Source organism: Lampris incognitus, unplaced genomic scaffold, assembly GCF_029633865.1.
Source record: "Lampris incognitus isolate fLamInc1 unplaced genomic scaffold, fLamInc1.hap2 scaffold_93, whole genome shotgun sequence".
Lineage (NCBI taxonomy): Eukaryota > Metazoa > Chordata > Actinopteri > Lampriformes > Lampridae > Lampris > Lampris incognitus.
In genome coordinates, this window is record NW_026611586.1 from 1,504 (window position 1) to 73,592 (window position 72,089).

Here is a 72,089-nt window from a genome sequence, read left to right on the forward strand (position 1 = left end):
GGCCTGTATATCTTGTCTCCTAGTTTGGGCCCCCCTTTTTCAGCTTCTTCTTCCTTTACTTTGGTTGCTTTATCCTGCTCTTTTCTGCTTTTCTGCTTTGTTTCTGGCTGAGTTGGTTTCGGCGTTTTCGGCATAGTCTGTAACATTTCGAAAAACCAGACGGCCATGGTGGCCTGTCTGTCTGCCTCTCGTTCTGCTTTTCCTATCTGTGATTTCTTTGTTAGACATCCCGTCTGTCCAACTTTTTCTCCCACCTTAGCCGCTTTAACGCGGGCTTGTGCCTCATATTGTTCTAGTAGTTGTGCGCTGGGTGGTGGATCAGTCCACGCCCCTAGCAGGCCTTCTTCCTGCATTTCATGTGCCCAAATCACTAATTAATTTTCTTTGCCAATTTATTTCTTTCTCCGGGCAGAGTCCTGTATGCTCTTAACATTACGGCTTTGTGCAGGACCCTGCCTAATGTGTCATGGGGTAGTTTTTGCCAGCCATCTATCACTGCTTTAATTTTATCAGACATTTTCAAGACACACTTTGTTCACATACCCTGAAGCACCAACCAAGTGGACTCTAGGTCCGGGGGAGGCCGGGGAACTCAGCCACAGAAGAGGTTGGGGCCCCGTCGGGTCACCCAATGTCAACCGCCGGTTTTCTGATCACCTTGAGCGAGAACAATACAGCAGGCTTCTACCCACACGGGGCGGCCGTACCTTCACTTCAAATCTCGCTCAGGTATCACTCCCCGAGTGTCCCCTTTTACTCTGGAGGCGCTATACAGTGTTCTGGGTCCCTGACCTTATCTCTTATCCCTTATATTCTGCTAGGCCTTCCCCATTTGACAAGCAGACACACTGGTTTCGGAGCCTGGTGTGTGTGTGTTTTTTTTTTTTTTTTTTTTTCCAAACTTCCACACAGGCTGAAAAGTCTCGAAAACCAGGAAACCACCCCACAGTTTGTGAAAAACAACAAATCTTTCCCTGTGTCCTTATTCTTTCTCTCACTTATTTCTTCCTAAATTTGCGACAACTCTCCGTTTTTACAGGAAAGAAAAAGACGGTCCCAGACTCGTTCTTTTGATTACGTCTTATTTTGTCCAAATGGTTTTGCTGTACTAAACTAGGACACTTATTTTCTTTCCCTCGTGGTGTTCCTCTATGTGTTTTAAACATTACATGTGAAACACATTCATTGCATGGTATGCCACAATACAATTATGTTTTCTCATACTTCTTAGTAGCCAATGTCTTTCCCTGTGTGAGTTTATCCAACTCTCCCCACCATATGCCCCCTCCCTCAGCTATCGGGGGCATCTTATCCACTAGGGCTTGTACGTCACCCAAATTCCATGGTTTATATCGGCTCCCCTGACCCCTATGCCACTGCACGAGTGGACACTGCAATCAGGACCGAGCCCGTGTCTGAGGAGGGGGCCCTGCCCCCCCCCCTCTCTTTCCCTGTGGATAACAACAACTCTGGTTCTCTCATTGCTTCAGCGGCGGAGGGAGGTTAGTAAAGCCCCCGCCACACACTCCTCTCTCTCTCTACCTCTCTCTCCCTCGTCTTCCCTGGGCTACGCCCATGGCTCCCACATGGTAGGTATCTGATATCTCATTATCATCTTCACACACCCCCGACAATGAGCCTGTGATGACCACTGGCCTCTCCCCCTTTTCCCGCTGTTTCGGCTTCGGCCGCGCCCCTCTAGCTCCCTGTTGTCTGGCTAATCTCTGTTTAAACGGGACTTCTTCCTCGTCCTCCTCCTCCTCCGGGGAGCTGGGCCCTTCATTCACAGTCTCTATTCTCCCCCGTGATCGGGTCGCTATCTTGGGGGCGCTGGGCACCGGAGCTGTTTCAATTTGAAATTTACCATCCGTAATGTTTAATACCGGATATAATCCGCCCTCACACTGTCCCTGTGGCTGTGGGCTACATCTTCCCACCTCGTATGGAGGAGGATCCTTTTTTTCTATCTGGGGTCCCCCTGTCTTTTTCTCTTTTTCCTCTTTCATGCAATGAACAAGCCCTTGCCACATGATGGCATAATTATACCATCTTAGTCGATCTTCCTCAGCTTGGCTTATAGTCTTATTCCATGTCCTCTGTGACATCAACCCACATGTCTGTCTCCTTTTCTCTGCCTCTACTCGCTTTTCCTTACACATTTTTTCCTGCTTCCACAAATACCTCCCCAACGGAACGGCGTCCTCCGCTTTTCTCTCTCCCCTTATAATAGCTTCTTCTAACCTACGTTGTTCTTCCTCCCTTCGTCTCGCCTTTGCCTTGGGACCCTCATTTTTTTTGGTTCGTCATCATTTGTATCAGTATGTCGCTCTGCTTCTGCAGGGACTTCCACTGCGGTTCGCCCCCGCTTTTTCTCCTTCTTTTTCCATTCTACCTTTTACGTCTCCTGTCTATCTGTTAGGGACTCCAACCCTCTACTTTATTTAATCTATCCTTTAGGGACTCCAACCCTTACTGTATTTAACCAATTTTTCAGGGACTCCAACCCTTACTGAGCTCTATTTAACCAATTGTTCAGGGACTCCAACCCTTACTGAGCTCTATTTAATCAATTTTTCAGGGACTCCAACCCTTACTGTATTTAACCAATTTTTCAGGGACTCCAACCCTTACTGTATTTAACCAATTGTTCAGGGACTCCAACCCTTACTGAGCTCTATTTAACCAATTGTTCAGGGACTCCAACCCTTACTGAGCTCTATTTAACCAATTGTTCAGGGACTCCAACCCTTACTGAGCTCTATTTAATCAATTTTTCAGGGACTCCAACCCTTACTGTATTTAACCAATTTTTCAGGGACTCCAACCCTTACTGTATTTAACCAATTGTTCAGGGACTCCAACCCTTACTGAGCTCTATTTAACCAATTGTTCAGGGACTCCAACCCTTACTGAGCTCTATTTAACCAATTGTTCAGGGACTCCAACCCTTACTGAGCTCTATTTAATAAATTTTTTAGGGACTCCAACCCTTACTGTATTTAACCAATTGTTCAGGGACTCCAACCCTTACTGTATTTAACCAATTGTTCAGGGACTCCAACCCTTACTGAGCTCTATTTAATCAATTTTTCAGGGACTCCAACCCTTACTGTATTTAACCAATTGTTCAGGGACTCCAACCCTTACTGTATTTAACCAATTGTTCAGGGACTCCAACCCTTACTGTATTTAACCAATTTTTCAGGGACTCCAACCCTTACTGTATTTAACCAATTGTTCAGGGACTCCAACCCTTACTGAGCTCTATTTAACCAATTTTTCAGGGACTCCAACCCTTACTGTATTTAACCAATTTTTTCAGGGACTCCAACCCTTACTGAGCTCTAAGATTCCCTCCTTTGGGGGTCCTCAATTCCCCGGGAGAGTTTTCCCAGCCTTAATCTCACCCCCTCGTCAGAGAGTGAGTGGGTGCGCCACTACCTAGGATCTTAGACAGAGGACTCCAACCTCTTCTACCGATCATCTCCTTTTTAATCTTACCGTAGGGGACTCCAACCCTTACTTTTTTGTTAAACTGGCCGCCTTCTCCTTCCCGAGCTTAGTACAATTTAGTAATTCAGTCCAATATGCAGATTTTGTTAAAACAGGTTCTGCTTACCTTATTCGTGTTGTGGGTCGACCCCAAGCTCGGGAGGTGTCGGCGGGCAGCCACACTGTCCAATTAGGACTGCTTCTTCACATCCCGGACGAAGCCCCCAATTTGTTAGGAAACACCTCCGTGTTCCTCGTCCCCGGGTCCGTTGATGTGAAGAAAAACAGCCACCACGTCTTAGGAGATTAAAATGATTATATTGAGTACAGATCTGGAGACACACTCTGCCAATCCGTCGTATGTGTCTCACTTTCTTTGTGTGTGAGCTTCTTTATATGCTAAACCTCCCTTGTTCATTCATCACACATGACCTTGATTTTCCTGTCCACTATGTTTTGGTCAATGCTCCCTTTCATGGTTGAGCTTTAGGGAGTGCTCATCCTGTCTGGACCTGTAACTCTTATCGGGGGCCCTCCTTGCACCAGACACGGTATCTCTCCCAAGGCCCCAGGGGAGGGCAACCCACATTCAGTGCGAGGCATGCAATATATTTCATCTACATGAATGTGTCTTTCTTCACCCTCTGTTCTGGTTGCATGCATTGGTTACAGAGTAATACAAATACACTCGGGTTATATTTAATATCACTTAACAATACCCAGACGCTCCACGATGGCGAACTCCTCCTTAGCTGCAGCCAATTTTACCCCGTCGAGGCGCCGCGCGCGCGCAAAAACTGGCGATCCCACAGTGGGAATGAAATGTTCTACCCCGTGTTTAGTAACCGCGGTGGAAAAGGCAGGTGTAGTCACCGATGGAAAATCCGCCAGCAAACGTTGAAAAGCATCACCTGATGCTAAAAAGTTAGCGTGTGTTAACGGCCCGGCTCCCCCTGTCTCGCACGGAACAGTGGCGAAAGACACAGCATCAATTAAACGGCGGTTTGCAACATCAACAAGCAGACCATTAGCACACAGAAAATCCGCGCCGATAATAGGAACAGTAATGGAGGCGACTACACAGTCCCACTCGAAATGGCGCCTGTGGAAACAAACAGTCACCAACCTTGTGCCAAACGTCGCAATGGACGAACCGTTAGCTGCACTCAACTGTGGACCGCCGCCTTCGGCTAACATGTCTTTGGTAGCTGGAGGGAGTAGGCTCTTTTGCGAGCCGGAGTCCACCAGAAACCCTCTTCCTGACATTGAATCCTTAATGAAGAGCAGCGCACTACGTCCACCAGCGCCCACAGCTGCCACTGAGCGCTGGCCCTGGAGTTTCCCGGTGCCTCAAACGTGCACCGAGGGACGCAGCGCCTAGCCTTGCCGCCGAAGAAACAGAGGCCGCTCCCTCGCCGTCTCCGGGCAGTCACTCCAGCCACCACTTCCGGATCAGCGTCCTCCGACGCCGGCTGCAGAGGCTGCGATGCCACACTCTGCACAGAGAACCGTCTGGTAGCCAGCAGGACCCGATCGGCCTCCTCAGCAAAACCTTGGCAGTCACCAGCGGCCAGACAAGGGGAGTTAGCCAAAGCCGCGCGCACAGGAGACGGGAGCTGGCGCAGGAAAACGTGCGGGAAAAGGAACCCACCTTCGTCCGAGCCTAGAAGCGACAACATATTGTCCATGAGATCCACAGCCATCCCGTCGCCCAAACCGGATAGGGAAAGGATTCTATCTGCCCTCTCTGCGGCAGATAGGCTGTACCTCCGGAGCAGAAGATGTTTGAGGGCGACGTATTTACCGTGTTGCGGGGGGGGGGCGCAACAGCTGCATGGCACGGCGTGTGGACTGCCGGTCCAGCGCAGCGACGACCAAATAGTGTCTGGAGTCGTCCGCGGACATTCCACGCAGGTGGAACAGCGCCTCAACATGCTGGAACCACGAAGCCGGGTCGCTCTGCCAGAACTCTGGGAGCTTCACAGCCGCGGCGAGAACGGCCGGCTGTGAGAGTTGGGGCGGCGTGGCCGAAGTGGATTCACACTCTTCTTCTGCTCCAAATATGTTCAATTCGGGGTCACCAATGTGGCCGGATGAGGAAAAACAGAGGAGACGAAGGCGAGTTTGAACTTTATTCCTCAGCTCCAAAACCAAACTGAAACAGGAACAACCCTGCACCAGAGAGCCCGGGAACGTAAACCACGCCCCCAGCTCACAGCCCTGCTGGGGGAGAGGCATAGCCCCTAGTGTCCGCCACAACCTCAGAATATATATGGACCCGAAAGATCTAAATGAAAACATCAAGCGTGAACACTACCAGATACCCAAGCATAAAGAAATCACCAGTGAGATGGCAGGTGCCAGCTTCTTCAGAAAGCTTGACGCGTTACAAGGCTTCTGGCAGTTCAAATGGGATGAAAGCAGCACCAAATACTGTTCTTTTAATACACCTTTTGGTAGATATTGTTTCTTCAGGCTGCCTTTTGGAATAATTTCAGCATCAGAAATATTTCACAGATCAATGGAGCATATCATTGAGGGGCTGGAAGGTGTCAGAGTCTTTATAGACGACATCATCATCTGGGGTGCCACACTTCATGAACTCAATGAAAGCTTGAAAAAAGTGCTGGAGCGGGTACTAAAATGTGGATTGAAACTCAAAAAGAGCAAATGCCAGTTTGGAGCACAAGAAATTGTTTTCTTCGGAGACAAGCTCTCTGCACAAGGTGTCCAACCTGACCAAGAAAAAATCTATGCCATACAGGGCATGCCAAGGCCCACAGACAAGAGAGGTGTGCTACGTATCATCATCATCAATTTATAGATAAATTCATTCCTAACCTCTCTGCAAAAATATCCTGCATCCGTGAGCTCCTGCACAAAGGCACTGAGTTCAAATGGACAGCCAAACACGAGCATGAGTGGCAGAAGCTCAAAGAGACACTCACAACTGCACCTGCGCTGACAGTCTTTGACCCGACAAAGAGGTTGAAAATAGCGACTGATGCCTCTAAGGATGGAATTGGTGCAGTGCTCTTACAGGCTGAAGGTGAGCATTGGAAACCAGTGGCCTATGCGTCCAGGTCTATGACAGAGACAGAGTGTCGATATGCTCAGATAGAAAAAGTATGCCTGAGGTTAGTTTTTGGCCTAGAAAGGTTCCATGGCTACATTCTATATGACCTACCCACTTTCACTGTAGAGACAGACCACCGTCCACTAGTTGCCATCATCAAAAAGAACCTGAATTAGATGTCACCGAGAATTCAACTGCTCATGATGAAAATGCAGAGATATGACTTTGAGCTGATTTACACGCCAGGAAAGCACCTGATACTTTCTGACGCACTCTCACGAGCACCCACAGGGAAAAGTGTGAGTACAACCAAGGAAGATGTTCAAGGTCATGTGAACATGGTGTCTGATGCGCTTCCTGTGTCAGACACAAAGTTTGGACAAATAGCCGAGGAAACAGCAAAAGACACAGAGCTACAACGTGTCATTGAGAACATAAAACATTGATGGCCTGCAGGTTCCTGTCCACTGTTCTACAACATCAGAGGTGAACTGAATGTTGCTGATGGACTGTTGCTGAAGCAAAACAGAATCATCATCCCACAAGAATTGAGACAGGACATACTACCAAGACTACATGAAGGTCATCTTGGTGTCGAGAAGTGCAAAAGGAGGGTGAGAGAGAGACAGTCTTCTGGCCTGGAATTAATAAAGACATTGAGAGACTGATAAGCAGGTGTGAGACATGTCAGAAACACAGAAACAAGCAAACCAAAGAGCCTATGATAGTAGCAGATGTGCCAACAGCACCATGGCACAAAGTAGGAATGGGCTTTGTTTCATCTCAAAGGTAAATACTTTCTAGAGGTCATTGGCTATTATTCAAACTTTCCTGAAATGGCATTGCTGTCAAACACATTGTCAACCTGCGTCATAACACACACAAAATCCATTTTTTCAGACACGGCATACCAAACACAGTGGTGAGTGACAACAGACCATGCTTCAACAGCAAAGAGTGGCAGAAATTTGCAGAACAGTATGACTTCAGGCATGTCACATCTAGTCCTCTATATGCACAGTCAAATGGAAAAGCTGAGAAAGGAACCCACATTCTCAAACAGCTCCTGAAGAAAGCTGCTGACAGTGAGTCAGATCCCTGTCTCGCTCAGATCCCTGTCTCGCTCTACTCAGCTACAGAGCACCACTTGAATGTGGACTGTCACCTGCTGAGTTGCTGATGAATCGAAAGCTGCACACCACACTGCCGAGCTTAAAGCAGAAGAAATATCCAAAACTGGAACAAAACTATAGCAACAAAATATGAAGCAGAAGTCATTTTATGACAAGACAGCCAGGCAGCTTCCACCACTGTCTAGTCATGATACAGTCAGGATTGAGGACCCTGATGGATGTGTAACCCAGGTCAAGATAACCCAGGTTAAAATAGCCTACATATAATTACAGTTGAATCATCATAATAAATAAATAAATAATCATAATTATTAATTTTGCAAATAAATACTAAACAGTAGATAAGTAATTCATGGTATCAATAAATTCATATTCATATTGTTGGTTCAGATTGCTATTTCTTAAAACGCAGCGCGTGCAGTGCTGATTAGCCAATCAGCTGCCTTGCTCGAGAGGGACAAAGTTCCAGAGCTAGCTCGGTTTCAGAACTCCAGGCAAATGCTTGAGAGAAGCCACTAGAACGGGAGCTGAAGATAAAATATTCTACTTTGAAATAGCAGTGAGCTGCAAATGTTTCTTTCTTTATCCAAATTGAGTATTTTGTTTGATTTAATCATCCTCCAGACCCTGGGTTTTGTATTGTGTCCGAGTATCATCCAGGACTTGGTTAGTCAATTGCTAACTAGCCAAACTTTTCCGTTTTCAATATCTGTGTGCATAGGATAGTTAAAGCTATAAGTAGCTCAGTTTTATGTTTTAGATCATATTTTGTGTAAAGATTATTGAGGAGCTACGTTTTTCTTTTGTAAACCGAATTCAGAATGTATTTTTCTTTTGTGCAAACCGAATTGATTAGCTAGCTACTTCCAGCTAGGCTGCAGCAGCATGGTGTAGTAGCACAGAAATTGACCTGCATCACAGCTAGCTACATGCAGCCAGGCTGTAGTAGCATCGTGCACAAGCATTGGAGATTAAACTGCGTCACGTTTTAGCGGTTGGTAGATTGACTATGTCAATCGGTAGTTCTGTTGTTTTCTTTGGATTATTTTATTGAGAGATATGTAAATTAATGTCTTTGCATGTGTGATGTGCCTGTTATAATGCAGGCCAGGTTTTTTCTTTGGATTGGAAGATCGCGCTTGGTGTTTCATACCCCAAGCTGGAATCAAGTGGCGAGCCACCCATAGGAGACCTGCTGGATCCACGTGGTCTGTCTGCGGCTGCAGACAGCTCATTCTCAGGACAGTAGCCTACAGATTCGAGCACCTGGATTGTGGTAGGACTGAAATTTCCATTTTTTTACTGCAAAACGCAGTTGGACTCATCGGAGCAACAACGGACTTTCCAAAAAGGACTGATTATAGCCTACATTGATCATTGATTTTGATTGTTGAGCTCATATTGTATTGTTAATTGCTGTATCGGCCGAGTTTATCACTCATTCATACTGTTCATGGGGTAATGCAATTGTGTGTTACTTTTGGCATTCTGATTTACTGGTTAAGTAACTTAGGTTAATGGAAATTAGAACTGAAACTTAAAGGCCTAATAGAACAAAATAGAACATAAAACAAATTAACATAATTTGTCAACTCAAACAAGAGATAACTTCAAACTAGAATTAAAAGGATCCTAAATTAGAGCTAAAATATCTATCTAAAATATCTGAAACTCGAAATAGTGGTTTAATAAGGGTTAAATCATAAAACGAGAGGTTTCAAGGAATTTATCCATTGTCATTGTGTTATTGTATAATTGTGTATGTTTCTCTGTCTATGTTTACAATTCTTTATATAAAAACAAGCCGGCAGCTCAAACTTTATTCCCTGGTCTGTGGTCTGCAATCATTTGATGCTAGTTATAAACTGCTCCTACGAACCTAGAACTGGTCCTAGTCAACTGTCAACATCTACAGCGCAGATGGAGTATGAAAGCCACTGTTCTTCAAGAAGTAGCTCCACGGTCATTCACTGTGTAATGTCCGTAGACGCCTTGTCTTACTGACATAAGAATAATTCAAGAACGAGCCGACTTCGTAGGTTCTTAACTGTGTAGCTTTTACTAGCGTTCATCCGACATACAACCTTCATAACATTACATCTCCCCCTCTAAGATGATTTTCTAACCTGTATACCACCCCCCTTTTCACAAAAAAAATAAAAAATCCCCCACAGTACACAAGTCCATACGCCTCACAAATCCAGCCGGATTGCAGGCTTGCTCACCCTGCCAGAGCGAGTAACATATGGTGTGGAAGTTGGCATTTCTGCTGCTCGGGACTCATCCATGTTTCCACTCTCCCCTGGAGTGACATGGTCAGGATCCCTGCTGACAAAGGTGAGTGTTTCCGGTGTGGCCAACAGGTGGCGCCTGTTCCTTCTGTAATGTTCACCTTGAGCTGTCTCCACTATGTAGGATCTGGGAGTGGAGCTCTGACTGTGAACAACTGCTGGCATTGTCCATGTTTTCTGTCCATCAAGTTTGGTGAGTACTGCGTCACCCGAGTTCAGTGGGCGCAGTGTCCGCACGCCGTTCCTGCGGTTGTAGTAGAAAGCCTGCCTCGATTTGGCTGCGGCGTCAGCGGTTTTGATCAGTTCCTCTTTAGGCCAGGCCGGTTTCAGGTTATGCTGCAATGTGGGTAAGGTGGTTCTGAGTCTCCTACCCATGAGCAATTCCGCTGGACTGGCTCCAGTGGAAGAAGAGGGTGTAGCTCTGTATGTCAACAGGGCGAGGAGAGGGTCTTCCTGCCTTAATATGCTTTTGGCTATCTGAACAGCCCTCTCTGCCTGTCCATTACTCTGGGGGTAGTGTGGGCTTGAAGTCACATGGATGAAATCATAATCCTCACTGAACCTCCTCATCTCTTCTGAAACTAGCTGTGGCCCATTATCACTAACTACAATTTCAGGGATACCAAAACGTGCAAATGTAGCCTTCAGCCTAGCTACAACCTGACTGCTAGTAGTTGTTGGTAGATTTAGAATCTCCAAAAACCTGGAATAATAGTCAGACACTATCAAGTAGTTTTGCTTTTTGTACTCACACAGGTCTATGCCAACTTTCTGCCATGGTCTGGATGGGAGCTCACTTGACATTAAAGGCTCTTTTCTCTGTGTGTTCCTGTGTTCTCTGCAGAATTGACATTGCTGTATCTTTGTTGTAATGTGCTCTGTCATTTTGGGCCACCACACTGACTGGCTAGCTCTCTCTCTGCACTTAACTATCCCCTGGTGCCCGTCGTGTATTCTGTCTAAGATCACCTCCCTCATCTCTGTGGGAATGACGATACGACTGCCTCTGATGACTAAACCATCTACCTCAGATAACTCCCCTCTCACCTAATAAAAGTCTCTGACTGTCTCCGGCACTTTATCGACATACTCAGGCCAGCCGTGTCTGATGAAGCCCAACACTGTCTGGAGCTGCAGATCCCCATCCGTGCTCTGTTTTATCTCCTGCATCCTTTGAGGTGTGGCAGGCACCTGGCACACGATGGCATCAATGTGCGCTGCAACATCATCATGAGAAGCACCATCTCCGTAGCGCTGCTCTGGGCCTCTGGAGAGTGCATCAGCCACAGCTAAAGTTTTGCCTGGTGCGTATTCAGCCACTGCATTGAAACGCATCAGCCTCATTAACAGTCTCTGGCACCTAATGGGCACATTATCCAAGTCTTTGCTGTTCATGAGAGGCACTAGTGGTTTATGATCGGTGACAAGTCTGAAATTGTCAAGCCCAAACAAGTACTTCTCGAACCTTTCACATGCCCAGACGCTGGCTAAGCACTCTTTCTCGATCTGTGCGTACCTTGTCTCTGCGTCACTCAGCCGTCGGGAGCAGTAGGCCACGGGCTTCCAGTGTTCCCCGTGCTGCTGGAGCAGAACGCCCCCCAGCCCGTAGCTGCTGGCATCTGCTGACACCACCGTAGCCTTAGTGACGTCATAAAAGGTGAGTACCGGGGCGGTGGCGAGTGCTGCTTTAAGGTCTTGGAATGCTGTGTTCTGTGCAGGTCCCCACAGCCACTCTGTCGTTGCTTTAAGCAGTCCATAAAGCGGCTGACCTACAGTGGACAGCTCTGGGACATATTTTGCCAAATAGTTCACCATCCCGAGGAACCTCTTGAGTTCCGTCACGTTCTGGGGCTGAGGAAAGTTCTCTATTCCGGCCACTTTGTCCGGGTCAGGTCTGATGCCTGCCTCGTTGATGATATGACCAAGGAAGCGGACTTGTTTCTGTTTGAACTTGCATTTCGCTTGGTTCAGTTTGAGACCTGCTGTTTCAATGACCCCCAGCGCTTCTGCTAGGCGCCGGTCATGGATTTCCTCAGTCTCTCCATGTATAAGGATGTCATCCATGTACACCTCTGTGCCCTCTAGCCCGGTCAGAGTTTCCGCCATCTTTCTCTGGAAAATCTCTGGAGCACTCGTTATACCAAATGGAAGGCGGCAGAAAGCATACCTCCCAAATGGGGTGATGAAAGTGGTGAGCCCCCTGCTGTCTTCATGCAAGGGGATCTGGTAAAACCCACTTGCTGCATCCAACGTTGTGAAGAACTTTGACCCTGCGAGCCTTGGCATTATTTCCTCCATAGTGGGCAGCACGTATTTCTCACGTTTCACCGCTCGATTCAGCCTCCTGAGGTCAGCGCAGCAGCGAACCTCTTTCTTGTTCGGTTTCAGCACCGGCACCATAGCGGCGCACCATTCTGTGGGCTGAGTCACTTTTTCAATAATGCCCTCATTTTCCATGCGCTGCAGTTCTTTCTTAACCAGTGGTACAAGTGGCAGCGGTATCCGTCTGGCTGTATGCACCGCGTATGGCTGGGCACCCTCCACCAGAGCTATTTTCACTGGGTCTGTTTTCAGCAGTCCACTTGAACCGAAAACTCCACTGACCTCATTCATCCGCTTCACTAGACCCATCTCCACTGCCTCTGGACGACTCAGCAGACAGCTGCCTCTCCCCTTGATCACATACACTGGAAAGGAGTATTGTTTCTCCTTGTAGTTGGTTGTGGCTTGAAACTGTCCTATGCAGCTGATGTTTCCACCTGGGCTTATGAAGCATGTGTCAGGAGGTCCCAGTTTTATGTTTGGCTTCAGCTTTTTAAATGTCCCTTGGTTGATAACAGTAGCGTCAGCCCCCGTGTCAATTTTAAAGGTTATTGGTACATCACTTATTGTTAAACTAACAGTCCAATCTTCCTGACTGCTCTCTTTGCCAACTTCTCCCAGAAAGTACAGCTGTTTAACCTCTTCAGTGACTTCTCTCACCGCTTTAGAGTGACATACACGCTCCCAATGTCCCTTTTTATGACACTTGTTGCACTTACTGTTCGTTGCAGGACACTTCCGCTCATCGGTGTGCTGCGTCTTGCCGCACCTCCCGCATTCATCTACTTTGTTGGTTGCAGGTCTGCTGCAACCATGACGCTGTCCGCCCTTTTTGTTTTGGCGTTCGTCCCGCCATCGGACAACATTGACGTTAGCCAGCTGGGCCTCTGGTTGGTTAGCTTGGAGGCTGAGCTGCTTTGTTATTGCCTCCGCCTGGCGCACTTGTTCAATGACTTTCACCAGAGTAAGGTCCGCTGTGAGCTGGAACTGACGGGAGAGCACTTTGTCTTTTATGCCCACTACCAGACGATCTCTGATATGTTCATCCCTCTTGTCTCCAAACTCACAGTGTTCAGACAGCTCGTACAATGTCCAGATGTACATCTCCGCTGTCTCTCCTGGCTGCTGGCTACGTTGATAGAAGCACGCCCTCTCATGTATGATGTTACGGCGGGGAATAAAGTAGTCGTCGAACCTTTTCAGTACGATATCATAGTCCACTTTATCACCCTCCGCCGCGAAGTCAAACGAGCTGAATATCTTTTCAGCCTCGCTGCCCATTGCATAAATCAGCGAACTCACTTGAATCTCCCCGTCGTCTTTATCCAGCTTTGTCGCGAGCCTGAAGCGCGAAAACCGTTGTTTCCACTCCCGCCATTCAACGGGGCAGTCAAACTTGAATTCACTCGGCGGATTAAACTTCGGCATGACCACTCGTGTTCCGATACACAGACTATTCTGACACCATGTAATGTCCGTAGACGCCTTGTCTTACTGACATAAGAATAATTCAAGAACGAGCCGACTTCGTAGGTTCTTAACTGTGTAGCTTTTACTAGCGTTCATCCGACATACAACCTTCATAACATTACACACTGTAAGGACGGAGGAAGGACAGCTCTTCAGACGCAATCGTCCAAGTCTGCTCAAAACACAAGAACCAAATCAAAACAGTGACACCTATGAAAACACCTCTAAAGACCCAGTGGGACATGCCAGCAATCAACAGGTTTGTTCTGGTTTACCGAAGCAAACAGTTGCTGCAGGTCCTGATGTCAAAGCATCTGCTGAAACATGCAGCAGACCGAAAAGGATTATTAAGAAACCGGACAGATTAATTGAAAGTATATGAGATGTAAAAAAAAGTTTATTGTATTTTAAGATCTTTCACGCTGTTCATCCTTAAGGAAATTATTTTTTATTTTTTTAAGAAGGGAAGGTGTGTTGTTATATGCCTTTGTTATGAACTGCGTTACCCAGAATCCTAGATGTTATGTTGCAGGCTAGTGACGTGCTGAGGTCAGAGGTTGGGACGTACGAACAGGGATAAATAAAAGCTTCGGCGTGAATTTGGAAAAGGTCTCGGTCCATTCATTTAAAACAACAAACAAAACAGGTCCGAAGTAATTTTGATAAAGTTTTCATCACTAAGCAATTGAGTGTTTACTCGCCAAGGTGGTCGCATGCTATCAACAGTTTGAAAGACTACTTCCATAATAACAGAGCATGGTCAGATACAACGATTGTGTTAAACGAACATCAGATTATGGAGTGGAGAAGTATATCATCTACAAGGAAATAGTATATCCGCGTTAAAGTGTGGTGAGTCAGTGCAGAATATCTGTATAGAAAGGGCTTTATGTCCCTATGTAGCCCACATGTAGCTGATAGACCAACATCCGTAATTCGCCTAGAATTACCCTAAACTACACCACACATGTGATCTGGCCCACATTAGGAAGTGGATGACGGGCCCAATCTGGCTCAAGGCTTTAATAGCCTTAACTGAACCATAACATAGTGATGAGCATCATCCCAGAATTGAAAACATTGTATATACTTGGACAGCAGTCCAAGTACATACAATCTCGAACAGTCGAGACATCCAAACTCAAAATGTCAATGCAATATGTCAAATTGGCAATTTACCCATTCTATATGGTTCTTCGTGATAAAACACAGTTTAATAAAAGTAGTAGTTAATTAACCTTTGGTTAATAAAAGTAGTTTTACTGCCAATTTGGCAACGTTGGCATTTGTGGCCCCTTTTATCGGCTACTAAAATGTTATAGGCTTTTAAAAGTAAAAAAATAAAATTAAATAAACATATCATTAGTAAAGTTTTTTTATTTGTGTACAAAATCCTCTTAATGCAGCCCTGCTAGCTTAACAGCAAAACTTACTTGCCCTTCATTCTAACAGTACGACACAATATTGAGTTTATATACGTATATATATACACACACACACATAAATACACACATACACACACGCATACATACATACACACACACACATAAGTACACACATACACACACACATACATACATACACACACACACACATACACACATACACATATATATATATATATATATATATATATATATATATATATCCCTACACTGAACCCAGAATATCCCAGTAATATGTGTGTAATATGTAATGTGTAATATGCAAGCTGTGGCGGCACGCTTCGAGGCAGTTTCTGAAAAACTGGATTTCCGGCAGCCCCCTGCAGTTGTGTGGAGGTGCCGGTCGTCTAGGGATCCCCCTTGCCATCGGAACCATCTCCTCTACAATCAAGTCATGTGGCGTTGGGAGAAGCGCACCCCCCATGCCACTTTAAAAACCATCTCTGCGCAGGTATCTTCTGCTATCTGAGTCCGCAAAGGACCCACAAGTAGAAGAAGATGGTCATCATCGGGCACGATGGACAACCAGCAAGCAAATGTATGTATGTATATATTTATTTATTTATTTATTTATTTATTTATTTATTTATTTATTTATTTTTTGGGATGATGCTTCGTTTTCTGTCACTTTGGTGTGGCAGAAAACGAATCATCAACACACATATATATGAAACTCAATGGTAGGGAATTAACCAATTGGCAGCTGATGATTGCTTATGGCATGAAACAGGCTTCTCAAAGAATTGACTTGATTCACTGGATTATATACACTACCGTTCAAAAGTTTGGGATCACATTGAAATGTCCATATTTTTGAAGGAAAAGCACTGTACTTTTCAATGAAGATAACTTTAAACTAGTCTTAACTTTAAAGAAATACACTCTATACATTGCTAATGTGGTAAATGACTATTCTAGCTGCAAATGTCTGGTTTTTGGTGCAATATCTACATAGGTGTATAGAGGCCCATTTCAAGCAACTATCACTCCAGTGTTCTAATGGTACAATGTGTTTGCTCATTGGCTCAGAAGGCTAATTGATGATTAGAAAACCCTTGTGCAATCATGTTCACACATCTGAAAACAGTTTAGCTCGTTACAGAAGCTACAAAACTGACCTTCCTTTGAGCAGATTGAGTTTCTGGAGCATCACATTTGTGGGGTCAATTAAACGCTCAAAATGGCCAGAAAAAGAGAACTTTCATCTGAAACTCGACACTCTATTCTTGTTCTTAGAAATGAAGGCTATTCCATGCGAGAAATTGCTAAGAAATTGAAGATTTCCTACACCGGTGTGTACTACTCCCTTCAGAGGACAGCACAAACAGGCTCTAACCAGAGTAGAAAAAGAAGTGGGAGGCCGCGTTGCACAACTGAGCAAGAAGATAAGTACATTAGAGTCTCTAGTTTGAGAAACAGACACCTCACAGGTCCCCAACTGGCATCTTCATTAAATAGTACCCGCAAAACACCAGTGTCAACATCTACAGTGAAGAGGCGGCTGCGGGATTCTGGGCTTCAGGGCAGAGTGGCAAAGAAAAAGCCATATCTGAGACTGACCAATCAAAGAAAAAGATTAAGATGGGCAAAAGAACACAGACATTGGACAGAGGAAGACTGGAAAAAAGTGTTGTGGACGGATGAATCCAAGTGTGAGGTGTTTGGATCACAAAGAAGAACGTTTGTGAGACGCAGAACAAATGAAAAGATGCTGGAAGAATGCCTGACGCCATCTGTTAAGCATTGTGGAGGTAATGTGATGGTCTGGGGTTGCTTTGGTGCTGGTAAGGTGGGAGATTTGTACAGGGTAAAAGGGATTCTGAATAAGGAAGGCTATCACTCCATTTTGCAACGCCATGCCATACCCAGTGGACAGCGCTTGATTGGAGCCAATTTCATCCTACAACAGGACAATGACCCTAAACACACCTCCAAATTGTGCAAGAACTATTTAGAGCAGAAGCAGGCAGCTGGTATTCTATCGGTAATGGAGTGGCCAGCGCAGTCACCAGATCTGAACCCCATTGAGCTGTTGTGGGAGCAGCTTGACCGTATGGTACGCAAGAAGTGCCCATCCAACCAATCCAACTTGTGGGAGCTGCTTCTGGAAGCGTGGGGTGCAATTTCTCCAGATTACCTCAACAAATTAACAGCTAGAATGCCAAAGGTCTGCAATGCTGTAATTGCTGCAAATGGAGGATTCTTTGACGAAAGCAAAGTTTGATGTAAAAAAAATCTTATTTCAAATACAAATCATTATTTCTAACCTTGTCAATGTCTTGACTCTATTTTCTATTCATTTCACAACATATGGTGGTGAATAAGTGTGACTTTTCATGGAAAACACAAAATTGTTTGGGTGATCCCAAACTTTTGAACGGTAGTGTATATATATATATAGATAGATAGATAGATAGATAGATAGATAGATAGATAGATAGATAGATAGATAGATAGATAGATACAGTAATGCTTTTTATTTTTTAATTGGCATTGCAGTTAAAAAATACAGAAACGACACTTAAAGATGCAGTCAGCAATTCTAATCCAATTCACTTTTTGTTTGAATTCAGCAAATATGTCCTCACGGTCTGCCAGCTGTGCATTGTGTGCGCGCTGAGGAAAAGATCATGCGTTGGTACACTGCCCTGCCTCTGTTAATGGCAAACAATCCATTTGGAATTTCGCCCAGGAAGTTTCCTAATGCAATTTAGAGTGCGAAGGACAGAACTGCGCGTTGGCCACAAGGATTTTGACTCGCTGCTTCTCGTGCAATTTTCCACGTGTAGCGCTACCTATCCTTTTTAACTGTCAAGGACAACGCTCCTGAGTTCTCTATACAACTCGGTATCCAATAAACTATTGAGGTATGTTAACTTCGCTTTTTATGTGTTTAAAGTATGTTCTAAAGGCTCTAAATGTCTTACAGTGCCATCTGGTAACTCCAACTAAAAAGGTTGACTACCCCTTTAAGGCAATCTAACATGGTCTAGACACCTCAATGTGTCACCGAGTAACTTATATTAAAATGGTGGACTAGCCCTTTAAGGTTGTCTCAACAAGTCACTTACCATAGCCTAGACACCACAGGATTAAACACACATGAATAATCCACACTCACACAGGTACATAGAATTATATATACAAATGTATTATGAGTAATAATTATTAGAATGAATGAAAGTGATAAGCCTCAATGGCTAACAAGTGTCTGCATTCAGATATACACAAATTAATCAGACTAACACATTAGCATACAGCTCAATAACCCTATAACTAAGCCGGCAATAAAATAAAAGAAAGTCAACCCCCAGTTGCAGGCCTGTTTCTTTATCGGGTACGTTGGGACCCTAAACAGCCCTCTTCGCTCCCCTTGGAAGCCCGCACATCCAGCTTGTACTCACAAAGAATGAATGCTCCTCTTCGTCTCGCGTTTCCCACCGCAGCGAATGTCAGGCCGGCAGCCCTCCTAGCTAACTGGCTAGTTAGCCGTTAGCCGTTAGCACCATCTCACGGTCGAACCGTGCGCTCGCCTCGGCAGCCCAACACGGCAACAGACGACTCCTTCTGCGTTCCTCGATGGTCGCATGAACCCACCACTACACTGTACTGATAACGTTACTTCGCTAAACTAGAAGACGGCCCGACTCACTGTGGGGAGAGCCCCTTACCGCCTCCAGTCCATTCGCGCGTCTTGCTGTGCTAGCAATGAACACCGACTGGCTAGCTCGCTCCGTAACGTAGCTGGGTACACATATGGGACTGACGAGTAGTCAGTTTGTCTCCACAATCCACACAAACAGTTCCCAGGATGGGTCTCGGTCGGACACCCGCACACATCACTGTTCACTAAACTTCAATTACATTTCTCTCACCGCAAAATAGCATATAACAACTCGACATCACACTGCTCCGTTTGGCTCACACAAGGGACGAGAGACCTCCTTCTCTCCGTCCAGTCTGCTCGTGCTGACGTTTTCCGCTGCCCTCTCAACCAATCACATTCAAGGTAAGTTTCCACTAAAGCAAATGCATTTCACATTGGTAATCAACTGTTTTGCAGAACAATATCAACAATATAATATATTCATATTCAAAAGGTATACAAAATAACAAACATAGGCCAAACTCTTATCTAATAGTGCAATGTAATATATCTAAGGCCTATAATTTAACCACAGGGTTACACACGTATGCACAAAATAATACCTCAAATTGTAGGAAAACTTGTCGGGACACTCAAGAAGAAGAAATATCGGACCTGAAATGTATATTTTTTGAGATATGAGCATTTGTTCGGGAGGTGTGCGTCCCATAGACTATAGGCCGGGAGGCAGGACCAGCCCTCAGGATGTTTTCTGCTACCCTTTTTTCACTATTATTTCTTGTTAGCCTATACCTTGGGCCATCAGAAGTTGATAACGAGCACCCCCAACTCGGCCCCGTTTGGCCACACGGGGCCAAAAACCCAATTTTTGGGCCATGTTCCTGGCGAAATTATGTACATGCAAATATTAAGGTACTACAATGGCATAAATAGTCATACAAGAATTAAATTTGGCAGAGAGTATCCTGATACATAGGGGGAAGCAGAAAAATATTATTCTGGGGCTTGCTGCAACTCAATTCTAAGATATCACCCACACCATCCCCAAAAAGACAAAAAAAAGTACTGTCCGCCTGACAAATTATCATCAAAATGATTATTCTTCAGCACTTTATGGTGAATATGTATGCCTCACTTGTGTATAGACAACTTCCCTAGTTCTTAAGCTTCAATTTGAGCCCAAGATGACCTTTCTATCTCAAATATTACTCTTGCTGTGGCCGAAAGTCTTCACTATAGGCCTACAGTACCTCAAATATGAAAGAAGCAGATATATATAATTTCCATTGCCATGGTAACTGTGGGCTGTATCAGAAGCAGCCTGAATACCACAAGGCCACCACAGATTGAAGATATGTATTAGGATCTAGACCAGTGACTAAGCACTGTAACAATGATTAGAATATTTATTAAACTGATATTTAACAAACTTAACATGATTTAAGCTAGTCTCTTTAGTTTTAGCTAGCTAGCAAGCACAATTTTGCAATCAAGCTAGCGAGGTTGCAATATTCATGAGGTGTGTTGTAGCTACAGTTGGAATACTATCAGTCTGCACATTTGAGGTGATAAGAGAAATAATTGTTATGCAAAGCATTATATTTGAGTCAATGTGAATTGGCACACTGAATAGTACTCCCTATTTCATTATTGCAATACTGATTTTAAGATGGTTGCATTGTTACAGTATATGAATCAGTCAAGATGCCAAAGAGACGACAAGATGATGAAGACTGGACACCTTGCCAGAGTTCTTCAAAGCAGAAGAAACAGCCACCGCCCCAGTCACCTCTGGGAAATTGCATTCTGCATGGTTGTAAGGGGACAGTAAATGTTAAGTTTATAGCCTTTTCTTCTAAGGCTGATCCACTTAATGCATTTACTGAAATCCACGACATGAAAAACAAACTTTTGACACAAACGTCTGACTGTGGTGGCATGCCAGATGTTTGTGACTCAATTCCTGGTGAATTATCTGCTGATTGTGGGTATCATGAAAACTGTTGACGCATTTTTTTCTGTAATGCTAACCATGCTTTAGCAAGAAATTGTCAAGCAGAAAAATACGCTACTAGACCAACACGTGAGTATGTGGATTCTTCCGTTTTGTTTGGAAATTATTGCATATTCTGCAAAAGTGGCACAGTGAAGCAAGCTTCTGGCAATAGATATAGCTTGCAGAAATTCCAATCAAATGCATACAAAAATATTGAGCAAAAAGCTATGGAACTAGGTGATGAAGATTTGTTGTGCAAAATCCAGGGAGTTGATTTATTTGCTAAGGAGGCTCAATTTCATGACTGCTGTCGCAAGCAGTACTTAGTAAAGCGAGCACCTCAGCCTGACACTACAGCTGCAGCGGATGAAATAACTACAAAGAAGGGAATGATCGGTAAAGCTTTCAATGGGGTGTATGTTCATATAAAAACAGAAGTTATTCAAAAGGGTCAGGTTGTGAAACTTGCTCATCTTACTGTTTTGTATAATGAAACCTTGAGACAATTTGGAGAAGAAGCTCCTGCTCAGATAACAAGCCATAACCTGAGACTAAAAATCGAATGCTGTCCTGATCTCAAAGATATTATCGACTTCTCATCTTGCCCATACAAAGACACATTAGTGTTTTGTACATCCCAAGAATCTATGAAGACGACAGTGCATTCAGTTTATGAGATGGGAATTACTGATTGGAGTAAAGAGATCAGCCATGATCTTCACAAGAAAATCCTAAAAGCCTTCAAAAATTCTGAACCACTCCCTTGGCCTCCTAGAGCTCAGGATCTCCCTGACCCAAAAGAGGAGATTCCTTCTGAGGTTTTCCAATTTGTTTTAAACCTAATCTGCGGTGAGAGGAAGCCATCATATCGGGAGGACAATCTGGCATCATCAATTTCTCAAGACATCTGCAGAGCAGGTCAATGGAAAATGAAGAAACACATCTTACTATGTATGACACTACGCCATCTCTTCCGATCCAAGAGCATCACCACTCTGATAAATAGACTTGGCCACTGTGATTCCTGCACATACTCAATAGAACTTGAAACGGCTCTGGCAAATTCAATTGTGGAAAGTGCTTCATTAATCAGCAACTCAGATGTTATCAAGAGACAACCTGATGGGGCAGGCTTCCATTGTGACTGGGACAATTTTGATCAGCTAGTATCAGATGTATATGGGGCAGGGTCCATTCATACCGCTGTAGGCATCTACCTGCAAGATCAAGGGTCCTGTGCAGATGCAGCAGCCCTGACCACAACACAGCCTACACAAGAGTCAGCCTACACTAATCCGAACACTCAACCTCCAAAAAAACAACGATCATTTAAAAGTCCTGCTCAGGAGTTGCCAACTTACTACAAGCGGAAACGATCTGAACCAGCTAACTTGGAGTCATCCAATTCAAATAACACATCCACATACCACTCAAAATCATCAGATAGTGATATAATGTGGGTCATTGCTTGTAAAATCAACTCCGGCGATCAGCACATCCCTGGTCTGTCAGGTTGGGTGTCTGTTACTGGCCATTCTCCAAAATGCCTCACCACAATTGGATATTATCCCATGATCAATGCTCCCATAACCGACTTGACAACCATTCAAGAATGCCTTAGATGCAGCCAAGTCGCATCCTCTGAAGCTGGACAAGAGTACACCATCAGTACATTTGACCTAGGTGTTTGCATGAAAGCCTACCCTCTAATATGGAATGAACCTGAAAAAATATAAAAAGCACATCATCCTCACTGGTACATTCCATTGCTGTGGAGCTTACTTGAAAGGTATAGGCCGAAGATACTGTCAAGGGAGTGAGTGGATGGGTCGAAGTGGCTTTGGAAGCAAAACTGATCACCACAGGCTCTGTGGCTGGGGTCACTGATGGAAAGAATTGGGACAGAGCTATGAACAAGTCGATGCTAGAAGGTCTTGAAAGACTCCTCTATGACAAGTATTTGGAAACTCATGGAGCACTCTCAGCTGAAGGTACATTTTTTCTGGAAAAACATACCCCGAATGAATCTACTCTAACTGAAGTTCTATCATCGGCTGATATATCTCACCACATAACAGAATACAATTCATTTAGAGAAAGAGTGAGAAAGGGGGAGCTGGGAGAAACTGGCCGGTTTTGGATGGAATACATGGACTGCATCTGGCGTGTCCTGTCAATGAACAGTGCAATCAAAATGAATGACTGTGATGGGTACAAAGCTGCCATAAACATCATGCCAGACCTCTTTTTCTGCTCAGATCAGCAGAATTATGCTAGATTCCTCACATACTTTGGATGCTTTCTTGAACACATTGAGGAAACACATCCTGGTTCAGAGAAACTTTTGCACGCTGGAGCAATCAGTGTAGCCAGATCACATATCCCAGGCAACCACTGCCACGTTGACAAAACAATAGAGGAGACAGCTATGAAATGGCTTAAATCAAACTCGGGCTCTGGAACATACTCAGCTGGAATCTGTGGAATCACCAGCAATTATGAAGCCAGCCAACGTCACATCCTGACAGCCCATGCTAAAGGAGAGTTTGTAGAGGCCATGTGGAATATGATTAGCAGCCGAGGTGAGCATTCAGAGAAGCAGCAAAGAGATCTAAGACCACGTGAAATCAATCGATCTGAGGAGCAAGTGCAGCAAACAATAGAAGCATTTCAGAGTTTCATCAACCCATTTCAGCTTGAGACTTCTCAACCCTTGACAAGTTTGACTTCAGGCGCTGCTATGCCAGAAGAGGTGCGCTCTGATGTGCTGAATGCTCTGAAAAATGGCCAAACTCAAAAAGAAGAGTTCATCCGTGATCGTCTTCTTACAAAGAAAGTCATTTTTTTAATCCTATCAAGAGAAACAAATTCAAGACAATGTCTTCCACAACACCTAAAAGGAAGCTTATGGCATCAAACCAGAGAGTAATCCAGTATAAGGCTACAAGTGGATTTATCTTTCAGATGTTCATCAAATCACAGCTACTAAGGTCACAAATCAGCATCTCTGACCTGATGTGCTATCCCCTGACTCTGACGCCATATTCCATCTCAACAATCGATGGCTTCTTTGCAAAAACCAACAAGGCACAAGGGATGAACTACATGATCAAAGATGCTGAGAATGCACAGCTCCCCTCACCTAGCCACTGTGCTATCATTCAAGATGGAAACTCCTCATTCTACATGAACGATGTGCACCGGACAATGAAGACTATATCAGAGCGCACCTTCAAATGTCTACCTGCTGCAGTTGAAACAGTATTCAGCACAGACGCTTATGCAGACCGTCTTCATTTACCAAAATCAGCTGAGAGGGATCGTAGAGGTTGTGGGGAACAGTTCACAGTTAGTGGTCTGAATGTTCATCGACCTGCAGATTTCAAAGTTTTCCTCACAAATGATGAAAACAAGAAATCATTCATTCATTTACTTCTCGAGCACTGGAGCTCTGCAGATATGATGGAAGAGATCCTCAGAAGGCCTGTCATCTTCATAGAGGCTAGTCAAGCTTTCAAAATAGAATGTCATGCTGGATTAATATCAAAAGAACTTCTACCTGAGATCTGTTCAAACCATGAGGAAACTGATGTGAGGGTGATCCACTACATAAATTATTTCTAAACCAAAATGCCTCACATCAAAACAGTCAGAGTCAGAGCAAAAGACTCCGACATTTTCTTCATTCTCCTCTACTACGCCAAATCATTCACACTTGACATCATCTTTGACATGGGAAATAAGCTGATCAATATCAACCAGCTGGCTGACAATTAAGGAAAGGTGCGACCGATCAAGATTCTGAATCAGAATTCAAAGTTCATTCAGATCTTTACTGCAGTGGGGAACTCTAGGGAGCTTGATGAGCTTGTCCTCAGTGGTGCCGAAGAGTTCACCTGTCGCCTCTATGGCTTTGGTCCTCGAGTTAAGCAGGTTGATGAGGCAAGAGAGGTCAAGGTCAAGAAAATATGTGGCTCAAGCCTCGAGCTGCGACAAGATCTCTCTATTGACCTTTCCACCTTTCCACCGTGCAAGCAAGTCCTTTTGCAGCACATAAAGAGAGTGAACTACCAAGTAGGAATCTGGAAAAGGGCTCATGAAAACCACCCAGAAGTCCCATCCCCTTTGGACCATGGGTTTCATGTAAATGACAATGGCAAGCTAGAACCTCTGTGGTTTGAGGGTGACGTCATCCCCCAGGCCCTTGTTGATGTCTTGGAAGAAGATGGGACAGATGAGGATGACCTTGAGGAAATACACACTAACATGGATGATGATGAAGAAGAGGAGGAATATGGGGATGATTAAGATATCAAATGCAATTTAGATTTTATTTTTTTTAGATTTTTTTCGGATTTCAGCTTTATTACATAGTACAGTTGAAAGAGACATGAGTGGGGAAAGAGAGAAGGGAGGACATGCAGCATATGGAAGTGGGCCGGATTCAAACCCATGCTGATGCGTTAGGGACTAGTGTTGTGGTACGCGCACTATCCCAGTGAACCACCAATTATGATTTATTTTATATTATTTTTATTTTTTAAGGTGAATTTTTGGCTTCTTCTGTTGTTGTTTCTCCCTTTGCCTATATTTTGTGTAGTTTTTTTGGGGACAGTGGGATTGGATGGGGTAAGAGGGTAGGAATCAATGTTTCATTGTTGTTAATAAAATGAAAGCCATCTGTTTTCTAAAAAAAAATTATAATAAAAAATGTTTACTGTACTCTATTGGTGGTTGGCTTCTACTATTGCTATAGGCCTATGAGACACAATTAAAAAGCAGTTGTTTTCCTACAGGTTCTTTAGTATTCACTTTTCATGTTCACTTCAGATAGCAGTAGTAAGCAGTGCATATGAACATATTGTTAAATGCAATAAAATGCACTTACCCCCATTTGGAATGCTAGTGACTAAAAAATTAAATGTTCTCTGATTTGAGGTGTAGAGAAGACTTTTGGCCACAGCAAGAGTAATTTTTGAAATAGAAAGGTCATCTTGAGCTCAAATTGAAGCTTAAGAACTAGGGAAGTTGTCTATACACAAGTGAGGCATACATATTCACCATAAAGTGCTGAAGAATAATCATTTTGATGATAATTTGTCAGGTGGACAGTACTTTTATTGTGTTTTTGGGGATGGTGTGGGTGATATCTTAAAATTGAGTTGCAACAAGCCCCATAATCATATTTTCCTGCTTCCCCCTATGTATCAGGATACTCTCTGCCAAATTTCATTCTTTTATGACTATTTATGCCATTGTAGTGCCTTAATATTTGCATATACATAATTTCGCCAGGAACATGGCCCAAAAATTGGGTTTTTGGCCCCCTGTGGCCAGTTGGGGGTGCTCGTTATCAACTTCTGATGGCCCAAGGTATAGGCTAACAAGAAATAATAGTGAAAAAAGGGTAGCAGAAACCATCCTGAGGGCTGGTCCTGGCTCCCGGCCTACTGACATTACATGACCATATATGACACACTCTGACACACTAAATCCTCCACATGTTCGCTGTTCTACATCACTTTAACATCCTCAATTCTCATTCGATTCAGACACAGGATATATCAAATTGTTTGCCAACTTCTTTTGACACTCACGATGTAAAAATACGAGCTGTGCAATGTCCAGTTTTTGAGATAAGAGCAGTTGTTCCGAGGGAAGAATCAGAAGGGGGGCAGGTGTCCCCGCATGCAACCACGGAAGATCCACCCCTGTCACACAACACCACTACCCTGTGGCTGGTGGACCTAAGAGCAGACCCCAGCAGCCTCCTACAAGAAGACCCCATCCTTGTCACAACAGCAGACATCCAACAGCGAGTCTCAAGCATGAAGAGCCAGACAGCACCAGAACCAATGGATCATGTCCGCCCACTGGATGAAGAAGGTAACAGCACACGTGAATGCCTGGCAGCACAAATGAGCCATCTGCAAACATCAGGGTCTCACCCAGACTAGCTAACAGAGGCAGGACAATACTGATCATGAAAGATCCCCACAAGGGTGCAGCACCTTCATACTACCGGCCAATAACCTGCCTCTCAACAACATGGAAGATCCTCTCAGGGATCATAGCAGCTACACTGAATAGGTACATGAGCAAAACTGTACGGCATTGGAAACAACACCAGAGGGTCAAAGTACCAGCTACTGGTTGATATATCAATCACCCAAGACTATAAGACCAGATGGATCAGCCTGAGCACTTCCTGGATTGCCGACAAAAAGTCCTACAACTCAGTACCCCACATGTGGATACTGGAATGCTTTGCAATATACAAGGCAAACTGGACACTGATAACCTTCCTCAAGAACTCATGCGGCGGTGGAAAATAAACCTCGAGGCCTGCTCCAAAGCCATTGCACAATTTTTTTAAGACATAAATAATATTATTTAATACTATTCAGTAAAGTCTCCAATGTTGTTCACATCCACTGTGTGATACCATCCTATGATCACTCATCCAGTTTGTCCTCTTGCACCCATCAATGCAATTATTAACTTGTGCAATAATTTGTACAACAGGACCTGTGCTGTATTCATACTTTTACACCTGCAATAATTGGTACAACAGGACCCTTTACTGCTGTATTCCCACTTTTACACCTATTAAATTTGTATTTTTACGGTCAGGTGTGAGCTCTGGAGGAGCTCCAGGTGAGATCGATGAACCAGATGAGTTAGGCAGGAGCAGCCTGACGAGGGCGGGGCTGACGAGGCAGGGACGTGACACACATACCATGTCAAATTCCTTATATGTGATCATCCTTAGCCAATAAAAACTGACTTGACTGTATCCATATTACCTTGTGAGCTGTCATAACCATCTTTTAGTGTCTTTGAACTGGCTTAACATAACTTTAATGCTCCAAATGTAGGTAAAATTGTAATATTCTCAACAAATTGTTGTGTATTACAGAAACTCATTTAATTATTAAATTTACTGAGTCATTAGTAACAATTGAAGTGTTTCATATTATTCATTTACTAATGATTAATTTATGTAAGCCTTTCAACCTGTGTTTAATATTTAATTTACCTCTGAATTTTTTAAACTGTGTTCTTAGCTTAATCATTTAAATTATACATTTAATATAATCAATTGAACACAACTGAAGTTGAGTCGTTTTGTGCCGAGATCAACATAAATAAACTATGCTACCGCAAAAATAAACATTTCAAAATCAACGGCCGCCAGAAACATAGAGTTGTTTTGTATATTATAAATAAACAGCTATGTTGTATTTCGTTAGGCTCGTAAGTTAAATTAAAGTCAATTACTTAATATGCCATGGGTCGATGGATTTTCCAGACTAGGTCGTTCTTCCTCACGCTCTTGTTCGTCCTCCCTGACTGACAGAGCTGAGGCAGGTCACGTGGTGCATTGCTGTCGAGAGGAGCCGTCTCGTCTCATTAAGATTTACTTTCCAGACGGCACGGAACCGGGATCGGTTATTCATTGCTCGCGGTATAAATAGGGAACTCTGGAATTAGCACTGCTTTCAAAGTGCATCTGATAATGTCAGCTTTAGTTGGCATGGTTGTCGTCTTCATCACAAGTGTTGAAAGCACACTTCTGCTGGAGTGGTGCCCGGCTCAGTGCGAATGCGAATCAGAGACTCGTGGAATTTCATGCTTTGATATTGACGTCATACCCAGCTTCCATCCCAGCACCGAGGAGGTGTAAGTTGCCGGAACATTTGATCAAGAATGTAATCTTAAGAGACAATAGTCTGTTAAGTTGGTGGCACACTGCATTATTGATTTGTTCAGCCATGATTGCTCTAAAACAATAGAGATGCGTACCTACCTCGCTCCATTGCGACTTGTTGTGCTCATTCAGGTGGCTGGTAGAGACTCGACTTCTCTCCATCCCCCAAGATGCCTTTGCTAACTTGGTGAACGTTTCACACATGTAAGATGCTGCTTTCTCTTAATAATCAAGCTGCAGCCTGATAGCTCAGCCTGCCAGGCATTAGTTGCATTTTAGAACAAAGTCTGATTTTACTGATAATAATAAAATAAACTGCAAAACGTAAATTGTACTGTTAACTTAACAGTACAATTAACATTTTGCAGTCATTTTTTGAAAACATAACTAGAGCACATGACGCTAAAAGGGTATAGATACTGTACCCAGAATGGTGATATATCATGAGAAGTAATGCATCTTTTTTAAGATCTTGAGAAATGTGAAACTGGTTAATTGCTAGTTGAATTCACTGGCTTACTACCAAATTGGCAATTACAAAATAATAAAAAGCCATGTCTAACTGGAAATACAAGCTTATATTCGGCTGCTGGAAACAAACAATTTAGAACTGCTTAAAAGCAATACGGGGCAAAGCTAAAGAATTATGTATTTTCTAAAAATAAAAAAGCTAAACATATTGGTTTTACAATTTGACGTGAGGAATGTAGTCTTAGCTTTTGATTTGTTGTTTTTCCCAGCTACATCTCTGACGATGAGGGTTTAAGACATCTGGACAAGCATTCTTTCCACAATCTACCACTGATAGTGCACATGTAAGTACCCTTTGCAGGCTCAGTACAGTTGAAGTTAAGGCATTCCCACACCATCACTTTGTACCCTGATTAACCGTGTGCTTATTACCAGTGAAATTACTTTCTCGGTATCAAATGAAGTCTTAACCTTTACAGAAAATGAGACCAATGGCCATATCTAATGTTGTCTCTGTTGTTATTCGCATTAAATAACTTTATGCAAACACAGTGAATGTGATGTTTCGGCGTGCTGACTGGACTTATCGAGACCGGTTCCTTTCAGGGCAGTGTAAAGAGCCCTCACAGCTCCAGCTCTTCAACTTGGCTGAAAAGAGGTCAAGTGTTCATGGGTTGGTAGACCCTGCTCTGACAGTATGTGCTCTTTGTGTATATGTCTCCATTATTGCGCTAATGGGGGGTGGGGGGGATCAAGTCAGTGGAGTAGCAAAGAAACATACAGATGGGTTACAAATGAAAGGAAAACCCAACGTCAAATGTCCTAGTAAGGTGCTGGGCCACCGCGAGCTGCCGGATCGGCTCCATGCCTTGGCCTAGATGCTGCCAGTCCCTGGAGCTCAGCACCATCTCCCAGAAGCGGTTCCCTGGTTTGGTGTTTTGGTGATGGTGGTGGAGAGTATTGCATTCCTCGGACTGGGAGGTTCCTCAACAGCCTGAACACTTCCACCTTCCAAAAAATGACTTGTTGACCGTCTTCCTCACTGTCCGTGTCAGGGGTGCTTGTGATGTCTAGGTTTGTGGAGTAATTTTGGTTTTTAATATTTATTGTGTGTTACTTGTTGTTATGTGGCACTGAGAAAGGTAATGTCGTTCCTTTGCTTGTGTGAGACATGCATATGAGGCAAGGACAAATAAAAGCAGTCTACACCTCGGTCCAAAATGTCCCGTAGCAGTGTCAAGTCCAAATCATATGTTGATAGTCATCACACATTCACTGACCCCTCATGCCCTGTGGATGGAGCCATTGCACTGCTGGAAGACACAAGTCTCATCAGCACAGGGACGTGTCATCACAGGATGAAGGGGATCACTCAGAATAACTCTACACTATGTGCCGTGGCCCTTCCCTCTGAGGGGTCGTAGGGACCCAAACCATGGCAGCAAAATGCCCCCACAGCACAACACATCAGACAACACACTTCGTACACACCTTGTGTGTGTGCGTGTGTGTGTGTGTGTGTGTGTGTGTGTGTGTGTGTGTGTGTGTGTGTGTGTGTGTGTGTGTGTGTGTGTGTGTGTGTGTGTGTGTGTGTGTGTGTGTGTGTGTGTGTGTGCCCAACAGAGAAATAAGAAGTCTCAGAACACTATCGCAGATTGACCCAGAAGCATTTAAGGACCTGCCTAATTTAAAGTATCTGTGAGTAAAATATTGTGTTGTGAGTCTGCATGAGTTTATCGTGTTTATCACACCGTGTAAATGCCACATAGATTGTGGTAATGCTCTTGATTTATACTATGACCCAACAAATAGTTAACTAGTTGTAAAAAACTGTTTTTGTTAACTACTGTTTTCTTTGAAACAGCGGCATTTTCAACACAGGTCTATACTCCTTTCCTGTCATTTACAACATACAATCCACACAAGAGGAGTTTTTACTGTACGTATCATGTATACATTTTGTGTATATGTGCGTGTGTATATATATTTATATATATCGGTTTTTTTTCTTCCGAAACTGTCAATGGTGTTGTTATAAGTGCTCAACTAATGAGGAGCGGAATATCAATACAGATGCAGGCAGGGAAAAAAGTTTTAATACATAGCAGTACAGGCCTGTGTCATGCATCGCGCAGTCATCAGCTGCTAATGCATTAAAAGCTGATGCTAATGCATTAGCAGCGCTCAACTGATATATATATATATATATATATATATATATATATATATATATATATATATATATATATATATAAAGTCTGTTTATTTCCCTTTTAAACGGGGCCACATGTGTAAGGAACATGCATTTGTGGGATGTGCAGCAGAGCTGAGTATGTGGGTTGCGCCCATGAGAAATTTGCCAAATCTTCTCTGCCAATGCCAAACAGCTTATTTTGCAGTTGCTACTGACTCTTGTTTTGAGCTTCTGGTACCCCAGGTGCTGACCGTCAGCTGCCTGATATAAGATGTATTGCCAAGAAGCATTTTTACAACAGAGAAATAATCTACCAAACACACATTTTCTTACTTTTTGTGCTAAGTTTAGACATATAGACAGATAGATAGAGTTAGAGATATAGATATAGATTTTTTTTGTTGTATACTATTGGTATTGGAACAACTGGCAACTCGCATTTTAACCATAGTATTAAATGTTCTCAGTGGTATATCAATGTTCACGTTTGTTTCCTCATCAGAGAGATAGTGGATAACCTCTTGATTGAAATGATACCTGCCAATTCCTTCCACGGAATATGCGACAATGATCTCACCATGTAAGTCCAGGTTTTGATGTTCCTTTGCTTTATTTTCATCTAAAAAGTAGGATTTCAGGGCTTCGGGTTTTCAGTCAGCTTTGAACGGCATCACTTAAACTCAGTAAACATGTTCTCTTACTGTGTCCCATGTAATGGTATAACTTAATAGCTACGGAAGTAAACAGTATATCCTGATGTACCACATTTCACTCCTAATTATATTTTTCTGCATCATTTTAATGCAGAGTCATTTACATATTAATTATATTGGACAATATTTCAACCAAATGCAACTAGGTCTAATGTCATTGATGAAGCATACCTGACCATTTAAACACATTAAATATTTTATATCAAATAAAATCAGCGCACTTTGCCACCACAACTAAATGGCATCACAACTCTTCGTGGTACTGTATGGTATTTGCATTGCTTCAGACTTATAACTGAACGTGTGTGTGTGTGTGTGTGTGTGTGTGTGTGTGTCTTTGTAGTATAATGAATGGCAATGGCTTGAAAGAGATCCAGCACTATGCCTTCAATGGGAGCAGACTCCAAGAAGTGTACGCAGTTCTTGATTAAGTTTCCCTGAATAAATGTCACTGAGAATTATCAGTTGCAAAAATTCAAACAACAACTAAAACCCTTCCTCTGCCTGCTTCTGTGTTGTTTGTTTCAGGTATCTTAACAAGAATGTGGATTTGGAGAGAGTAGATGAATTTGCTTTTTCTGGTGTGATTCACGGCCCAACACTCCTGTGAGTCAACGTACATTGTTTAAACAAGATTTCTGAACAAGAATCAATATCAATCCAATCATACTTTATAAAGAAAAAAATAAACAGCCAAAAATAAAATGCAAATAACCATTGACAGGTTTCTGACCATTTGTCTCTTTCATCATTTAATTTATAATCAGACAATATTTCAATACTGGAACTACAAAACAGACTGACATCAAATTGTACACTTAACAAAAGGCCAGGAGTACCATTGTAACGGCATGAACACAGCTCTGCTCTTTCTGTCTCCCCAGAGACCTTTCAGAGACTAGAGTGAGTTCTTTGCCTTCAATAGGACTGGGGCTCATTGAAAAACTGCGAGCTAAAAACACTTGGACCCTCAAGAAACTACCTCCTCTTACAGCCTTTCTGCATTTGCAAAAAGCTGAATTGACCTTCCACAGCCACTGCTGTGGCCTCAAAAACCTGAAAAGATGGAGGGGGTGAGTAATAGAATTAAAGGTCCTCTCACATATTTTCCCACACTATGCATGGTTACCTCTGGTATTATTCAAGACAAATTATGTTTGTCACTGAATTTGTTGCATTGTTATTGAGATGTAGTTCACAAGAATCAAAATAATATGGAGTTGTTTAATGAGACTTTCAAGCTCATTTTGAGAATTGTATCAATTTAAGCTCAAAGTTCCGCTGCATTTGGTACATTTCTAATACAAGTGTTAAGTACTTCTTTTATAAGGAACAATTTTTGCCATCTGTGCTCAAGACACACTGAGGCAGCTATATGCAACTTGACCAGGGCTGGTGTGGGACAGCAACTGCAGAAATCTTCTGGAACTTTCTACCCGGGGTATCAGAGACACAAACCATTTCATCAGGATCCACATCTACATGACAGTGACAATCTCGAAAACATTGAAAAGCCATATCACCATCAATATTCCATTTGTCCCTCAGAAGAGAGGGGCTTGTTCTATGTGGACTCACCAATGGGGGATCCTGATGAAGGATTTGACTATGCACTCTGCAATAAACTTCATATGGACAATTTCAAGGTGTCCTGCAGACCCCTTCCTGATGCCTTCAACCCATGTGAGGATGTGATGAGCCATGGATTCCTAAGGGTGTTTGTGTGGATTGTTAGTCTCTTAGCTATTCTAGCTAACTCTCTCGTCATGGTCATTCTGCTGATCAGCCACCACAAATTGTCTATAACCCGTTTCCTCATCTGCCACTTAGCGTTTGCAGACTTCTGCATGGGACTCTACTTACTGCTTATTGGATCTGTTGACCTTTATACTCGCTCTCAATATTACCATCATGCCATTGACTGGCAGACAGGAGCTGGTTGCAACCTAGCAGGGACATTATCAATATTTGCTAGTGAACTATCTGTCTACACATTAACTGCAATAACCCTTCAACGCTGGCATGACATTTTTTTTGCTATGAGATCCAAGCAAAAACTGCGAATGCGACACATAGCTGCGGTAATGCTCGTTGGCTGGTTGCTTTGCCTGATTCTTGCACTGCTCCCATTGGCTGGTGTGAGCAGTTACCAGAAGGTGAGTGTCTGCTTGCCTATGGACACCAAGACATCTGCTGCTCAAGTCTATGTGGTCTCTGTTCTTACGCTAAACATCTTGGCTTTCATGGTTGTATGTGTATGCTATTTCCACATTTACTGCATGGTGCACAACCCTGAGCACCAGTCAAGCAAACAAGATGCCAGTATGGCAAAACGTATGGCTGTGCTGATTTTCACCAACCTCCTGTGCCTGTTCCCTGTCTCCTTCTACGGATTGTCTGCAGCCCTCCACCGACCACTAATCACAGTCACACAGTCTAAGGTTTTTGAAAACTGAATTCAGCACAATTTCAATGTATCCAGCTGACAGGATGAATTAATGGGAAAACTTTGTCCTCACAGGTTTTGCTGGTGCTGTTCTATCCTCTCAACTCCTGTGCCAATCCGTTCCTCTACACTATCCTGACAAGGACATTTCACCGTGATGTCCTGATGTTGCTGAGCCGCACCGGGATTTTCCAGCCCCAAACACAGTTCAACAGATATTAATTAACCTGTGCCTCTCAACCCCTGCATATGCAAGACATATGTTTCATAGGCCAAACCCCATCGGAGGCTTAAAGTGGAAATGAAGCACACATGATATTAAAATGTTTTGTTTAAAGAATTCCTACTAAAAAAAAATCATGATTATAAAATGGCTATATGATGAGAACTAAACAAGTAGCCATATAAAAGAAGCTTGTTTTTCTCTTTTTTCTGCTCTCTGCCAATGTACTCAATGTAAGTCGAGATGTAATGGGGTTGGTTGGCTCAGGACAAGAGAATATGCAAGTAAGGCCACTTTCACATTGCTCCTGAATGCTGCAATGAGTTTTACAGGACCAATTCCCGGATGAAAGCAGCACATTTACTCTAATTTCCTCAAAAGCAGAAACTAGTGTACCTCTATGCTGTGTCAACCAAGCGACAGAGAGAAAGTAGCTAAGGTTTTTCCCCATTCAGCATATTACAGAATTTTTCCAAAATGAAGTTCAAAATGTTGGGTTCCTTTTTATCATTTCCTTTATTGTGTAATAATTCAGAATAGCACAATTGAGAGTCATAAGGTAACCCTTTTTCTTCATAATCCATTATTACAGAGTAATTTTTGTAGTAACGCATGTGACAGAAACTTACCAGTTGTCCTTTAACCTAATGTATCCTTATACTAATGTGTCCTTTAACCTAATGCACCCAGGCACCATGTCTCTATCTGGCCTTCTGTACTCCGCGGATCCTCAGCACAAACATCCTTTGTTACTGACCTGCCCTTGACACACCCAGATAACATACCATCGTGACTCAAACTGACTCTAACCAGCCTGCTCCAGGAACGGCCAGGTACAGGCATCCTGCTTATCAGCTAGCAGCCTGCAACCTCCCCTTTAGAGCATACACATTCCGACCCCTCATCATCAGACCTTGCAGATTGCCTAGCTATTCTGTATCTAATCCTTTCTGCAGAAAGCTCATTAAATTTCTATTTAATCTATTATACTTGCAAGACTCCTTATTTTCAGATTTCCACCACAAACTTGGTGTCAGAAGTGGGATCACTCATGTGAGGGTTTCTGGACTCGGTGTCAAAAGTGAAGATGCACATCCTGAAGACTACTTCTTCAGCTCCACGTCACCGACAAAAACGGGTCTGAGAGATGGGGGACCTGAGACACGAGACTCACCGCAGAGTGATAATTTGAGAATAGGTACTTTAAAAATTGTAGGAAAAAAATGTGATATGTTATCGATGGAACAAGGAAAACCAGCCTTATGAGGGAAATAAGAATTTGAAGGGAAATTCTAACTCTTACAAGGGGTAAGATTAGACGTGGAATCCTAATACTTGCCCGTGGTTTTAACCAACGTTTATGAAAACCTGGCGGTAAACTGACGAGTTTACCGAAGTCTGGCATCTAGGTACTGATGAGCAGACAAGTCTGGCATCCAGGTACTGATGAGCAGACAAGTCTGGCATATAGGTACTGATGAGCAGACAAGTCTGGCATCCAGGTACTGATGAGCAGACAAGTCTGGTATCCAGGTGCTGATGACCAGACAAGTCTGGCATCTAGGTACTGATGAGCAGACAAGTCTGACATCCAGGTACTGATGAGCAGACAAGTCTGGCATCTAGGTGCTGATGAGCAGACAAATCTGGCATCCAGGTACTGATCAGCAGACAAGTCTGGCATCTAGGCACTGATGAGCAGAGAGGGAAATACGCGTATCTGAGTAAAAAACAAAAACAAAAGGTGGTGATTCTGTTCCCGTCAACGTAAAAAAGAGAGAGAAAAGTGTATCTGTGTATGAGAGATAAGAGAGAGTGAGAGAGAGCGAGAGAGAGAGAAGGTTCTTTGTGTGTTAAGGCAGTCATTCGTTGAGTGAAGGTCATACCGATGTTCATGTCTGAGTGTTAACGTTGATTTAAACGTCAAGGCAGTTATCCGATGGGCAGGGGGAATGTCAGTAAAATAACAGGTATACGGAACTACATGAAATTTATGAAATCTATGAAAATGGAACCTAAAGAAAGAAAAGAGAAATTTATGTTTACCAGAAAAAGACATAAAGAAGGCAAAGACAACGCAAGCAATCACATAATATATATATATATATATATATATATATATATATATATATATATATATATATATATATATATATATATATATATAAAGCATAATATTGTGAAAAAATCACAGTAAAAACTAGAACAAAGAAGAGAATGAGAATGTAGATTTGAACATACCAAATATGAATTACATGAGAGTGAACTATGGCGACGCGTCAGTGAAACAAGTAAAGTTCCTTTAGAACTGAATGTGGGTTTCCAGTAGGAGGAAGTTTCAGCGTAAGACAACTAACACAATTAAGGACAGTGTTAGAGACAAAGAAGAGGAAATTGATGACAAGAAAGTCAAGAAGGGACAGCATAAAATTGTTATAGTTTGGAAATCATACAGTCTATGGATGGAAGAAGCACAAAGAAGGGGGAGAAAAACAGACAGGGACAGAGACAGGGAGGGTCTCATCTGTGTCTCAGTGTGTGAAAATGCAGGACTCTGATCTCGACTGTGCTCCGATGTCAGCCTCAATGGCCCATTCCCGCAGAGACGACAGCAACTCCACCCCCACACGCACCACCAGCACAAACATCTCCAGCATCAGGACCAGCGTCGATTACAGCACCAGCACCAATACCTCCGACACAGACACTGCCAGCAGCAAGTGGAAGCTCACTGTACTCAGATTTATTGGCCCAAGGAGGGAGCGGTGAGGACAGTGGTAAGAGGTCTCCGCTCCATACGCTCAGAAGTAAGACAGTGTACAAACCTGTAGCACCCTACCAAAGCTCAGGCAGCCCGGTGCGAGGTCACACCTACGGACAAGCACATGAGGTACACACGAAGTGGCAAGACCAGACGCAGGACCGCTGTTGGCCCACAGACCGTGCACCATGAGCAGAGGAAGAGGATGATTCCGCGATGGGTGGGAAAGGGGTGGAGGAAGAGCTCTAGGACGAGATTATGACCGTGTGGTATGCTTTTACTGCGGGAAAAAGGCCACTGGGTTGTCCCAAGAAAAACTACAAAGAACAGTCTGGCCAGGAAAGAGAGGGGGAATCGTTTTCTACACTGATGCACATTGAGGACCAACCTACACATCACAACACACACACACACACACATCCGTTAGCACTGAAATAAAATGGCTAGTTAGAAAAGAAACAGCAGGTGGAAAAGATCCCGCGTATTGGTACATATGCTGCATTTTCTGTTGCTTATGCTAATATGCCAACATACAAAATCATTGTACATGATACACTCGTAACATGTTTTGTAGACTCTGGAGCAGCAAATTCTGCTATTAAGGCATTCTCAAAACCTCCCAAACTAAGTGAAATCGAAACATCAAGTAAAACGGTGCTTGCAAAATACGCAATTCCAAGGTCATGTAGTGACAGGGTAAATTGCAAATTTTAACATTCCTTTTTGTTATCGGAGTGCTGTCCGATCAATTTGATGGGAAAGGATGTAATGTGCACATTGGGAATCTACCTGGTATCAACACCTGAAGGGGTGAGTGTTACCCATCTCATCTCATCTCATCTCATCTCATCTTCAGCCGCGTTTCCAGATTCGGGTCACGGACGCAGCAAGCTAAGTAGGGCACTCCAGACGCCCGTCTTCCCAGTAACGCCCTCCAGCTCCTCCTGGGGGATCCCAAGGCGTTCCCAGGCCAGATTGGACATGTAGTCCCTCCGGCGCGTTCTGGGTCTACCCCGAGGTCTCCTCCCAGTTGGCCGTGCCCGGTAAACCTCCAAAGGAAGGTGCCCAGGAGGCATCCTAATCAGATGCCCAAAACCATCCCAACTGGCTCATTTCAATGCGAAGGAGCAGCGGCTCTACTCCAAGCTCCCTGCGGATGTCTGAGCTCCTCGCCCTATCTCTAAGGCTGAGCCCAGACACCCGACAGAGGAAACTCATTTCAGCCACTTGTATCTGCGTCTCACCCTTTCGGTCACTACCCAAAGCTCATGACCATAGGTGAGGATTGGAACGAAGATTGAATGGTAAATTGAGAGCTTTGCCTCCCGGCTCAGCTCCCTCTTCACCACAACGGTCCAGTACAACGTCCGCATTACTGCTGATGCTGCACCAATCCACCCGTCAATCTCCCGCTCCACCTTACTCTTACTCGTGAACAAGACCCCGACGTACTGGAACTCCTTCACTTGAGGCAACAACTCATCCCCAACCCGGAGGGAGCAATCCACCATTTTCCGGTAGAGAACCTCAGTACGTGTCAGAGGTTGCCTTCTGATGAAGCCAACAAAGCCACATCATCTGCGAGGAGCAGAGTTGCAATTCTGAGGTTCCCAAAACGGACACACTTCTCACCTTGGCGGCAACTTGAGATCATGCCCATGATCACAATATTACAAACAGAATCGGAGACAAGGGACAACCTTGGTGGAGTCCCACACCCACCGACAATGTGTTTGACTTTGTGCCAAGAATGCGGACACAGCTCTCACCTTGGTTATAAAAGGACCGGATGGCTTGTAGCAACTGCCCCGTTACCCCATACTCCCCCAGTACCCCCCACAGAGTGCCCCAGGGTACACGGTCATAAGCCTTCTCCAAGTTCACAACCACATGTAGACTGGCTGGTCAAACTCCCGTGCCCCCTTCAGCACTTCCGCAAGGGAAACGAGTTGGTCCGTTGTTCCACGGCCAGGACTGAATCCGCATTGTTCCTCCAGGATCTGAGGTTCAACAAGTGTTATACGAAAATTTCATATATGTATTGTTAATTAGATTAGATTAACAATTAGATTAACAATGAGGCGATACAATAACTCTGACGGATAACCCTAACCCTAACCCTATCCCTAACCCTAACCCATTGACAGCTCACTGCCATCGCACCAGTGAGTGTTACCCGGCTCAGCAAATTAGTTTTCTGTGATATTCACTCATTTGAGAAATACAGCTCGGACATTCTGCTTTATGTGTATGAATGGAAACTCTGCACACCAGCTGTGACTTCTGTAAATGCTGCTCTAGTCGATAAGGCACACTGTCGAGCAGACATACCGTAGCATCTCCCCTGCCCTGCACCACACCAAAGGTGCGCTTACCGTCCGCCAGCTCTATGCAGTGTTTCTCTGGCTCGAACGAGCTGTCAAAGCTCTTGAACTTCTTCTTATCATTGACTATGTGGGAAGAAGCCCCACAGTCCACAATCAATCCTGGTTTGAACTGTTGCTGTCGTCCTGGTCCTGCTGAGCTGGTCTCTCCAGGCTGCACTCTGAAGATGTAGTCCTCTTCTTCCGCAGCATTCCCCGGTCCCTGACCTCGACCTGCTCCGTGACCACCACCGCCGCCGCCACGTTGCTAGCGTGCACACCTGGCTCCATCAGCGCGGTCCTTTTTCTTGCACACTTTGTCCGTGTGACCCTTGACCCGGCGGAAGCTGCACCACACGCTGCGTGAACAGTCCGTTTTCCGATGGCCTTTGTCACCGCATCGCCAGCACACCGTTTGTTCATCATCTCCCTCATACCGTTTCACTGGCTTTTTTTTAGGCGCTGCGTGGGCCTTCATCACCCTCTCGGACGTCTCGTCCGATGCTGTAGCATTACCTACATCTTCAGCCGCCTCAAAGTCTCTCAATTTAGCCTTAAATTGTCCCAATGTCAACTCACTGTCGCCATGTGTCACCATTAGAGTGAATGGCTTATATCTCTCGGGTAACCCCCTCATCACCATGGCCATCATTAGTCCCTCACTCGGTGCTTCTCCCGCCCCTTTGAGAGCCGTAATGATTTGTTCAGCTCGGATAATGTATTCGGTTATCGTCTCATTATCAGCTTTCTTTAGCCCAGTCAATGTTACATACAGAGTGACAATCCGGGGTCTGCCCTTACCAATGTAATGTTCCCGCAACACCCGTAGACTCTCTCTACCTTTGTTCTTCGTTTCTCTGAAGATCAGTCCCAAGCTTGTGTTGTCCAATAAAGGCGCCAATGGGCAGTAGGCGTCCGCGTTCCGCTCCTCGTCTAGGGCCTGCTCTTCCGCTGTCAAAGGTCCCACGGGCTCGGTAAGAATGGTGGTTTTCAGTCCCACACCATGCATGCAACAGAGCACTCGCTCTTCCCACAGTTCATACTCATCGGCCTGTCCGTTGAATGTGGGCCACCTGCTCTTCTTCCGTTCCATCTCCCTAGGTAGCGTTAGCTTAGCTTAGCGTTCCGTTAGCTTCCCGATAGGCTCTCTCGATGCTAACTAGCTTCACACTTACTAACTTGCTACTCCGTGCTAACCTGCGCGCATCCCGCCATCCGAGGTTATCACACTTCGTGTACTTCTTTTATCAAACTACTAAATAATCCAACGTTACCTGGGCCCATAACCTGTTAGAAGACTAGACTAATACTTTATGTCTATCTCTGCGCAGATGAAGTGGATTATTAAACCGTTATAAAGAATCGTACTGACTACCGAACTTCTGCTGGAGGGAAAAAATGCAGCCTCCGTTTATTCGGTCGTTTTGAGAGAAGAAGAATGAACAGCGTCTCAGTGACGTAATCAATCCGCGCATGCAAGCGCAACACCGCCCACTTGTGGACAAAAAAATTCATCACTGACTGTAAACAAAATAATAATACACAGTAACACAGTCATACAAATACACTGGTGTCATATCGCAACAGTTATATTCTTTGGTAGAATAACCACATGACGTATTGCTTAATAAAATTCACTAAAATAATTGCAAGGCAGACTGTTAGCTTCCACATGCTCCGACAGGTTCTCAGCAGCAACTCACAACAACATTCAAAGAGTCAACCTAACCTACTGTTATTAGTGACCTAAGAATACAGCGCCCTCTAGCGGTTGGCAGTATAGAACTCATGTAATATAGGGTAACTAGATGACTGAACACAACAGCCCCCCTTTACTTAAAATAATTGCGCGTCTTTGCATAACACTGTATCAATAACAATAACATCTACTTGTATTATTTCTTTACGCTATCACAATGTATATGTTGTGGTTACACCGCCCCGAGCTGCCTCCCCGGCACGTTCAAGCCACTCCCCCACCCCGGACGTGCCGGAAACATCCGAGCGCTCGGCTCGCGCTCTGAGTTGATGAGAGCTGCACTGCACCAGGTGTTTGCCGTCATCCATCAGGCACACCTGCGGCAATCAGGCAGCCCTCTACAAGAAGCCTCCCAGAACACCACTCCGTGCTTCGACGTACTGAACCCTGCGGTAAAGTTCTGACAAGCCCTCCAGCGTTCCTTGCATTCTCTTTATTCCCCAGTGTCTTATCTTCGTGTCTCTGTTTCCTCCCAAGACTCTCCCTCCGCGACTTCCACGGCTCCCCTGTCCTCAGCGATCTTCACGTTTTTCCCCGGACCTCTCCTGCGATCTCCCCCCTTGTCCCTCTACCTGGACCCCTCCTTTCGGACTCGACTTCCAGGATCTCGGACCCGGACTTCCTCGGACAACCCCTGTTGGATCACGGACTGGACTTTCTTGCCAGGTGCACGCACACTATTTCAACACCTCCTGGTCATTTACATACCGCACCACACATAGGCTAAAAACACTCACACATAGTTATACACGCAAACCACGGGACACCACACATAGTTTATTCACACATCCCACTAACAGAACGTTTTTCGCACCATACCTTCCCCTCCCACAATAAAACCACCTTTTGGATTTTGAAGTCATCCTGTGTCTGTCTGTCTTGGGTTTCGCCACACGGGTCGGGTTCTGGTGCGCGAGCATAACAGTATAAGCTTCAACAACAAAAATGCTTATTAGTTTTTTTTCACATAACCAGGGGTTTCCAGATGGCAATCACAATGATCTAATAGTGCTCACATTTAACCAAATTATCTCAGTATTATCTCATTACAAATTTTACCAGATAATCACAATATTTTTCATTCACAGTAAGAACATGTTTTTTTTTCCATTTGAATTCACAGTAAGAACATGTTTTTTTTTTTTCTATGAAGTCTCATAGTCCTCAAGCCAGGCTGGGGGCTTGTGCTCTCTGACGGGACGGTTACCCATTCCTTGGGACATTCCAGGCTCCACGGATGTTTCAGCACCAGTCTTTGGTTGCTTTGAGTAGTCAGGCAGTCCCAGGGGTACCGTGGTCAAATGGGAAGCATGTCATGCTTTACCATCATCCAGGATGTAAATGCTAGGACCCACTTTCCTTTTTATCAGGATGGGTGCACTGTTTCCGTGGTGACAGATGAAGCGAAAGCAACTTCGGGCCACGTTGAGTAGTAGTCGGTCAAAGTGATTGCGAACTTACAGTCCCATGTTGCAGTTTCAAACGGTCCAACAATGTCCACGCCCAGCTTACTCCAGGGGCCCTCAGGCAGAGGTACCGGTTGCAGTGGTGCCTCAGACACTTTTGCTGACTTGTCTGAGCTTTGACACAGTGAGCATGTAGATATCTCTGAGCGTACCAGTGCATCAATACCAGGAAACCAGTACAGCTCACGCAAGCGTTGCTTCATTCGCACAATACCCTGGTGGCCTTCGTGAGCCAGGGCAATGAGTTTGCAGCGCAAGGAGACAGGCACAACCAAGCGTAACCCTCGAAACACTAAGTTGTCCTTCACACACAGTTCCTGCCTGATCTTGTAGCATGGTTGCAGCACTGGATTCACCATTTAAACAGAGGGCGGCCACTGCTGGTTGATTTGCTCACGCAGAGATGCAAGTTCAGGGCAGGAGAAGGAAGCATCTTCAAACTTCCCCGGAGACACAGACAGAGGCCTTCGACAGCAAGGCCACTAACTCAGGTTCTGTGTCCTCGACCAGAGGGGAGGCAGCAGGTAGAAGTAAACGTGAGAGGCAGTCGGCTGTATGGTTTAGTGATCCAGCCCGATACACGACATCATAGGTGAAACAGAGGAGACGCGCAGACCATCGTGCAATACGCATCCCTGCTCGATCTGCACCTTTTGTGGAGATGAGTGTAAGTGAGGGCTTGATGATCAGTGCGCAGTGTGGAATTCCTGCCCCACAGATATGTCCTCCATTTCTCCACTGCCCAGACGCACGCAAGAACCTCTTTCTCTACAGTGGATTATTTCCTCTCTGTTGAAGTCAGTGAACGTGAAGCAAACGCCACTGTGCGTTCTGTGTGGTCTGGATGCATCTGGGTGAACACAGCTCCCAGTCCGTAGTCGGAGGTGTCAGTCGAAATTACGGTTGGGAAGTCCGGATTGAATAGAGCAAACGCCGGGCTGTCCACCAGCAGCTGTTTCGTAGTCAGGAAGCATTTCTGAGCCTCTTCAGTCCACTCGAATGTGCCCTCTTGTCGCAGACAGGCACGGAGAGGCTCTATCTCTGTAGCGTAGTTGGGTATAAACTTTGCATACCACAAGAGCATACCTAGGAAGGAGCGGAGGCTGCCCGCATCTTTGGGAGCCGGGGCCTGAGTGATGGCCTGCAAGTGCTCTGTGTGAGTCTCGATTGCCTTTTGCTATCACCAGGTGTCCCAGGAACTTCAGACTGGCTTGGCGGAAGTGGCATTTCTTTTCGTTCAGCCGCAGGCCTGCTGCTTCCAGCCGTTGTTAGACAGTTTCCAGAGCTGTGTCATGTTCCTGTGCTGTGCGCCCGTAGCAGATGACGTCATCCAGGTAGTTCTGAACATTAGGCACACCCTTCAACACTGTCTCCATCAACTTTTGAAGGGGCTGAAGCCAGGCCGTGGGGAACTCTGCAGAACCGAAACAGCCCATCATGTGTGATGAAAGCTGTTAAATCCCAACTTTCGGGATGCAGCGGCACTTGGTGATATGCACTCTCCAAATCAATAGCTGAAAACACAGTAGCACCTGTCAGTGTAGAGAGTAGTTCCTCCATGTGAGGAAGGGGGTAGCTATCTACTACAATCCCTTTGTTGGATTCTCGAAGGTCCACACACATTCGAATCCCTCCTGTTTTCTTCTGTGTGACCACGATAGGTGAGATACACGGCGAAGCATCGATGCACTCTATCACACCAGCTGAAAGGAGACGATTCAGCTCCGCTGACACATCAGCTCGCACGGAGAAAGGAAGGCATCTCAGTTTCTGACGCACTGGCAGTGTCCGGTGACACTGTCACTTTATGCATGAAAGCTCTTGCACAGCCTACGGTTGCAGGTGAGGCTGGCTGGGTGGTGAGACATCCCACTGACACTGCAACGGTGGGCAGAGATGGAGGTGCTGCGGATGGCGGATATACCGCGTTACCTTCGATGCGCAGGCAGAGAGCGGATATGAGGTCACTCCCCATAAGTGCAGTCCCAGAGTCCACTACATAGAGGCTGGCTGGCCCTTTTATGCCATTCATGTGAACGGTCGCTTCCATGCAGCCCAGCACGTTGATAGGGGTCCGTGAGTATGTCACTAGACGGACTCAGGATTGTTGTAGAGGAGCTTCTTTGAAGTGCTCCTCGTAGATGCATCGAGGTAAAACAGACACTGAAGCACCCGTATCCACCGTTAGTTTCACTGTCTTCACCACTTTCGCTGTTTGAATGTCCACTGAACACTATCTTATCAGGGGTGCCTGTTCCTTCCACAAGCAGGAGTGTATATTCAGGCATGACAACCTCCTTCACTGAATGAGTCTGCTGAGACTGCTTTCACACATGGGCAAAGTGTCCTTTTTTATTGCAACCTCTGCATGTTGCTTTTGCAGCTGGACATTCCTGTGAGTTAGCAAGGTGTTTCTCTGAACCACACCGGTAGCAGGTACGTGCGGAGGAGGCTGTAGCAGATTTCTGAGCAGACTTTGCATATGCACCCTTGTGTGGCTTTCCCTGGCCGCGTGCAGTTTTCTGGGTCTGCACAACTTGTACTGGTATTTGCTGCTAACCTGCAATAGACTTAGCTTATAGGGTAGCTGCTTCACGTTGATTAGCTATGGTAATAGCATCGGCTAATGTCAGGCTTGTCAATAACCTCTCTCTAATGCGAGGGTTAGCTACATGCTCCACGAGCTGATCTCGAATCATGTCATCAGTGTTTGGAAATTCACACGTTGCAGCCAGTTCTCTTAATGCAGCAATGTATTGCACTATGGATTCTTGTGCTCCCTGCACTCTTTTTCTGAAAGCATGCCGCTCCACAACTATGTTCACCGTCGGCGTAAAATGGCCCTGTAATGCCGTAATGGCGGATGCTAAATCCTGACCTGTGTCCGGCAATGTATGGAAGATCCGCTGCCCTTCCGAGCCCAAACAATGCAGAAGTAGTGCTCTTTTCCTTGCCTCAGGCCACGCGTTGTCAGTTGCATTGATCACGAGAAGGTAATTCTCGAACATCTTCACCCACGTGTTGAAAAGTATCGCCGGTTCTCCCGGGCACGACAAAAAAAGATCTGGAAATGGTGCACTGGCCATCTTTTCCGTTTTAAAGTATGGAGGTCCGTCTCGTCGCCAATTTGTTATATTCTTTGGTAGAATCACCACACGGCGTATTGCTTAATAAACTTTACTAAAAGAATTGCAAGGCAGACCGTTAGCTTCCAACATGCTCCGACAGGTTCTCAGCAGCAACTCACAACATTCAAAGATTCAACCTAACCTACTGTTACTAGTGACCTAAGAATACAGCGCCCTCTAGCGGTTGGCAGTATAGAACTCAATGTAATATAGGGTAACTAGATTACTGAACACAACACAAATGTGAGGCTCACACTCGTAATAACGATCCTGTTTCACAGGGCAACGCCAGAGCGCAACCAGCTGCCAAAACAGCAGCTCAGCAAGATCTAACCACCACTTTTGTTTTTCTATGTGATGACTCTAGCACACCTGACACTCCCACAGTTGATTTACAGGACTTACAACAACGAGCGGACCAGATGGAGAAAGCTTAGTGGCGGAAGCACGGCTGTGCTGTCAAAGATGGGGTATGGTACAGTTCCAACGGTAGACCATGCTTGCCTAAATACCTGTTTCCCCACTATGCCAATTTGACACAGTGCAGACCATGTATCAGAAGGGGGGATGATGGAGGCTATTTCACAACACTGGTTTACTAAAGGCTTCACAAATTATTCTCAAAGATGTTGTCAATCATGCATAATTTGTTCGACGAATAACATTGCAGGACACCCCCCACCAGAGAAACCATTTGACCAAATGGATTTGATTGAATTAACGAGGGAAATAAATATTGCCTCGTTATTGTAGACATGTTCTCGAAATGGGTCAGAGTGTTCCCTACTACCAAACAAGATGTTAGTGCAGTGGCAAAGGCTCTAGTCAGAGAAATAATTCCACGATGGGGAATTCCAGCTAAAGTTAGCAGTGGCAATGGGGCACTCTTTGTAAGCACTGCCTTTAAACAAGTAGGTGAATATTTTGGCATCGACATGAGACAACACTGCGACTGCCATCCGGCTAGCGGAGGTGCGGTGGAAAGAGAAAATGGCACTCTCAAAAACAAATTGGTAAAGTGCTGTGAAGAAACAGGCCTACCCTGGACAAAGGCACTTACTGTTGCCCTGATGCAAATGAGGGCAAGGGTACGGTCAAGAAATGGACTTAGTCCATTTGAAATTTTGTTTGGAAGACCATTGAATACAGGCATAGATGTTATGAATCACGAATGAAGACCAGAGGCCAGTGTAGCGAAACCCAAAAGGACAGACAGACAACAGAGCACCGGGATAACCAACCCGAAGGGCGATTTAATACAGGGAAGAAAAACAAACAACACTGCCACAGGGGATAATGACAGGTGAGTCTCAGGTGGGCGTTGTTGAGACGATGTGCGCCTAGCTACCAAAGTCCGAATCCGTAGAGCAAGGGGTTGTCCGAGGAAGTCCGGGTCCGAGATCCAGGAAGTCAAGTCCGAATAGGAGGGGTCCAGGTAGAGAGACACGGGGAGAGATTGCTGGAGAGGTCCGGGGGGGAAAACGTGAAGGTCGCTGGGGGCGAGGAGCGAGGGAGACGCGGGGAGCTGTGGAAGTCGCGGAGGGAGAGTCCCGGGAGGGAAAAAAGAGAGACACGAATATAGACACTGGGAATAAACGGAATAGCAAGAGGGCAAGGAACGCTGGATGGCTTGTCATAGCTTTACCGCAGGGTTCAGTACTTCGAAGCACGGACAGACGTTCTGGCAGGCTTCTTGTAGAGGTTTGCCTGATGTCCGCAGGTGTGCCTGATGGATGATGGCAAACACCTGGTGCAGCGCAGCGCTCGTCTCCTCAGAGCGCGAGCCAAGCGCTCGGATGTTTCCGGCACGTCCGAGCTGGGGGAGTGGCTTGAACGTGCCGGGGAGGCAGCTCGGGGCGGTGTAACCATAACAATAGAGCCTACAAAAAGACAGCTACACTACACCGACTATTGTGAAGACGGAATGCTTCATTACTGTGCAACTCTTGTCTATGGCTCTGTCTGATATCCACAAGCAGGTGAAAGCAGCACTCCCATCACCAGCCACGGGACCATTACATGACCAGAAGGCGACTGGATTGTGGTGAAAGACCTATGGAGGAAGAACTGGCGAGCCAGGCGGTGGACAGGACCGTTCCAGATTCTGCTAAACACACAGACAGCGGTTAAAGTCGCTGAAAGGGCTACGTGGATACACGCCAACCACTGCAAACGGGCTCCAGACCCGAGTGACAAGGACCGTCCAACTACACCAGGGTCACAACAGTGAGGGGTGAAATAGTGCCCTCTTTCACCTGTAGCATGCCAAGCTACCAAGAAGTGACGTGCAGAGTGAATCTCTGTGTCAGCCTCAGGGAACCAACAGAGATGACCCTAGCTGACAGGCCACGCCCATGGCATCCTTTCAGGACAATTGGGTTTGGGCTCAGGGGAACGATTTGTTAGTTTACAATAACTATTATGATTGTTGGTCCCATATTAAGGGTTTTTGATTCCCCGCAAAATCTTCTGTTTTGGTCACTGTTTGCGTCACTACTTGCGTGATTGGTATGATCCATAAATACTGTTTTGGGACTGTACTTAATGCTGCTCACATTCAACATTTTCCTGATCCCTGGGTTCCACCATATAATTCTGATGGCGATGGCAGTTTTTAGCAAGTCTCTACAGTCACTTCATTTCATAGAGTAGTTTCCCAAGATATTTGTTATTTGTTTTGTTTTGTTTTGTTTTTTAGTTAATTTGAAACCAATCTGTGTTATGACGATATCTGTCGTTTATTGTTTCATCGTTTATTCATTGTTTGATGGTACTGGGGACTTTGTGTGTTTTAGATGGATTATGAGCATTCACATAAGTTTTTCCCAATGTCAACACTGTATTTTTTTGTTTTTCTTGTGATGTACCCACTCAGATTAGTGTAGGCCATGTCTCAAGTCTTTTACTCATTTCTAGAGTGAGGTGCGCTGTTTGGTTGGAGAGGACATGGGATGATTGTGACTTCTGTCTGATTGCTGAGTTTATATGGAGTGTGTTGATGTGCATCTGAAGCAATTCATTTGACTTGTAACTGACAGACAGGCCTCATAGTCGTCCTGTGTGAGGTAAGATGTTCCCCAGAATGTAGAACCATTGTTATTTTATCTTTGGCGCTTTATCTAGGCGATTTATTGTTGACTGAAAATAATCAAAAGGAGGATTTTTTTCCTATAACGGATAGGTTTTCGCCTCCATCTTCAGCATAACTGATAAGTGATTGATAACAACATCATAACTGGTTATGATGTTGTCATGTTGTTTTGATATGCTTAACACATTTTCTACTTTAACATTGTTGACCATTATGTTGATTGTGTATGTTTTTGAATTTTTTTGAATTAACACTTTTGAAATTGTATTCATGTGTAATGTATATACTTTCTTGGTTTGTCATAAATGACAAAAAGGGAGGAAATATGACAGAAACTTACCAGTTATTCTTTAATCTAATGTATCCTTATACGAATGTGTCCTTTACCCTAATGCACACAGGCACCATGTCTCTATCTGGCCTTCTGTACTCCATGCATCCTCAGCACAAACATCTTTTGTACACATTGTTCATTTTAGAACAGGAAACTCTTTTACTTATTTAGGTATACAGATTTTTCCCAAATTGAAACTTCATAGATTCCAACTACAATCTTATTATAGCATCTATTTCTAATTCGGTTAATAGATGGTCAAAACTCCAAAATTCCCGGATCGGTAGAGCTAATATACTCAAAATGAATTTACTTCCCAAACTGCTATACTGGTTACAAAATATCCCTTTGCCACTTCCACCAAACATCAATTCTAGAAGTTTAAATGAAGAAATTTAAATGGAATTATTTAGCATTTTTTTAAGGAATAATAGACGCCCCAGGCCTCTTATTTTTAACTTATGATAGAGGAGGGTTGCAACGTCCCAACAGGCTGTGGTGTTACTGGGCTGCTCAGTTAAGAAAGTTGATATTTTACAACGCAGCAGAAAACTTTCCAGCATGGAAGATATTGAGTCATACTCCCTAGAGCTACCACTTCGCACATATATCGACTCGGATAACCCCAACAATATGATCTCACAGAAATATGTGAAATGCCCACGACCTCTTAACACTCGCATTACATGGTGGTGGCACGTAATGTGTTAAAATTACGTGCCGACACACGAATTCCCTAATTCAACAGAATAATGCAATGAGCAGGTTGGGTTAGGGTTTTTAGAGAACAAAACATCGTAACCAAGGTAATTGTCCTATACTAGACTTTATCACATTAGTATAGCTGTAAAATAATAACGAGGCAAGAGACAAGCACCGTACGTTTTCAACTCCTTTCTTTTTATCTCACTTCTTCATCACCCTCAGCACCGTACTACTCAGCAACAATCATTAGACTACTGCGCCCTCTGGTGGCGTGGTTGTATTGCAATGCATGAACAATGAATGAACCGACTTCACAACATATTCCCCCTCTCTTAAGAAGCTTACCCGTACATGAAAATACTATGTCCCATGTCACAGACATCAGTAGTACAATAGCTCAAGTGCTATCAGCATCAACACAACTTCCCACAATAGAAATGTTATAATAACCATCAACCACAATAACCATGAACCACAGTTCCACTGTAATATTACTGTAAATAAAATATAGCAGGAAATCTTGAACCTGCAATCCCAAAAATGTTAATCGTGTAACATAGGCACTTTCAATCACAAGGCACTAAAATCCCAGTAACCTGGTATCAATCAAAATCAGTGCAAAACAAACATTTCTTTTTTTTCTTAGTCACAGCCTTGTTTTTTTTTTTACATTTTAGTATCAACAGTATTTTTTTTCCCATTTTCACATCCACTTATTCTCTCCTCATTTCTCACCGTCCATTGGATTAACTAGTGTTCATAGTCCTTCAGCCAAGCAGGCTCCTTTCTTACTCTCACAGGTCTGTCCATGACCCCAGTGCCAACTGGTTGTTGGGGCGGCTCAGGTTGTCGGGCCGACTCCGACACTGGAGCAGGGTTGGCAACTGGCTCTGGATCGGATTCCCTGTTTGTTCCGCTTTCAGGGACCAGAGAGAGGTGGGCAGCGTTCCATCTACGCCCATCCTCTAGCACATAATCACTCGAACCAGCTTTGCGTATCACTCGGGTAGGTCTCTGAAACTTAGACAGTCCCTTTTTCACATGGAAAGGTTTCCTCACTCTGACTAAGCTTCCCTCTTTGATCTTAGGCACACGTGCTCCCCTTTTCTTGTCAGTGTAGGTTTTCGATGCCTCCTGTTTGGCAGCAACCCGACTGCGTAGTTGTTCCTCCAACAGTGGGTCAGGTTTTCGTGCAGGGCCAATGTTCACTTTGGTGCGCATCAGTCGGTTGTACATGAGTTCATACGGTGACACCCCGGTGGTGCCATGTGGGGTAGCACGGTAGGTGGACAAGAAATCCTGTACATATGGTTCCATGGCCTTCTCTCCTGCTCGGCAGAGAGTAGTGTTTCTTTGAGAACGCGGTTCCAGCACTCCATGGCTCCATTTGCTTGTGGATAGTAAAGAGACACTCTACTGTGTTTAATGTCTCTCGCTGCAAGGTAGTCTGCAAACTCGGTAGAGGTGAATTGTGTTCCATTGTCACTCACCAGTTCGATAGGATTTCCAAACCGGGAGAACACAGCAGACAGGAAGGTAGTGATTGTTGAAGTGAAAGTGACCTCTGGGCACTTTGTGTAGTAGTCAGTCAGCGTCACAGCAAAGCGACAGTCCCAAGTAGCTGACTCGAACGGTCCCACTATGTCTATCCCCACTTTCTGCCATGGGGCATCCGGGAGTGGGATGGGCTGGAGAGGAGCAGAATGCGTCTTGGCACTTTTATCATTCATCTGGCACGATCCACATGAGCGGATAGTCTCCTGTACACACGTGTCCATACCGGGCCACCAGTATAAGTCCCATAGCCTCTGTTTGGTGCGGACCACCCCTTGGTGTGTCTCGTGTGCCAAGTCCACCAGCTGCTTCCGTAGGGCAACTGGCACAAGTCGTCGGTGAGGCCCCCTGTAAATAATCACATCCTGTATTGACAGTTCATTTCTCGTGGCGAAGTATGGTTTGAGCTCGTCTGGTAGGGACTTAGCTGTCTAAGGCCAGCCCCTGTTTATCTGTGCTCTAAGAGCTGTGAGCTCAGGGCACGCCTCACATGCCTCTGTAAAGTCTTTTACTGAAAGAGCTTTCAGTTCTGTGTCCAACAGAGCAACAAGCTCCGGCTCGGTCACTGGCTCTGTATCCTCGTCTGCAGGGAGGGGCAACCGGGAAAAGCAGTCGGCCGCCTGGTTTTGTGAGCCAGGACGGTACTCCACATCGTATGTAAAGCACAGTAGTCTCGCAGACCAACGCGCAATATGCATCCCTGCGCGGCCCAGGCCTTTTGTTGCAAGTAGTGTGGTCAAAGCCTGGTGGTCCGTGCGTAGTGTAAACCTAGTACCCCATAAGAAGTTCCTCCATTTTTCAGCGGCCCACACGCAGGCCAACGCCTCCTTTTCAACAATGGAGTACTTGCGTTCAGTGGGGTTAAGTGTACGTGAGGCACATGCAACTGTACGTTCTTTCCCATCCGGGTTTAGTTGTGTCAGTACGGCCCCCAAGCCATAATCGGATGCGTCCGTAGACACGTAGGTGGGGAGGCTGGGGTCGAAGACGGACAGCGCTGGGCTGTTTAAAATACGGTCCTTCACCGCCTCGAAGCTCTCCTGAGCTGCTGAAGTCCACTGAAATGTGTCCTCACGCAGACATGCTCGCATAGGCTCCACGAGCGACGCGTAGTTGTTTACGAACTTCTGGTACCATGCCGTGAGCCCTAGAAATGAGCGAAGTGTTGTAGCATCACTTGGCACTGGAGCCTCTGTAATGGCTCTGACATGCTCGGTGAGTGGCTGCAGGCCCTGGGCAGAGATCGTGTGCCCAAGGAACCGCAGGCTGGACCGGTTAAACTGGCATTTTACCTCATTTAGTTGGAGGCCGGCGCCCTTGATAGCGGCGAGCACCTCCTGCAGGTTGCAGTCGTGGTCCTCCTTGACCTTGTCATACACTATGACATCGTCCAAGTAGTACTGGACCCCCTTGAGGCCTTTAAGTACGAGCGACATCATCTTGGAGAACGCACTTGGGGCGGAGCACAGCCCGTATGGGACCCGTTTGAACCTGAAAAGTCCGTCGTGCGCTATGAATGCGGTTAAGTCCCGGCTTTCTGGCGCTAAAAGGACTTGATGATATGCATTTGCGAGATCTATGGGAGAAGATACAGTAACACCACTCATCTCGGAGAACAAGTCATCCATGTGTGGAAGTGGTAACTGTCCATCACTATAGCCTTGTTAGGCTCACGTAAGTCCACGCACAGTCTCACCGCACCGTTCTTCCGTCGCGTGACCACGATGGGTGAAACTCATGGGGATGCATCAATCCTCTCTATCACGTCCATTTCTAACAGTCTCTCAAGTTCTGGGGAGACAGCTTGTTTCACGGAGAGGGGAAGTCTCCTCAGCTTCTGTTGGACAGGCTGTACTGCTTCATTGCCTTCCTTCACTCTAACACGGTGGACAAAACCCTTGGCTAAGCCCAGTTTCACTGGTCCAGTTTTAACCTCTGTCACTGGAGCCGCAGTTGAGAGCACAGTATTATTTACTATAGAAAGTCTCAGTGCCCTGAATAAGTCCATCCCCAAGACAGCGGTACCTGTCTTTTTCACAATGTATAGTGTAGCCGGAACTGTAGTATCTTCGTGCTGCACTGTAGCTGATAGACAGCCTATTACTGGGATGTTTGACTTTGTATATGACACTAACTTAACCTCTGGTTCTGTCAGAGGCACATCGCTGAAATGCTCTCTGTAGACGGGTTCAGGAATGATGGACACAGCGGCGCCCGTATCCACCACTAGATCCACTGGGCAAGAAGTTGACTTGGCATTAATAGTCACTTCACATGATATTTTCTGAGCTGGTTGGGTTGCATTAATTCCCAGCACTTGCACAACAACTTCACGTACTTTTTTGGTAGACTTTTCACCTGACCTTTCATAAGATTTACAAACTTTGGCAAAATGACCTACTTTATTGCAAGTCATTTTCAGGGCAGGGCAGTCTGGAGCATTTGCAAGATGAGTAGACGACCCACACCTAAAACAGCATCTGTCCTGTCTTGGAGTGGCGTTTGCAGGCTCTGCAGAGCGGTTGTATTTCCCTTTATTTTTGAATGGACGTTTAGGCTTCGCCGTTACAGCTTGCACGGGAACCTGGGACTCTGAACCTAGCGTGCGCGCATACCCGATGGCAGCTTCCGCCTGGCATGCAATCTGGAGTGTTTTTTCAAGTGTCAAATTTGCATCTGCTTGTCCTAGCAGTCTCTCGCGTATCTTTGCACAATGGATATGCTCGATGATCTGGTCACGTATCATTTCGTCTCTATTGTTGTCAAACCCACATGTTGTGGCAAGCTCGCGCAGTGCGGCAACGTACTCTGTAATGGACTCCTGCGGTCTCTGTATTCTCTGTCTGAACTTATGACGTTCCACCACAACATTTATGGCTGGGTTGAAGTGTGCACGCAGTGCCATCATTGCTTCTTTGTAAGTCCCAGACAATGTAAAAGAAGTGCACGTAACCTCTTGTCTGGCCAGTCATCACCACCCGCATCAATGGCTAGCAGATAGTTCTCGAACATCCTAGCCCACATGTCGAACGGAATCGTAGGTTGTCCGGCACACGGCAGAAATAAAGCAGGTAAGGGCACAGCTGCAGTCGCCATTTCTCGTCGCCAATTTGTCCTATACTAGACTTTATCACATCAGTATAGCAGTAAAATAATAACGAGGCAAGAGACAAGCACTGTACGTTTTCAACTCCTTTCTTTTTATCTCACTTCTTCATCACCCTCAGCACCGTACTACTCAGCAACAATCATTAGACTACTGCGCCCTCTGGTGGCGTGGTGGTATTGCAATGCATGAACAATGAATGAACCGACTTCACAACAGTAATATGATGAATTCAGTCAAATGACAATAAAAATAACATCCATCCATTGTCCATCCATTATCTGAACCGCTTATCCTGCTCTCAGGGCAGCGGGGATGCTGGAGCCTATTCCAGCAGTCACTGGGCGGCAGGCGGGAGACACCCTGGACAGGCCGCCAGGCCATCACAGGGCACAATAAAAATAACAACGACACTCACAATAGAAATAACAATGAAATACAATTTTGTCAACTAGAACGTATTAAACACCGCTCATTGCATGATGTTGTATAATCAGGGAATCCGGGTATCCAGCACGACTAAGGATCCTAATTGACTTTCCATTGGCATTGTTTACATAGTGCCGGCAAATAATTTTAAGACATTACGTGCCGCCACCACGTAATGCGAGTGTTAAGAGGTTGTGGTCATTTCGTGTATTTTTGTGAGATCAGGTTGACCCTCAAAAGCTCAAAAAGATAACACAATAACGCTACACTATAGTCAAAACATGACAAGTGTATTGTAGCGAAGAGGCTACCCCGTTAGAATTGTGCTCTCCTGTTTTACCCATCAGGCACTGCGTTCAGATTGTCAGTTGTTATTAAATGTTTTGTAAGTGTTTTATGCGGTTTTATGCGTTTATGTGATTACTATTTGGTGTGGTGTAGTTGTAGTTGTCGTTCTGTTGTGTTGTGACACTTTGGTACTGAAACTCTGATCAACATTGTTGTTCGGGTAGATAACGCCCATGTATTGCGTCGCATTTTTCTTATGTTCAAGTTTCTGCGCAAGTTCAACAAAGGAGACTGAAAGGTTAGCTTTGGTATTACTTCTACGTTCGCCACACTGGTGTCAGAAATGGTATGACAGCCAATACCCACAAACCGAAGATGGCAACATCAAGAAGAAAATTCGACTTGGAGCTCCGTGAGATCGACCACTTCACTGGGCGTCTTGAAACAGAACTTTCGCGGGGGAAGAACATCGATGTTCGGAAGAAGATGTCCCGCGGAGGAAGGGACGACGGAGCCAGCGCTCCCCGTCCTGCAGGGCCCGGCATGGCCGGCCGGTTCAGCAGCTCGGAGGGGGCGACCGCCGCCGAGAGGTCGCGGCCCACTCTGATTTCATCCCCGACCACGTGTCCGCCTGCCACCGCCCATCCACTACAAACAGCAGCCAGTCCGCCGCCGGCCGCCGCCGTGTCATTGCCGGCCGCCGCCGGGTCATTGCCAGCCGCCGTCGTCTCCGCCGCCGTCTCATCGCCGGCGCCGGCCGCCGCCCATCCACTGGTCACCGTCACCACTTCACTGACCAACGTCACTACAACCCCAGCACCCCCTGCTAATGCGATGCTGCCATCCCCAAGGATCTTCAAGCTCCCACGGTATGCTGGCATCACGGCCCTGGAGCCATACCTAGCTCAAGTAAAACTGGCACCAAGGCACAACCAGTGGAGCACCCAAGACACTGCTGCTCATGTTGCCCTGGTGCTCGAAGGGAATGCTCTGCAGGTATTGATCGACCTTACGCCATCAGAACAGCAGGATTACGAAACACTGGCTGCTGCTTTAGAACGACGCTTTGGCCAACGGGTCTCTACTGACAGCATGCAAGACCGACTGGCCCGCCGGCGCCGCCAACAGGGCGAGACCTTGGGAACCTATGCAGCGGACGTGCGCTTCTTTGCACATCGTGGCTACCCCACCTTTGAACCAGCAGCTCCTGAGAAGTTAGCCCTGAGTGCCTTCATCCAGGGGCTCACCCCAGAGAGGTTGAAGGAGCACCTCCGCATCACGGCACCTACAACCTTCAAGACTGCGTTGGAAGAGGCAGAGAGGGTGGAGGCTGTGATGGCCCCACACAACCAACCAAGACCCCGAGTGCGTCAGGCTGAGGTCCACGCAGGTGAGGGAGATGTTGAAAGAGGGGTCGTCTGCCAGGCTCGTCCGTCACCATGCCGAAAGCAATCAGGCCGACGCCAACCACCCTTCAGACCCTGGACGCCTAATGATCCATGCTACTGCTGTGGAGAAGCAGGGCACAGGGCCCGTGACTGCCCTGCCCCTGCAACACGACACTGAAGCACTCCCCACTTGGAAAAGTGGCACCGCGGGGAGACTGCCACCCAACCAACTGACCACATCCCCCATTGAGAACTCTTCCCAGATTGGCAGAGTGGGCCACGCACACGGCCTCTACCTTTGCTGCTCCATTGGTGGACACCGCTGCTGGGCCCATGTGGACACAGGGTGCACCATCTCCATTGTGCATCCAGGGGTGCTGCCAGAGACAGAGTGGAGGCCCACCACCTGTAAAATCAGAACTGTGATCGGGGAACTACCCGGCATGCTGGGGAAGAGAGCAATAAAGGTGCAAGCAGGGAAAGCCGCAGCCACCCACGAGTTTTGGTTTACTGAAATACACGACCCTTGCATCAACGGGCTGGACTTGTTGACTCGCTGGGGGGCTCTGGTCAATGTGTCGAGCAATGCCATTCACCTCGGCACAGAGACCCTGGCCCTCCGGCGCCGTCCAGAGAGGAAGGTGGGACGTATCCACATCCAGCCAACTCCACCTGTCACCATGCTGCCGCCGCCCCCACCCCAACTGTCACCACCACTGCCACCCGAGGTGATGACGACACTGCCCGGCCCACCAACAATGACGACGACCCCCATTGAGGCTACCATTCCTCAGACACCCTCACCGGACACTGTTGCCGCCATACAGTATATGTATCAGCGGAGCAGTGAAGGGCTGGACCCTTAGCAGAGCCAACAGCTGAGAGACCTGCTCCAACAGTTCGCTGAGATTTTCGCTGCACGCGAGGAGTAGTGCACCCAGACCAACCTGGTGCAGCACATGATCGACACTGGCACAACCCCGCCCATTAGACTCCGACCCTACCGGTTAGCGCTTGCGACGCATGAAGGTGTAGAGCGGATGATTCTAGAAATGGCTGCGGCCGGAGTAATAGAGCCATCCAACAGCCCTTGGGCCGCCCCTGCCACCCTGGTCAAAAGGAAAGATGACACCTGGAGGTTCCCTGTGGACTTTCGTCAGTTGAACAATGCAACTCGTACGGACTCCTACCCCTTGCCCCACATTGATGATGCTCTGGACCACATCGCAGGGTCACAGTGGTTCAGCTCACTTGACCTACGGAGTGGTTACTGGCAAGTGGAGCTGGCACCAGAAGCAAGACCCAAGACGGCCTTCACCATCGGCCAGTGACTCTATCAGTTTCGTGTGAAGTCTTTTGGTCTCTGCAATGCCCCCGCCACATTGGAGAGACTAATGGAGAGGGTGCTGGCTCACATTCCCCACAACCGGTGCGTGGTTTACCTTGATGACCTTCTGGTTCATGCCGCTGATTTCGAGCTGGCCCTAGAGAACCTCCGTCATGTCTTCCAAGACATTCGGGGGAAAGGCCTGCGCCTGCACCCCAAGAAATGCAACCTCCTTCGACGTGAGACCAAGTTTTTGGGCCATGTGGTGGGGGCAAGGGGCGTGGCCCCTGATCCTACTAAGGTGGAGGCGGTCGAGAAATGGCGAGTTCCGCAAAACATACGCGAGGTGCGCAGCTTCATGGGGCTCGTCTCCTACTACCGACGTTTTGTCCGCAACTTTGCCTCCATTGCCAGTCCCCTAATACGTCTCACCGAGAGGGGACGGGAGTTCAACTGGGATGACAACTGTGCAGCTGCCTTTGCCCGGCTCCGCACCGCCTTGATCACTGCACCCATCCTGGCACTTCCTGATCATAAGGGCCGCTTCATCGTGGGCACAGACGCCAGCATGTGGGGCTGGGGGCCGTCCTGGCTCAAGAGGTTGCTGGGGGAGAGAGAGTGGTGGATTACTACGGTCGTGTTTTGAGCCGCCCTGAATGCAATTACTACGTTACACGACGCGAGCTACTTGTCACGGCCTTCAATCATTTTCGCCCCTATCTCTATAGCCAGGCTTTTCTCCTGCGGACGGATCATGTGGCCCTGATCTGGATGCTCGGCTTTAAGGAGCCGGAAGGCTAGGTGGATTGAGGAGCTGCAGAGCTACGACTTCGAGACCCAGCACCGAGCTGTGCGCCTGCACAGCAATGTGTTATTTGTAGAGAAACCTTCTATTTCAAGGTTCTGTACGTTTTCAGACACGTACAATATGTATTTTTAGTGTTTCTGATGAAATCCCACCTTTTAAATGCATTTTCTTACAGAAAATTAGTCTCTCGCCAGGGGAAATGGCTTTTTTGAAAAAGCATATTCTGGTCGAGAAATCGTGTTTTAAACAATAAAAACGACTCCCGGCCTTATTTAGTTCACATTTTTACTTTTGGTAACCTAGTCAATATGCGTAAAGCACTAAAACTTTTTATCGCGTTAAACGCCTTTTCTCGACAAGAAAAGCACAATTTGGTCAAAAACAAACAAAACAAGAAAAATGAACTATTCAACAAGTCTGCAACACATCCTTAAGAGTTACGGTGTTTTCACCCAATGTCAATGTGTAATTTCTCCAGTTCTGATCATTGTTTAGGTTGTTGGTAGCTTGTTCCAATGCCAAAACACAGTGAAATCTTTTTATGGCTTTAAACGCATTTTCTCCTCGAGAGAAACATGATTTCACTAAAAACGTTATAGTTTAAACATGCCTGTTGTACATGTGTGCAAACACCTCAGAGCCTTAAGATAGGGGTTTCACCAATGTGTTTTTTGGTGAGAAACCTTCTATTTCAAGGTTCTGTGCGTTTTCAGACAAGTACAATATGTGTTTTTAGTGTTTCTGATGAAATCCCTCCTTTTAAATGCATTTTCTCACAGAAAATGAGTCTCTCGCCATGGGAACATGGCTTTTTTGAAAAAGCATATTCTGGTCGAGAAATCGTGTTTTAAACAAGAAAAACGACTCCCGGCCTTATTTAGCTCACATTTGTACTTTAGGTAACCTAGCCCGTATTCATAACGCACTAAACCTTTTTATCGCGTTAAACGCCTTTTCTCGACAAGAAAAGCACAATTTGGTCAAAAACAAACAAAACAAGAAAAATGAACTATTCAACAAGTCTGCAAGACATCCTTAAGAGTTCTGTGTTTTCACCCAATGTCAATGTGTAATTTCTCCAGTTCTGATCATTGCTTAGCTTGTTGGTAGCTTGGTCCAATGCCAGACACAGTGAATCCTTTTTATTGCTTTAAACGCATTTTCTCCTCGAGAGAAACATGATTTCATTAAAAACGTTATAGTTTAAACATACCTGTTGTACATGTCTGCAAACACTCAGAGCCTTAAGTTAGGGTTTTTAACCAATGCGTTTTTTGGTGAGAAACATTCTATTTCAGGGTTCCGTGCGTTTTCAGAACAGTACAATATGTATTTATAGTGTTTCTGATGAAATCCCTCCTTTTAATGCATTTTCTCACAAAAAATGAGTGTCTCGCCATGGGAACATGGCTTTTTTGAAAAAGCATATTCTGGTCGAGAAATCGTGTTGTAAACAGTAAAAAACGACTCCCGGCCTTATTTAGTTCACATTTTTACTTTTGGTAACCTAGCCCGTATTCCGAACGCACTAAACCTTTTTATCGCGTTAAACGCCTTTTCTCGACAAGAAAAGCACAATTTCATCAAAAACAAACAAAACAAGAAAAAATAATCTTTTCAACAAGTCTGCAACACATCCTTAAGAGTTCCGTGTTTTCACCCAATGTCAATGTGTAATTTCTCCAGTTCTGATCATTGTTTAGGTTGTTGGTAGTTTGGTCCAATGCCAAACACAGTGAATCCTTTTTATTGCTTTAAACGCCTTTTCTCGACAAGAAAAGCACAATTTGGTCAAAAACAAACAAAACAAGAAAAATGAACTATTCAACAAGTCTGCAAGACATCCTTAAGAGTTCTGTGTTTTCACCCAATGTCAATGTGTAATTTCTCCAGTTCTGATCATTGCTTAGCTTGTTGGTAGCTTGGTCCAATGCCAGACACAGTGAATCCTTTTTATTGCTTTAAACGCATTTTCTCCTCGAGAGAAACATGATTTCATTAAAAACGTTATAGTTTAAACATACCTGTTGTACATGTCTGCAAACACTCAGAGCGTTAAGTTAGGGTTTTTAACCAATGCGTTTTTTGGTGAGAAACATTCTATTTCAGGGTTCCGTGCGTTTTCAGAACAGTACAATATGTATTTATAGTGTTTCTGATGAAATCCCTCCTTTTAATGCATTTTCTCACAAAAAATGAGTGTCTCGCCATGGGAACATGGCTTTTTTGAAAAAGCATATTCTGGTCGAGAAATCGTGTTGTAAACAATAAAAAACGACTACCGGCCTTATTTAGTTCACATTTTTACTTTTGGTAACCTAGCCCGTATTCCGAACGCACTAAACCTTTTTATCGCGTTAAACGCCTTTTCTCGACAAGAAAAGCACAATTTCATCAAAAACAAACAAAACAAGAAAAATTAATCTATTCAACAAGACTGCAACATGTCCTTATGCGTTACATGATTTCACCCAATGTCAATGTGTAATTTCTCCAGTTCTGATCATTCTTTACGTTGTTGGTAGCTTGGTCCAATGCCAAAACACAGTGAAATCTTTTTATGGCTTTAAACGCGTTTCTCCTCGAGAGAAACATGATTTCACTAAAAACGTTATAGTTTAAACATGCCTGTTGTACATGTGTGCAAACACTCAGAGCCTTAAGATAGGGGTATCACCAATGTGTTTTTTCGTGAGAAACCTTCTATTTCAAGGTTCTGTGCGTTTTCAGACAAGTACAATATGTATTTATAGTGTTTCTGATGAAATCCCTCCTTTTAATGCATTTTCTCACAGAAAATGAGTCTCTCGCCATGGGAACATGGCTTTTTTGAAAAAGCATATTCTGGTCGAGAAATCGTGTTTTAAACAATAAAAACGACTCCCGGCCTTATTTAGTTCACATTTTTACTTTTGGTAACCTAGTCCATATGCGTAAAGCACTAATACTTTTTATCGCGTTAAACGTCTTTTCTCGACAAGAAAAGCACAACTTCATCAAAAAGAAACAAAACAAGAAAAATGAATCTTTTCAACAAGTCTGCAACACATCCTTAAGAGTTCCGTGTTTTCACCCAATGTCAATGTGTTATTTCTCCAGTTCTGATCATTGTTTAGGTTGTTGGTAGTTTGGTCCAATGCCAAACACAGTGAATCCTTTTTATTGCTTTAAACGCATTTTCTCCTCGAGAGAAACATGATTTCATTAAAAACGTTATAGTTTAAACATACCTGTTGTACATGTCTGCAAACACTCAGAGCCTTAAGTTAGGGTTTTTAACCAATGCGTTTTTTGGTGAGAAACATTCTATTTCAGGGTTCCGTGCGTTTTCAGAACAGTACAATATGTATTTATAGTGTTTCTGATGAAATCCCTCCTTTTAATGCATTTTCTCACAGAAAATGAGTCTCTCGCCATGGGAACATGGCTTTTTTGAAAAAGCATATTCTGGTCGAGAAATCGTGTTGTAAACAATAAAAACGACTCCCGGCCTTATTTAGTTCACATTTTTACTTTTGGTAACCTAGTCCATATGCGTAAAGCACTAATACTTTTTATCGCGTTAAAAGTCTTTTCTCGACAAGAAAAGCACAACTTCATCAAAAAGAAACAAAACAAGAAAAATGAATATTTTCAACAAGTCTGCAACACATCCTTAAGAGTTCCGTGTTTTCACCCAATGTCAATGTGTAATTTCTCCAGTTCTGATCATTGTTTAGGTTGTTGGTAGTTTGGTCCAATGCCAAACACAGTGAATCCTTTTTATTGCTTTAAACGCATTTTCTCCTCGAGAGAAACATGATTTCATTAAAAACGTTATAGTTTAAACATACCTGTTGTACATGTCTGCAAACACTCAGAGCCTTAAGTTAGGGTTTTTAACCAATGCGTTTTTTGGTGAGAAATATTCTATTTCAGGGTTCCGTGCGTTTTCAGAACAGTACAATATGTATTTATAGTGTTTCTGATGAAATCCCTCCTTTTAATGCATTTTCTCACAGAAAATGAGTCTCTCGCCATGGGAACATGGCTCTTTTGAAAAAGCATATTCTGGTCGAGAAATAGTGTTTTAAACAATAAAAACGACTCCCGGCCTTATTTAGTTCACATTTTTACTTTTGGTAACCTAGCCCGTATTCCGAACGCACTAAACCTTTTTATCGCGTTAAACGCCTTTTCTCGACAAGAAAAGCACAATTTCATCAAAAACAAACAAAACAAGAAAAATGAATCTATTCAACAAGACTGCAACATGTCTCTATGAGTTACATGATTTCACCCAATGTCAATGTGTAATTTCTCCAGTTCTGATCATTGTTTAGGTTGTTGGTAGTTTGGTCCAATGCCAAACACAGTGAATCCTTTTTATTGCTTTAAACGCCTTTTCTCGACAAGAAAAGCACAATTTGGTCAAAAACAAACAAAACAAGAAAAATGAACTATTCAACAAGTCTGCAAGACATCCTTAAGAGTTACGGTGTTTTCACCCAATGTCAATGTGTAATTTCTCCAGTTCTGATCATTGTTTAGGTTGTTGGTAGTTTGGTCCAATGCCAAACACAGTAAAATCTTTTTATGGCTTTAAACGCGTTTTCTCCTCGAGAGAAACATAATTTCACTAAAAACGTTATAGTTTAAACATGCCTGTTGTACATGTGTGCAAACACTCAGAGCCTTAAGATAGGGGGTATCACCAATGTGTTTTTTCGTGAGAAACCTTCTATTTCAAGGTTCTGTGCGTTTTCAGACAAGTACAATATGTATTTATAGTGTTTCTGATGAAATCCCTCCTTTTAATGCATTTTCTCACAGAAAATGAGTCTCTCGCCATGGGAACATGGCTTTTTTGAAAAAGCATATTCTGGTCGAGAAATCGTGTTTTAAACAATAAAAACGACTCCCGGCCTTATTTAGTTCACATTTTTACTTTTGGTAACCTAGTCCATATGCGTAAAGCACTAATACTTTTTATCGCGTTAAACGTATTTTCTCGACAAGAAAAGCACAACTTCATCAAAAAGAAACAAAACAAGAAAAATGAATCTTTTCAACAAGTCTGCAACACATCCTTAAGAGTTCCGTGTTTTCACCCAATGTCAATGTGTAATTTCTCCAGTTCTGATCATTGTTTAGGTTGTTGGTAGTTTGGTCCAATGCCAAACACAGTGAATCCTTTTTATTGCTTTAAACGCCTTTTCTCGACAAGAAAAGCACAATTTGGTCAAAAACAAACAAAACAAGAAAAATGAACTATTCAACAAGTCTGCAAGACATCCTTAAGAGTTCTGTGTTTTCACCCAATGTCAATGTGTAATTTCTCCAGTTCTGATCATTGCTTAGCTTGTTGGTAGCTTGGTCCAATGCCAGACACAGTGAATCCTTTTTATTGCTTTAAACGCATTTTCTCCTCGAGAGAAACATGATTTCATTAAAAACGTTATAGTTTAAACATACCTGTTTTACATGTCTGCAAACACTCAGAGCCTTAAGTTAGGGTTTTTAACCAATGCGTTTTTTGGTGAGAAACATTCTATTTCAGGGTTCCGTGCGTTTTCAGAACAGTACAATATGTATTTATAGTGTTTCTGATGAAATCCCTCCTTTTAATGCATTTTCTCACAGAAAATGAGTCTCTCGCCATGGGAACATGGCTTTTTTGAAAAAGCATATTCTGGTCGAGAAATCGTGTTGTAAACAATAAAAACGACTCCCGGCCTTATTTAGTTCACATTTTTACTTTTGGTAACCTAGTCCATATGCGTAAAGCACTAATACTTTTTATCGCGTTAAAAGTCTTTTCTCGACAAGAAAAGCACAACTTCATCAAAAAGAAACAAAACAAGAAAAATGAATATTTTCAACAAGTCTGCAACACATCCTTAAGAGTTCCGTGTTTTCACCCAATGTCAATGTGTAATTTCTCCAGTTCTGATCATTGTTTAGGTTGTTGGTAGTTTGGTCCAATGCCAAACACAGTGAATCCTTTTTATTGCTTTAAACGCCTTTTCTCGACAAGAAAAGCACAATTTGGTCAAAAACAAACAAAACAAGAAAAATGAACTATTCAACAAGTCTGCAAGACATCCTTAAGAGTTACGGTGTTTTCACCCAATGTCAATGTGTAATTTCTCCAGTTCTGATCATTGTTTAGGTTGTTGGTAGTTTGGTCCAATGCCAAACACAGTGAATCCTTTTTATTGCTTTAAACGCATTTTCTCCTCGAGAGAAACATGATTTCATTAAAAACGTTATAGTTTAAACATACCTGTTGTACATGTCTGCAAACACTCAGAGCCTTAAGTTAGGGTTTTTAACCAATGCGTTTTTTGGTGAGAAACATTCTATTTCAGGGTTCCGTGCGTTTTCAGAACAGTACAATATGTATTTATAGTGTTTCTGATGAAATCCCTCCTTTTAATGCATTTTCTCACAGAAAATGAGTCTCTCGCCATGGGAACATGGCTTTTTTGAAAAAGCATATTCTGGTCGAGAAATCGTGTTTTAAACAATAAAAACGACTCCCGGCCTTATTTAGTTCACATTTTTACTTTTGGTAACCTAGTCCATATGCGTAAAGCACTAATACTTTTTATCGCGTTAAACGTATTTTCTCGACAAGAAAAGCACAACTTCATCAAAAAGAAACAAAACAAGAAAAATGAATATTTTCAACAAGTCTGCAACACATCCTTAAGAGTTCCGTGTTTTCACCCAATGTCAATGTGTAATTTCTCCAGTTCTGATCATTGTTTAGGTTGTTGGTAGTTTGGTCCAATGCCAAACACAGTGAATCATTTTTATTGCTTTAAACGCATTTTCTCCTCGAGAGAAACATGATTTCATTAAAAACGTTATAGTTTAAACATACCTGTTGTACATGTCTGCAAACACTCAGAGCCTTAAGTTAGGGTTTTTAACCAATGCGTTTTTTGGTGAGAAATATTCTATTTCAGGGTTCCGTGCGTTTTCAGAACAGTACAATATGTATTTATAGTGTTTCTGATGAAATCCCTCCTTTTAATGCATTTTCTCACAGAAAATGAGTCTCTCGCCATGGGAACATGGCTTTTTTGAAAAAGCATATTCTGGTCGAGAAATAGTGTTTTAAACAATAAAAACGACTCCCGGCCTTATTTAGTTCACATTTTTACTTTTGGTAACCTAGCCCGTATTCCGAACGCACTAAACCTTTTTATCGCGTTAAACGCCTTTTCTCGACAAGAAAAGCACAATTTCATCAAAAACAAACAAAACAAGAAAAATGAATCTATTCAACAAGACTGCAACATGTCTCTATGAGTTACATGATTTCACCCAATGTCAATGTGTAATTTCTCCAGTTCTGATCATTGTTTAGGTTGTTGGTAGTTTGGTCCAATGCCAAACACAGTGAATCCTTTTTATTGCTTTAAACGCCTTTTCTCGACAAGAAAAGCACAATTTGGTCAAAAACAAACAAAACAAGAAAAATGAACTATTCAACAAGTCTGCAAGACATCCTTAAGAGTTACGGTGTTTTCACCCAATGTCAATGTGTAATTTCTCCAGTTCTGATCATTGTTTAGGTTGTTGGTAGTTTGGTCCAATGCCAAACACAGTAAAATCTTTTTATGGCTTTAAACGCGTTTTCTCCTCGAGAGAAACATAATTTCACTAAAAACGTTATAGTTTAAACATGCCTGTTGTACATGTGTGCAAACACTCAGAGCCTTAAGATAGGGGTATCACCAATGTGTTTTTTCGTGAGAAACCTTCTATTTCAAGGTTCTGTGCGTTTTCAGACAAGTACAATATGTATTTATAGTGTTTCTGATGAAATCCCTCCTTTTAATGCATTTTCTCACAGAAAATGAGTCTCTCGCCATGGGAACATGGCTTTTTTGAAAAAGCATATTCTGGTCGAGAAATCGTGTTGTAAACAATAAAAACGACTCCCGGCCTTATTTAGTTCACATTTTTACTTTTGGTAACCTAGTCCATATGCGTAAAGCACTAATACTTTTTATCGCGTTAAAAGTCTTTTCTCGACAAGAAAAGCACAACTTCATCAAAAAGAAACAAAACAAGAAAAATGAATATTTTCAACAAGTCTGCAACACATCCTTAAGAGTTCCGTGTTTTCACCCAATGTCAATGTGTAATTTCTCCAGTTCTGATCATTGTTTAGGTTGTTGGTAGTTTGGTCCAATGCCAAACACAGTGAATCCTTTTTATTGCTTTAAACGCCTTTTCTCGACAAGAAAAGCACAATTTGGTCAAAAACAAACAAAACAAGAAAAATGAACTATTCAACAAGTCTGCAAGACATCCTTAAGAGTTACGGTGTTTTCACCCAATGTCAATGTGTAATTTCTCCAGTTCTGATCATTGTTTAGGTTGTTGGTAGTTTGGTCCAATGCCAAACACAGTGAATCCTTTTTATTGCTTTAAACGCATTTTCTCCTCGAGAGAAACATGATTTCATTAAAAACGTTATAGTTTAAACATACCTGTTGTACATGTCTGCAAACACTCAGAGCCTTAAGTTAGGGTTTTTAACCAATGCGTTTTTTGGTGAGAAACATTCTATTTCAGGGTTCCGTGCGTTTGCAGAACAGTACAATATGTATTTATAGTGTTTCTGATGAAATCCCTCCTTTTAATGCATTTTCTCACAGAAAATGAGTCTCTCGCCATGGGAACATGGCTTTTTTGAAAAAGCATATTCTGGTCGAGAAATCGTGTTGTAAACAATAAAAACGACTCCCGGCCTTATTTAGTTCACATTTTTACTTTTGGTAACCTAGTCCATATGCGTAAAGCACTAATACTTTTTATCGCGTTAAAAGTCTTTTCTCGACAAGAAAAGCACAACTTCATCAAAAAGAAACAAAACAAGAAAAATGAATATTTTCAACAAGTCTGCAACACATCCTTAAGAGTTCCGTGTTTTCACCCAATGTCAATGTGTAATTTCTCCAGTTCTGATCATTGTTTAGGTTGTTGGTAGTTTGGTCCAATGCCAAACACAGTGAATCCTTTTTATTGCTTTAAACGCCTTTTCTCGACAAGAAAAGCACAATTTGGTCAAAAACAAACAAAACAAGAAAAATGAACTATTCAACAAGTCTGCAAGACATCCTTAAGAGTTACGGTGTTTTCACCCAATGTCAATGTGTAATTTCTCCAGTTCTGATCATTGTTTAGGTTGTTGGTAGTTTGGTCCAATGCCAAACACAGTGAATCCTTTTTATTGCTTTAAACGCATTTTCTCCTCGAGAGAAACATGATTTCATTAAAAACGTTATAGTTTAAACATACCTGTTGTACATGTCTGCAAACACTCAGAGCCTTAAGTTAGGGTTTTTAACCAATGCGTTTTTTGGTGAGAAACATTCTATTTCAGGGTTCCGTGCGTTTTCAGAACAGTACAATATGTATTTATAGTGTTTCTGATGAAATCCCTCCTTTTAATGCATTTTCTCACAGAAAATGAGTCTCTCGCCATGGGAACATGGCTTTTTTGAAAAAGCATATTCTGGTCGAGAAATCGTGTTTTAAACAATAAAAACGACTCCCGGCCTTATTTAGTTCACATTTTTACTTTTGGTAACCTAGTCCATATGCGTAAAGCACTAATACTTTTTATCGCGTTAAACGTATTTTCTCGACAAGAAAAGCACAACTTCATCAAAAAGAAACAAAACAAGAAAAATGAATATTTTCAACAAGTCTGCAACACATCCTTAAGAGTTCCGTGTTTTCACCCAATGTCAATGTGTAATTTCTCCAGTTCTGATCATTGTTTAGGTTGTTGGTAGTTTGGTCCAATGCCAAACACAGTGAATCCTTTTTATTGCTTTAAACGCATTTTCTCCTCGAGAGAAACATGATTTCATTAAAAACGTTATAGTTTAAACATACCTGTTGTACATGTCTGCAAACACTCAGAGCCTTAAGTTAGGGTTTTTAACCAATGCGTTTTTTGGTGAGAAATATTCTATTTCAGGGTTCCGTGCGTTTTCAGAACAGTACAATATGTATTTATAGTGTTTCTGATGAAATCCCTCCTTTTAATGCATTTTCTCACAGAAAATGAGTCTCTCGCCATGGGAACATGGCTTTTTTGAAAAAGCATATTCTGGTCGAGAAATAGTGTTTTAAACAATAAAAACGACTCCCGGCCTTATTTAGTTCACATTTTTACTTTTGGTAACCTAGCCCGTATTCCGAACGCACTAAACCTTTTTATCGCGTTAAACGCCTTTTCTCGACAAGAAAAGCACAATTTCATCAAAAACAAACAAAACAAGAAAAATGAATCTATTCAACAAGACTGCAACATGTCTCTATGAGTTACATGATTTCACCCAATGTCAATGTGTAATTTCTCCAGTTCTGATCATTGTTTAGGTTGTTGGTAGTTTGGTCCAATGCCAAACACAGTGAATCCTTTTTATTGCTTTAAACGCCTTTTCTCGACAAGAAAAGCACAATTTGGTCAAAAACAAACAAAACAAGAAAAATGAACTATTCAACAAGTCTGCAAGACATCCTTAAGAGTTACGGTGTTTTCACCCAATGTCAATGTGTAATTTCTCCAGTTCTGATCATTGTTTAGGTTGTTGGTAGTTTGGTCCAATGCCAAACACAGTAAAATCTTTTTATGGCTTTAAACGCGTTTTCTCCTCGAGAGAAACATAATTTCACTAAAAACGTTATAGTTTAAACATGCCTGTTGTACATGTGTGCAAACACTCAGAGCCTTAAGATAGGGGTATCACCAATGTGTTTTTTCGTGAGAAACCTTCTATTTCAAGGTTCTGTGCGTTTTCAGACAAGTACAATATGTATTTATAGTGTTTCTGATGAAATCCCTCCTTTTAATGCATTTTCTCACAGAAAATGAGTCTCTCGCCATGGGAACATGGCTTTTTTGAAAAAGCATATTCTGGTCGAGAAATCGTGTTTTAAACAATAAAAACGACTCCCGGCCTTATTTAGTTCACATTTTTACTTTTGGTAACCTAGTCCATATGCGTAAAGCACTAATACTTTTTATCGCGTTAAACGTATTTTCTCGACAAGAAAAGCACAACTTCATCAAAAAGAAACAAAACAAGAAAAATGAATCTTTTCAACAAGTCTGCAACACATCCTTAAGAGTTCCGTGTTTTCACCCAATGTCAATGTGTAATTTCTCCAGTTCTGATCATTGTTTAGGTTGTTGGTAGTTTGGTCCAATGCCAAACACAGTGAATCCTTTTTATTGCTTTAAACGCCTTTTCTCGACAAGAAAAGCACAATTTGGTCAAAAACAAACAAAACAAGAAAAATGAACTATTCAACAAGTCTGCAAGACATCCTTAAGAGTTCTGTGTTTTCACCCAATGTCAATGTGTAATTTCTCCAGTTCTGATCATTGCTTAGCTTGTTGGTAGCTTGGTCCAATGCCAGACACAGTGAATCCTTTTTATTGCTTTAAACGCATTTTCTCCTCGAGAGAAACATGATTTCATTAAAAACGTTATAGTTTAAACATACCTGTTGTACATGTCTGCAAACACTCAGAGCCTTAAGTTAGGGTTTTTAACCAATGCGTTTTTTGGTGAGAAACATTCTATTTCAGGGTTCCGTGCGTTTTCAGAACAGTACAATATGTATTTATAGTGTTTCTGATGAAATCCCTCCTTTTAATGCATTTTCTCACAGAAAATGAGTCTCTCGCCATGGGAACATGGCTTTTTTGAAAAAGCATATTCTGGTCGAGAAATCGTGTTGTAAACAATAAAAACGACTCCCGGCCTTATTTAGTTCACATTTTTACTTTTGGTAACCTAGTCCATATGCGTAAAGCACTAATACTTTTTATCGCGTTAAAAGTCTTTTCTCGACAAGAAAAGCACAACTTCATCAAAAAGAAACAAAACAAGAAAAATGAATATTTTCAACAAGTCTGCAACACATCCTTAAGAGTTCCGTGTTTTCACCCAATGTCAATGTGTAATTTCTCCAGTTCTGATCATTGTTTAGGTTGTTGGTAGTTTGGTCCAATGCCAAACACAGTGAATCCTTTTTATTGCTTTAAACGCCTTTTCTCGACAAGAAAAGCACAATTTGGTCAAAAACAAACAAAACAAGAAAAATGAACTATTCAACAAGTCTGCAAGACATCCTTAAGAGTTACGGTGTTTTCACCCAATGTCAATGTGTAATTTCTCCAGTTCTGATCATTGTTTAGGTTGTTGGTAGTTTGGTCCAATGCCAAACACAGTGAATCCTTTTTATTGCTTTAAACGCATTTTCTCCTCGAGAGAAACATGATTTCATTAAAAACGTTATAGTTTAAACATACCTGTTGTACATGTCTGCAAACACTCAGAGCCTTAAGTTAGGGTTTTTAACCAATGCGTTTTTTGGTGAGAAACATTCTATTTCAGGGTTCCGTGCGTTTTCAGAACAGTACAATATGTATTTATAGTGTTTCTGATGAAATCCCTCCTTTTAATGCATTTTCTCACAGAAAATGAGTCTCTCGCCATGGGAACATGGCTTTTTTGAAAAAGCATATTCTGGTCGAGAAATCGTGTTTTAAACAATAAAAACGACTCCCGGCCTTATTTAGTTCACATTTTTACTTTTGGTAACCTAGTCCATATGCGTAAAGCACTAATACTTTTTATCGCGTTAAACGTATTTTCTCGACAAGAAAAGCACAACTTCATCAAAAAGAAACAAAACAAGAAAAATGAATCTTTTCAACAAGTCTGCAACACATCCTTAAGAGTTCCGTGTTTTCACCCAATGTCAATGTGTAATTTCTCCAGTTCTGATCATTGTTTAGGTTGTTGGTAGTTTGGTCCAATGCCAAACACAGTGAATCCTTTTTATTGCTTTAAACGCATTTTCTCCTCGAGAGAAACATGATTTCATTAAAAACGTTATAGTTTAAACATACCTGTTGTACATGTCTGCAAACACTCAGAGCCTTAAGTTAGGGTTTTTAACCAATG

The 72,089-nt window shown here is 43.8% G+C and overlaps 1 protein-coding gene across 1 annotated transcript; it reads left to right on the forward strand.

Moving 5' to 3' along the window:
• The first annotated feature begins 7,334 nt into the window (after nt 1-7,334).
• On the forward strand, nt 7,335-34,589 carry LOC130134200 (thyrotropin receptor-like). The gene is made up of 15 exons (XM_056302161.1): nt 7,335-7,357; nt 7,469-7,653; nt 8,808-8,909; nt 27,466-27,558; nt 28,359-28,515; nt 28,676-28,747; nt 29,284-29,358; nt 30,638-30,712; nt 30,879-30,953; nt 31,711-31,788; nt 32,265-32,333; nt 32,450-32,527; nt 32,806-32,994; nt 33,279-34,362; nt 34,443-34,589. The coding sequence occupies exons 1-15, from the start codon at nt 7,335-7,337 to the stop codon at nt 34,587-34,589; spliced, it is 2,502 nt and encodes an 833-aa protein (XP_056158136.1).
• The last annotated feature ends 37,500 nt before the right edge of the window (nt 34,590-72,089 follow it).

Excerpts from the sequence above, each read along its gene's own strand:
- LOC130134200 (XM_056302161.1), top strand. The coding sequence starts at position 7,335 with ATGGGCTTTGTTTCATCTCAAAG. Across the intron at positions 7,654-8,807 it reads CCTGAAGAAAGCTGCTGACA|GCCAGGTTTTTTCTTTGGAT; the intron begins GTGAGTCAGATC and ends GTTATAATGCAG. Across the intron at positions 27,559-28,358 it reads GGGGCTGACGAGGCAGGGAC|CTTTAGTTGGCATGGTTGTC; the intron begins GTGACACACATA and ends TGATAATGTCAG.